This window comes from Argopecten irradians, chromosome 11 (genome assembly GCF_041381155.1).
Source record: "Argopecten irradians isolate NY chromosome 11, Ai_NY, whole genome shotgun sequence".
Taxonomy (NCBI): Eukaryota; Metazoa; Mollusca; class Bivalvia; order Pectinida; family Pectinidae; genus Argopecten; species Argopecten irradians.
The window spans coordinates 33759142-33820392 of record NC_091144.1 but is presented as its reverse complement, the minus strand read 5'-3'; the positions used below and the strand labels follow the sequence as shown (position 1 = coordinate 33820392).

General features: G+C 35.3%; 4 protein-coding genes across 6 annotated transcripts; 2 read left to right on the top strand and 2 right to left on the bottom strand.

The window, feature by feature from the left end:
- Positions 1-2126: 2126 nt before the first annotated feature.
- Positions 2127-21831, top strand: LOC138335362 (diamine oxidase [copper-containing]-like). Of its 2 annotated transcripts, none has more exons than XM_069284417.1 (3): positions 2127-2700; positions 17413-17475; positions 18387-21831. In XM_069284417.1, exon 3 carries the CDS (start codon positions 18413-18415, stop codon positions 20861-20863), a length of 2451 nt encoding a protein of 816 aa, XP_069140518.1. In that variant the 5' UTR covers positions 2127-2700; positions 17413-17475; positions 18387-18412; the 3' UTR covers positions 20864-21831. The 2 variants fall into 2 exon arrangements, with proteins under 2 accessions (XP_069140518.1, XP_069140519.1); XM_069284418.1 differs by lacking the exon at positions 2127-2700 and adding an exon at positions 15600-15892.
- Positions 21832-23009: 1178 nt separating this feature from the next.
- LOC138335363 (perlucin-like) lies at positions 23010-32601 on the bottom strand. 2 transcript variants are annotated; one of them, XM_069284420.1, is made up of 5 exons: positions 32480-32601; positions 31095-31183; positions 30335-30425; positions 25361-25589; positions 23010-23099 (listed from the first exon to the last, which is right to left on the bottom strand). In XM_069284420.1, the coding sequence occupies exons 1-5, from the start codon at positions 32526-32528 to the stop codon at positions 23066-23068; spliced, it is 492 nt and encodes a 163-aa protein (XP_069140521.1). In that variant the 5' UTR covers positions 32529-32601; the 3' UTR covers positions 23010-23065. The 2 variants fall into 2 exon arrangements, with proteins under 2 accessions (XP_069140521.1, XP_069140520.1); XM_069284419.1 differs by lacking the exons at positions 23010-23099; positions 25361-25589 and adding exons at positions 27668-27779; positions 28560-28797.
- Positions 32602-36226: 3625 nt separating this feature from the next.
- Positions 36227-41323, bottom strand: LOC138335808 (C-type lectin lectoxin-Lio3-like). The gene is made up of 5 exons (XM_069284970.1): positions 41222-41323; positions 40149-40237; positions 39132-39222; positions 37126-37357; positions 36227-36396 (listed from the first exon to the last, which is right to left on the bottom strand). Exons 1-5 carry the CDS (start codon positions 41274-41276, stop codon positions 36351-36353), a joined length of 513 nt encoding a protein of 170 aa, XP_069141071.1. The 5' UTR covers positions 41277-41323; the 3' UTR covers positions 36227-36350.
- A 2168-nt stretch (positions 41324-43491) lies between these two features.
- Positions 43492-48296, top strand: LOC138335807 (perlucin-like). The gene is made up of 6 exons (XM_069284969.1): positions 43492-43617; positions 44030-44139; positions 44907-45000; positions 46081-46330; positions 47874-47924; positions 48222-48296. The coding sequence occupies exons 1-5, from the start codon at positions 43575-43577 to the stop codon at positions 47887-47889; spliced, it is 513 nt and encodes a 170-aa protein (XP_069141070.1). The 5' UTR covers positions 43492-43574; the 3' UTR covers positions 47890-47924; positions 48222-48296.
- Positions 48297-61251: the final 12955 nt, after the last annotated feature.

The window sequence follows — 61251 nt, the reverse complement described above, 5'->3', positions numbered from 1 at the left end:
CAGAATGCTATATACCATATCTGGTCAATGTCAAAATGCTCTATTATATTGTATTTGGTCAATGTCAGAATGTTATATGCTGTATTTGGTCAATGTCAGAATGTTATATGCTGTATTTGGTCAATGTCAGAATGTTATATGCTGTATTTGGTCAATGTCAGAATGTTATATGCTGTATTTGGTCAATGTCAGAATGTTATATGCTGTATTTGGTCAATGTCAGAATGTTATATGCTGTATTTGGTCAATGTCAGAATGTTATATGCTGTATTTGGTCAATGTCAGAATGTTATATGCTGTATTTGGTCAATGTCAGAATGTTATATGCTGTATTTGGTCAATGTCAGAATGTTATATGCTGTATTTGGTCAATGTCAGAATGTTATATGCTGTATTTGGTCAATGTCAGAATGTTATATGCTGTATTTGGTCAATGTCAGAACGATCTATACCATATTTGGTCAATGTGAACGAATTTTGGTCATCTATATACCATATTTGGTCAATGTCAGAACGATCTATACCATATTTGGTCAATGTCAGAACGATCTATACCATATTTGGTCAATGTCAGAACGATCTATACCATATTTGATTAATGTATAAAGGCTCTACAATATTATATTTGGTCGATGTCAGAATGCTCTTTACTGTATTTGGTCAATGGTCAGAATGTCTCGCTATATTGGGTCAATGTCAGAGTGTCTATACTGTATTTGGTCAATGTCAAAATGATCTATGCTATATTTGGTCAATGTCAGAAAGCTCCTTCCATATTTGGTCATTGTCAAAATGCGATATACTATTCTTCGTTTTCAGTATAGTTGTTAAAACTGGCCTCGATTTCTCAAAACAAACTTAAAGTTTAACATAAGTTATACGAGTATAAGGAGAAAAACTTCAGTTTTGACTTCAGTCTGCACTTTTGTTTCGAGAAATCGGAGCCCAGATTTTTGGGACGTATTGGCCTACATGTATATGCATTTGCGACCAAGGTTGACAGACTCTGATCTGGACGTGATTTTTGTCAACAAAGATAGATGCGGACGGATGTCAATGCACTAGTCTCCAGTATCTAATAAATTCATGGTAGGGATTTTTTTATTAAAAAAATCTGAATATTACATTACATTGAGTATCCTTACACAGGAGAAGGTTGTTTCAACACATAATCAAGTATACTTTATTCACATAACTTATTTTAATATATAATTGCATATTATCCTTTTTGCTACGCCGCTTGTGGCGTAGTAGTTATAATTAGTTTCATAAGTAATTCACGTCATCTTGCAGTTTAGTGCAGACAGTCATGTAGCAAGAACGCTTTAATCAGACGCTTGATCCGTGTTATACAAGCATTGCCTGTTGAAGTAATATTAAAACGAATTACGGAAACGAACTCTATTCTGTCTGGATTCGGATGTCATCTTCCTGATAATTTATGAGATTTAAGAGTAGAACAAGCATGGTTTAAGTTTAAGAGTTTAACATAATTCGCGAATAATATAACTGCGTTCACCGGTACGTGCATGAAAGATAGGAAATGGAGCAGGAGTAGAGAGTAGAGAGTGGGAGACATAATACATATTTGCATCTATTTTTTATAGTAAAAACGTAGTAAGACAAGTCGTGTGCTTATGACACTTCCGAAGGAGATTGTGAATGAACACAGTTATAGGTACTATTTACCACCACAAGCGTAGATTTTGTGATTTCGGCTTGATTTATAAGGTACCCATTAGAGGCGAGACGACGTTTCGACCGGACAGGGAAATGTCAACCTAGCGTATTTTTCATAAATTTCCCATTCATCAAGTCATAACTTGGTCTATACTTGTCCAATTTTGTTCATCAAGCACTCATTGGAAAGAAAAATTATTTCTCTTTAAGATAAGACATACGTCACACGTGTATAGAGCCCGTTTTTCTCTACCGTCGAGTTCATACCCTTAAGCTTGATACTACAATAAATATAATATATTCATACATATACTGTTGGTAAAAAATCGTGTCAGGTCCCTGTTGTCAAATAACCAAACGTAAGAAAAATTTAAAACATTTTTACGACATACATAAAAGTATGTATTACGTCGTAGGTATGTTTGGTACCGGTGCCATGGTAACCCGGATTCTTCGTGTTTCGGAGGCTGGAATGACAGTTGATGGTTATAACATCCATTACGCCGGGCACAAACTTGCCCAGTCAGAGCTTAGAACCTTATATCTTTTCTAAACATCTCAGACCGTGTGTGTTCGGTAGAGATACAGGGGGTATGTTTTACCAGCGCGCCAAGATCAATCGATGTGTATACATATTTCTATAGAATAACACCGGCCTGTGAACCGCTTCACAATGAAACAGATCCTGAAAATTATGCCAAATACTTAATGATATACTGACGTAGTATTCATTAACGATCCGCATGGGGCACCGCTGAGACCGTTGATGCGAGGCTTGTGGGATTCTAGATTTTATTCTGCTACTAATACTGTTGAACAGTCTCTCTTGGCGACTGTTACGAACGCCACGCGATGAATGGGAGAGCCTATGGTTGTAGAAATCAACCACATCACAAGTTTCATCACATATGTGTATAGTAATATGTGAAACACGGACGTACACGTGTGTATATGTGATACCCAGTTTTGACGGATACACCACTAGGACAGGACAGACAGGTGCGAAAAGCATTAGCGCAGGTGAGTTAAATCGATTTATCATAGAGTTTCAAGATTTTCCTCTCTCACGATACTATAACCTTATTGATTTGTAAAGTCAGAACTACGGCATATGTTAAAATCATGCATGAGAATTATGCTTTAGTATTAATACCGGTTGTTATCCTAAATTGGAGTATGTACACGTAACTACGAAAGCAGAAACTAATATTGTCCTACATACATGCAATGAAAAAAGAATTCCACCCGAACATTGAAGCTTAGATCTAATTAACAAACTTGTATACTGAATTTGCTCACTTCTTTATGAAAAGGATGATGGATTCCGTCATTCAGTTGTAATGGTCGGTACAGTGTCCATGATATATCGGGTCTTTGTTCAGTGGAAATATAATAATATAATTTGATACAACAGAACGTTGCTTGTTTTTCACGACATGAGTTTGAGATATTACGTGTATGCTAGCTATATAGTTGTATACGGCTCGTGTTCCCCCGTTTGTAGCTGTGCCAACATGTCACTTCTCATTTCCACACTCAATTTCACTTTAGGATCTAGAAACGAAGCATGCTATAGTCTACCACTGCATCCACTGTGATGATATGATACGTACCGGCTGTTGGGATATAGATTTCACAGCAATAATACATACACGCATTTAACATGTGTGTGAAACATGCATTGGGTACAAGTACGTGTAACATGCATTGGGTGCGCCGCAGTGGTGGGACTGAACAACAAGGGGCCGGTGCATGGATTCATGTACAGACCCCATGAATGGTGACAAATGGAGGTTCGTCCCCTTGTGTGAGCTAGAGATCGACGTATCTTCATTAGTCATTGGTGTCATGGGAAATTCTTCTTTGAACAAACACGTATGGCACAGTAACTGCTAGAAATGTGTTATTGTCACGGCATAATTAAGACATCAGCTGGCTTGGGGAAATCATTATTTGTGTAGAATATATCACAGGAGTTTGACTACATATAAAAAAATACCCCCGATATGCTAAATAAAACACATATATAGTATATAGAAGTATATTTATAAAAAAAAATAAAAGTCAACGACTTTCCTCTTGTACATTCACCATTTCATGATGGCTCTGCGGGAATATGTTTATTTTTCAAAGAACAAATTAATGAAATATATTTATATATTTATGCTATATATTATTGACAGAACGCGAAGCTCCTGTGGTGTATCGACGAAGAATACATCTTAGATAATAGAATTACTTCTGGTAAATGCTTCAGATGATGGGTTTCAAAAATTCACAATGGTTGAAGCAAATCGATGCAACTTGTTGGATAGGCCGATTGATGCTGTCAATGCCAGTCTGTATATGGCGGACGGGTTAATGGATCAATGGGCCTGTCTGGAAGATATGTGGCCTATATTTCCAGTATTGATATAAAAAAATCCAGGGACTTTAATGTCACGACACCCCAACCTATATATACTACATATGTGTGTATAAATCAAAGGTTAGGAATTCTACCAAAACCTCGGTAGACGTTTATAGGCATATTTTCTAGATGAATGGAAACAACCACAAAATATGATATACAAAAGCATTCCAGCCATTACTGCTGCCTTCTACTGTACAGGTCTTGGAAGACCGAGCACGAAACGATTAGATATTGCCCAGCCGGTGTATTTGGGGGAAATGTGCATATTTGTTTTTTGAAAAGACTCTGAATCATAATATTTCTTTAGGGCAATAATATAAAGTTAGCTTCTCTACGCCATCCTGTAGTATATAATGAAAATCACATCTCGTAGTAAAACTGGAAGCAACAGAACAGAATAGGTAATTTAGTCTTTTGATGAACATCAAAAGAATTGTATAACGGTATACTTTGGCGTTTTGGCGTCTCTCTCATTATAGTCTGCAAAAAAAAGTGTTTGCAGGCATGTGACTGGTCAGATATTTTCTTTTGACCTGCCTTCAGTTTTAGTATGATATTGTCTAGGGGTGGATGTAACGTCAGTGATAGTTACCCCTGGAGTATCGAGGATGGTCCGGGGTTGTATATAACGTCAGTGATAGTTACCCCTGGAGTATCGAGGATTCTGCACGTTTTGTACTTCACTAGATTGGAGATGTTATATCATTCTTCTATTAGTTGACAATGCACAGACCTTGGACTATGTCTGGTACTGAATTTCTTTTCTCTGCTATGCGAGCGACTTCGTACTTTGTTATACCTTCGTGCGGTACGTCTTTAGAAATATATGGCCTGTTCTTGATACCAGAAATGGTTGTGCTAATTATTTACCCTGTCGATGAATTCATACAATAACGTAACTTGCCATAAATCGTGCTGTATATTATATATAGCATTGTCTGCCAATATCGTTACACATACGTCTGTCCAGAATCAATATCCGCTCATACGTAGGATGTGCAGTGGATTTCCCACACCAGGATGTGATGGCTTGCACGTGCAGCAGTCATGATGACATCTGCACGTTCGACTCTGTCACACCGCTGCATTCTACGGGGTTTGTTGATCGGTGACACGATTTATTTATCACATCGATCTTATTCTATGTGGTTCGTTGAACTTCATGGTACAATTTAATGTTCACGTCTTATTTTACAAGGTTTATTGACCTTTGGTACAATTTATTTATAATGTCTTGTTCTACGGGGTTCGTTGGCATGTTTTTACAGTTTATTTATCACGTCTTGTCTTACAAGGTTTATTGACCTTTGGTACAATTATTTTTTCACATCATATTCTACTAGATTTGTTGACCTTTATGATACAATTATTTTTCACATCTTATTCTACGTGGTTCGTTGAACTTCATGGTACAATTTATTTTTCACATTTTATTCTATGGGTTTATTGACCTTTGGTACAATTTATTTATTACATCATATTCTACAAGATTTGTTGACCTTCATGGTAAAATTTATCATCACGTCTAATTCTTCAAGGTCTATTGATCTTTGAACCGATTTAGTTACCACATCTTATTTTACAAGGTTTATTGACCTTTGGTACAATGTATTTTAAGTTACATCGTACCTTTGTGAAACCTGATCGTGTGAAACACAATCGAAATGATGTATGGCGTCTGAGGTCAAACACTGCAATAGAAGGTCCTAACATGGAATGTCAATAGACTAAACAGATGCAATATTCATACACATGACATCAAACCTACGTGTACTATTGTAAATGTCAGTACCGAGTCAGGATATCAATTACGAAGCAGAAATAATTATAAATTGTGTTTTCGGTGTAATCTTTGATCTTTGTGTGATATTTCAATCGTGTACTCCTATCGGTCGGTGAGGTTAATTATGATGTTGATAACTTAGGTATGACCTTTGGCCATATATTTATAGTATGTGTATAATCTAGATTATAGATAATGCATGTGGAGATTTTGCCTCTTTGTACTCTGGGTTACTTTGTGTTAGCTAACCATTGACCTTAGAGTCAAGTTATTTCTCGCCTAGCTTTGTAACCTATATCCAGTTCAATTGGCCGTAGAAAGCCAACACAGCCTTATATTGTAAAATCAATAAAAACAGAACACGTGAATAATTTTATATATTTACATATGCCCCTATATAATCAACGGGAGGGGAGTTGCGTTCAAATTAGCGTAAACGCAATGACGTATGAATACAAACGCAGTGCAGGTTCGGACTACTTCTAGTTCACGCTTCGATAAGATTTTGCGTCATAAGTTGACGGATTTTAAAATAACAATAAAGAGTTTTTATTAGATTCAATTAAATATGTATTTGACATCAAAACAAAACATGTGTTCAAGCATTGTAACGGTAATAAACTACAAAATGAATCACTGTTCGGGGCTACAACCGGGGGGCTTTCCTTATGAATGTTCGGGGAATCCCATAGTTACGTCAGATGTACATGTGTGTACGGTCACTCATCTCATCTAAATATACAGAACATCTGATTGTCGGTGAATAATTCTTGGAGCGTCTAAGCGAACAATTGGTTAACAGATCATATACAGGTTTCCAGAAAAAAACATTACAGGTAGCCTATCCGAAACAGTATCATCAGCTTAAATGGCCCCGTCTTTGCATTCAAAATAGGCCTACACACACGCAAACACTTGTCTATCCTCCGTACAATGAAATAAAAGTAATGACTGCGAAGAATTTAGTGTATATCGCGTTCTTAGACCGATACATACATGACAAACATTCAGCAGCTCAACGGTTATACCATCAATAGGCTTTATCACAGTAACTTTCCTCGGTTGAAAATCAAATATGGCGGCTCGCTTCACTTCGGACCGCATCACTACCCTGACAACGCTACATACCGGTAGTCGTTCCGCCTTGGTTATCTCAATTTTTATTCGAAATGGACATTATTAATATATATTATCAAACTGAAAAAAAATATATGTTGAAAATAATTGAGGAGTGTCATTGTTGTATTTCAAACCAAACTAAAGCTATAACATTCAACAATCGGAACTATATCTTCGGTCATCCTGACTACCGTAGTTACCCAACTTAACAACCATCACCGTTTTAAATTGTACGTAAAGGTAGATTTATTTATGTAAATATATAGATTGAACAGTGTTTTGATTTGGTTAAAGGTGGTATGAACGCAATGGGATACAGACATATTCTACATGTAGCGCTAACGCGCTACATTGAATATGTTTGTATCCCATTGCGTTCATACCACCTTTAACGCAATCAAAACACTGTTCAATCTCTATATGATAAAGTATAAATAGGACCCATACATTGTTCCGGATCACCAAGCACAACGTTACCATGGCTATTTGAGGTTTTGGTGCTCAATGTATAGGTCGCACCTTTACTCATAAATAAGTTAAAAAGTGTTAAATATTCTTAAATGGCTTTAAATAAATATAAGGTCATCTAGAGATAAGGATGATCCCTGGTTGTGTCATTTTCTCTGAGTAAACAAAGCTTGCTGTAATTCAATTATATAGAGATGTTAGGGTTTAACATGCGGAGATAAGTGTAAAAATATTATTTGAACCATGCACCGAGAAGATATTTCAACTACAATTATACTAGAATTTTCAACTTTGTATCGCGAAAGTAAATCATTGTAAAAAAGCTGTCAGACATGACAACGCGAAATCAAGTCGCCTGGAAAATGAAATGATTTACAGTATCGCAGTAAAGAAGTATTCGGCAAAGTCCTGCCACACTTTTATGTAACCAAAAACCTTTTTGATGACTAATGTTTCAGTCATGGCAAAAAATGACCGACAATGCTTTACAGTGAGGATTTATGAGATATCTCCAAACACGACTGCTGTTCTATGTCTTGTCGTCCTGTACAGCCCGGTTCTTCTTTGTGAGCCACGCCCATGGTTAGAAACCACAAATACCGATTATCGATAAGATTATGAATTTGAGTTGAGTTCCATCTTTCATAAGCCACCTTTTACAGTAGTTCAGTTGAACTCGATGAAGTTTTACAAACATTTATCACTGCTGTCTAAACTGTAATTATAACCTTAGTATACAAAGTTTATCGATTAAGATTTTTTTTTTCAATTTGATTTTTAAACAACCGGAAGTAACAGGCTTTAATCCCGACTTCCTGCTTATCACTTCCCCAGAAGTGTTCGGCCTGTGCCATCTGTTATCGTGACGTAAACAATTAATAACAGTCGCGTTATAATTACTTCCAGACTTCCCATGGTGCATTTGTGAAAGCTTCCATGTTGGTTTATAATATATATATCTAGATATGTCTGATAAGCATGCCACACAGTGTTGTCTGAACTTTTGGTGGTGTCGGCTTCTTGGTAAAGTTTACAAGCAGATAGGTTTCAGAATCCGGATTTTCTTATATGACTCAGAGATCTCAGTATAACAAAGACATGTTTATTGAGTGTAATTATCTCTAAACATGACACATCTGTGGGTCTTAAGTAACATTCTTCATTGTGATTCTTCCATTGAAAACTATATGAGAATATGTTTACATACTTATAAATCTGGTTACACTTTCAAAATGTTATTACTTTTTTACATACATGAGCTACGAATAAGATATTGGTATATGAAGACAAGCAATCAAACGTTTTATTGTATGGATAAATTAAAGGAATAATTTGATTCTGCTGAAAAAATATTGACGTCATAATGACCTCGTCACTTTTAAAGTATTGGCAGGTCAAGAGGACATTATACAGAAACTGATAATGCCCCATACTTTGTAAAACAGTGATTTTGTTCACCTAATGCCCCAGTTCTTAACGAATGAAATTACTTCTGTAATCTACAACACCAGACACATTTTTCCAATTAATCAGCTAGTCATTAGAAAATAAGAATAAATCTTCGATTGTTAAAAGATTGCTCAAATATAAAAGATAACGTCATTTTGACTATATGTTGCAAATAAAATCGTTGCTAGGATTATTTAGATTTTTTCGATTTTTATTCAAAATATGAAATTTATGTTTGCATGCTTTTTTGCGATGTTTGTGTTGAGATTGCCACACAGATCCTACCTTGTTCAATAGAACTATGTTTAAGTTTTTTTGTCTTTCAGTGCTCCAAAGATTCTCGTGATCACCCCTACTCTTTCAATTAAACAAATCATGTAGGACTAACTTTGCTCGCGAACTCATAAGAAACATGATTGTGCTTTTGTGACACCGACCTTCCATATTCATCAAAGTTTATGAGTTTTCAGAAAGGTGTCTCCATGCAGGCAACTGTGTTGTATATCCCCGAGAGGAGTGGGTCCTTCTGTGTAATCTGGTACATGGTTACTCACCATAGCTGTAAATTTGATGATTTATGTTAAATAAAAAGTCTACATCTTAATCCTGATACAGCAAATACAAACATATTCCTGTTGAAATGCTAGTTTATGATTCACCATATGTAATGTTATCACATTCAACCATCATCGACAAGTTATAAATCAAAGATACAGAGTGCAGTACTATTCCTAGTTTGATATTCTATGTTTCTCCGGAGCCGATGTTATTTTTATCTGTTTATAGTGTAGTCTTTGTATATAAACAGAAGCAGTATTCTTACAAGTGGTGCTACCGTTTCCTGTTCTTGTACAGAGATACGATCTATAGGGATAGCATAACAGTTTATCTGTTAAAATGACCAAATGTATAAATATTAACATCATGCCAAAATAAATCACAAGGAAATGATAATCTCGTGTCAGAATAACGCCGAGCGTGTGTTATATATAAAGAGGACTGTCTGCCGCTGAGCGTGTGGTTAGTATTATTATAGTGCACAGCAAACTATGGCCAAGTGGTAGGCTAGTGTATAGTGTAAGAGATCCTGTCGACAGATGGGAGAACCATCAGGTTGTGAATCACCATCTGGGGGTATTAATCACCACAATAATTCCTAACTTGCATACTGAATTACTATTCTATTTACATTGTATCATCATAACCAATGCTTTTTAGGTTTCTCTTTCTCAACATGATGCTTTGGTTATCACTGAAATGATGTCAAACGTATAATTTAGGTGCATGGTATCATCATTTTCACTCATTCAATTTTACCCTTTAAATGTTGATCAATGCAATGCATTTCGTCCACAATATTCTCTAACGTGCATGTTCATTGTTTGTTTACGTTACTACACGTTTCAATTTGTTATTTTTCTCTTAAATATGAACAAAGCTCTTCTGATCGCGCTCTGTAACATAATTTCAATGGTCCAATTCACTCTTATGAACATTAAAATGCATTGCTTGATGCTTATCACACAAAACGTTTTTTAACACATGTGGTAAAATCGACCTAGATTAGTATTTGACTTTCAGTATATATTTGTCTTTGTTTGATCTTAAATCATGCAACCAAGTTGTTCACACAAAAGCCTTCATGAATATTGAGACAATGAGACATTGTTTTCTTTCACTTTTTCCCTCCAATATTTCTATAACTCTCAATGAATTTTATTTGAACGATCAAGCTTCTAATCTGAATTAAAAACAATTTCTTATTATTGCGTTTTTCATTTTAACAAAAAAACACTATTTTTTATTACGTCATGCAGTTTTACTGAAGCTGACGATCTTCACTTCCGACATATTGAACCAGTTTAATACACTGGTCGGCTCCATACCCTGGTGTATTACTCACCGTAATGGCGAGATAAAAATAATTAGTTAATTAATAGGACGACTAGAATTAAAACATTAATTGTATAAGTGTCATTGTCATCAATATCATATAGTCGTATAAACTGTAATATTTCATTTTATCGAAACCGGAAACCATAATGTAAACATAATTGGTATGGAAATTATATATAATATCCATGATAATGGATTTCTCTTTTTTGTTGTTGTTGTTGTTGTTGTGGAAATGTATTAACAAATATGATAATTTAACGTTAGCTAAGTGACGCTATAGGAGTACATATTGTAAAAACTTCGCCATTTTGTAATCCACAACTTGCATACTCATCTTAAAGTCTACCCGTAAACATTTATTCATGTTTGTATGATTGCATTTACTGGTAGAATGTACATGGTGTATGTTTATTGTTACCATGGTATATGTTAATTTTTACCATTGTATATGTAACCATTGTATATGGTATAAATTATGTTCCCATGGTAGATAATATCTGACAAGTTGGCACAATACAATGTTGTAGTCAAACCAAACTTTGTTATTCTTCGAAAACATTTAGATATCTTCTGTAGAAATAATAGCTTTGAATTTGTCTCTTTTTATCGACAAACTAATTGACTGTCTATGAGCGATATTTGTTACAGAAATGTTAGCTTTCACAGCTAATCCCGTTTAAGAAATAATTAACCATCTTATCTAGTGAGTTTACACACTAGTGAACAGTATCATCCATTCCCTATTTACATACACTCAATAGTCAATAAAACATACAGGAAACATAAGCTTCGCAAATAATCAAATCAGCATTGATTCAAGACGTTATGCTTGTATTCTTTTAAGCATTCCCCATCTGCAAGGTCTTTTTAACCTCCCGGTCTGATGTTTTTGATGGTGTACTAGGACTGGCAGATGGTAGATACATGAAGTGCACGAAATGATGGAGATGTTACGTCGAGGCCTTAATACTCCGCGATGGAGATGATGTGGTGATTCGGAATCTTAGCCGCAATATATAGGACGATGTTCCTCTCAGGCAACTCATGTCAATAATCCAAAGTGACGTGGACAGGTTTATAAGTGGTTTGTAAGTAGGATGATAGTGTGGTAATTAACACAGACTGTCATAAGAATTACTCAACATCGTGTGATAGCTGACATGATTGCTGGAATTACTCTGTGGGAAAATAAAAACTTTATTTAATTTACATAGATTACGAAACAAGTTAATAGTTTATAACTTATACAAATCACTTTCGATAGCCTGGATGGGATCTTAGAAAGAGAGAAAAAGAAAGTGCCCGGAGAAAACTCACATGATCAGGTGAGGTTAAAGGAGAGCTGCTTTACTGTTCAATATAGTATGATTCATGTGAGTGGCATAGATTTAGTGGTATTTCTTATGTTTTTCATGTTATGACAGTTTGGGTTTGAAAGGAAGTGAAATGACCTGTGTTGAAACGTTTTGAGAAATTCAGAAAATCATGCGTGTACGTCCGTTCAACTCCTCTAAAAGTGTTCCTTAACTCTTACGATATGGAGTTTTGCGTTTTTCAAATTAATGGAAAACGCTTGTCTCTTTTATCAAATGTTGCATATCCTTTACATCTGCGTATTTCCAGTGTCATACTCAGTGTATCTTAACAAAGGAACAAACGCCTAAACCTTTATTGTCCGCGCTGATGAGTTCAGGTTTTGCTCCATAACTATGTTGGCAATAATGGGTTTCCTACAGACGTACGTTTCCATAATGGTATCTGGAAAATATCGGCTATATTTTCCTTCGACCCATTATATTTCACATCGACTACTTAAGACTTAGAGTCTGCTGTCCAGGAACAAGATGTTTAAGAGGAAATGGACAGGTGCTTTATACAGAGGCATGATTGTAACATTAATTGTGCAATATAAACCAGTCAAGACTGAAACTGAGTTTGTGGCCATGCAGACTGGTCACCAGACTCTTAGTTATTGATGAGGTTTTCTCCACAGAATTCTAATACTAGATTATCTCCCCCTGGTTTGAAGCTCTAGAACCAGACATTTCCCAGAGACAAAACATATCAAGCTAGATTTCGGAGATCTGTTTCATATTCTAGAGACTGGGGGCCAGTCTAGTGACCATGCTACTGTTCAGACGGACATTTCCCCTATGAAATTTCCCCTTTGTTATAGATAGAGTGTCGGACCAATGTGATCGACATCATGTTTGTGCCGCTAGTGTTGTATAGGAAAAAAAGGATATTAATATCTTGGTCCTTATGTCAGTATAAGTAGCACGATGAATTATTTTGGTCTGGAATTTTGTTCCCAGAAGCCTGATGAACAGCATCATCTTAAAGAAATAAAATCGAATTCTTCTACCTCTTTGATACAGTATCTTGCCATAATCAAGACACTATGCAGATTATCATACAGGCCCCCTGGGACTCTTCGTGGAATTTACTCGTTTACGAAAACAAGTTTTTAAAGAAATTATTATGATCGATGGCTCGATAATGCTGTCATCATCACATTTTCACACGTGATTCTCGTGACCATGACAACAATATCCTCGGTATGATGTTTAAAGTGAACAGTCGGGCAAGAATGGCTAAAGTCGGTAAAAATGGTGTGAATGTATCCAGTATAATTTCTTATGAAATGGAAAAATAAAATCTCTCGTCAAAATCTGTCTGCGTACGAAGAAATTAATTTAAAGTATGGGAATTCTAAAACGTCCTCCCGGCTCACTATGTCCGTGGTTACATTTCCACACAGCCTCGCTTTCGATGCTTTCAACTTTTCTTTACTTTAATGGTCAGAACTGGGAAACTAAGCAGAACTTGACCGTCGTATTAATATGTGAGAACTTTTGGAAGGCCAATGAACGCATTTAGACTGGTTTTCTTTGCCCGACTATTCACTTTAAAAACATAGGGTTTTATTTCCTGACTATTACAACATCTATGTAACTTTTTGACAATTCCTTGTCTGTTAAATCTCAATACCGTAGAGTGCGTGGTTATTGCTAGTTAAGTTTCCATTAGGAGGTGACATATATCGGTAGGTAACTTAATATTATAAGACTCTTTCATATGTGGATATGAAGGATATGGATATTCTACCCAAGGGTCACGAAATGTAGTAAAACCCGAGGTTTGCCGATGGTTTACAACATTTTGTGATCCTGAGGGTAGAATATCCCTATCCTTCATATCCACTTATGAAAGAGTATTTTTCTTTCATACCTTGACGTTTTATTGCAATTTTACAACTATAATATCCTACCATTTTGTAATAAATTCGAAGAAATCCTCGGTTGAAAATAAATTTTTCATAAAAATTACGTGATATTTTCAATAAAAAATTCCGTTGTTTGTAACTTTTATAGTAAAACCAGTCAAGTTTGTGAAATTTTACCGAGGAAATAGAATTTTGTTGACGCCGTGACGTCACGACGTCATGGGTAGCCATGCAATACAGCCTCAGTCGGCATGAGTGTATTGCCCTATACCAGACAGTATTATAACCGTTGGTACAAATGTATGAACGAAATAAGTTTGCAAATCTTAGCAATCTGTACCGCATGTATAGTTGTACACCTTCACCAGGTGGTATCCGGAAAGGCTTACTGTACGCAGTTTATGATTCCCCAAGGATCAAGTTTCTTTTCAAAATATTTAGTTTAAACAATATTTATCTATCATTTAACACTCATACTGTACAAAGAAACAAATATGCGGGACTGGAAATCAAGTTTATATCGATTCTCTTCCCAGATTAAATTCAATTTGATCTAATAAATTGATTTTCCGGAATATAATCTGTGTAACGACTTTTAATGTGAATGTGTGTCTTGTGGGGTGTGTTCGACAGTAGGATTCAGTGCGATTACACTGTAAATTCATTCCCATTTCTGTTCTATCGCAGAAAATGTGATTATGCAGCTGAAATCAGTCGCACATACAGAAAACCTTTCTGAAATGACTATTATGGCACCAGTTATATTTTCAAATTTTGTTTTATTTCTAACATATAAATGCATTATAAATCATAAATAAAAAATATAACTTGGTTCCAACAAAACTGGACAAAACAGAAAATTGCCCCTCATGTTTAACCCTCCATAACTCACAAGGGACTCCGACCTGACCTTAATCATATGTCATATCATGATGTCTTAGCCCCCAGGTATCTGTAAACAAAAAAATAATGCTTATCGTTCATGGCCACCAGAGGGTCCAAATTGACACTCCTCCTTTTTCAATGATAGTGTAAAGTAAGTAACTTTTGTAACTGAAGAAAATACTAAATCGCCCGCTACTGTTTGTGATAGAGGAAAAATACCATTTATCAACGATGAACCGTTTTTAATTTATGTTTCTGAAAGTAGCTTTGCTCTTTTTAAGATTGGCGTGTGATGCTTCGACATTGCTGAGGGTCGAAAGTGTTGATATTAAGAAAAGTATCTGAATGTTAAAAGAAATTAAAATGGGGTACTGATCAATCAGAGACCTCCTCGACAGTTGGTAATAGTTAGTGAAGATTTGTTAGATATCAGGTGAGGATCTGCTATATATCATACCTAACACATGTTATCACTACTTAACAGTCACTCTTCTGGTGATACTACACGGAGACAGATCAGTCGATACTTAGGCAAGGCATCACTGATTACTAGTTAATTAACAGAGACAGACCCTGGTATGTACAGGATCCCCCTCAGTCAGCATGTCAACACTAGGCCTTGCTGCTTCCTCCCATCCGTAACTGTGCTGCACTGATGATTGAGAAATATAACTCGTTAATTTGTAAAGGAGTATGGAAACGTTTGCGATGGCGTCAGGATACAACAAGTGTAATATTACGGCTGTACAGGGGCTGCGCATGTGTTTTCATAACACACAGTATGACTTAAACTGTATGTTGCGTGTCTGTTTGGACTGTATACTTGCTAAAGCTTATAATATTTTATAATGTGTTGGTGTGGTTTTTCGGTGATACGAAATCAGGTTTCATTTTTTGTGCTAAAGGACTACGCTTGATGTTCACACGCACTGAAGGATTATATATAATGTGTCGTTTACAACTTTAGCCTCATGTAAGTAGTGACCAATGGTACATATTTTTAATTGATATTCCTAAAATCATTTTGCCTTTAATCGTAACAAGATTTCAAAAAAATGTCTAAGAACTATATTTGCATTCTTTTTTAAAAAGATATTTTCGTGTCATATTCATCGAGAAATCGATTTTAATTGAAGACATGTATTTTTATGAGGTCATTTAACTATAGACTAAAAAGGGAATGGTGACGTCATCAAACGTTGTTTGGATATACCCGATCACAACTAGGAGACATTGCAATGGATGAATACTTTTATTATTTCAAAATAAGCGCTAGGTAACTAGATTTTACGTTGTCAACTTTGAAGTTTTTAAATTTTGCAATTGATTTCTGTAGAAAAGTTTTTAAAAATGTAAAATTACTAAGATATTTAGTAAAAAAATCACTTGTGTACTGTATAATGGCCACTGACAGTAGAGAAAATTAATTTAACGGATTCTTTACATTTTCGTCAGTAATCAGGTCTGTGTTTCTTACTTTATAATGATGATGGAGTCCCGTGGTCTGGACCTAGAATTTCTACTGGAACAACACTTACTGCCACATTGATGGTTGTAGTAACGTTAGTTACTGCGTAAGATTGTGTATACAGATCTAGTTGGAATGATTGACGTCTCTGGAATGTTTACACACAAGTATATTCTGTATATCAACTAAAAACCTTTACGTCCATGGTTTCATACCCCCCAAAAACCTTTGGTTTATACAGGTATGTTATTGCTATTTCAGTAATGCATTTCATCTGTTCATTACCGAGGATTAATTCGTTGGGGGTAAGGATGAATATTACGCTGTCAGTTAAACCTTGATAACTATTCCATACTGGGTAGTACTTTTATCGAGGTGATTATGTTATAAAAACAATCATTGGGAGGAATTGCTTCAAGGAATAACAAATGTTAACTAAACACGGTAAACCATTTTTATCCGACACGATATATTAACTGCTTTGTTTTATATTATAAAGCAACTAGATGTTAGTTACAACTATACATTACGTTAGACTGATATTGATGAGCAAGCATGTGTTACTAGTATAACTTTGTATAATATGCTGATGGAATATTGGTTTTGAAAGGAAACTATTTGATCGTACCCATCAAGCACGTGTTGTAGATCAGATTTGATTCCTCTGTACTCAGTCCGCCCTCACAACCACACGTTTGTTTTTATTTCCCGAGGATTCCGACATGATATCCCGCAGGTTATTTTGGTCGTTACACGTGTCTTCACTGAAGATGGGAATGCAGTAAATTTGTACATCTCAAAGAAAACAAAGTTCAAATTTGTGAAAACATGGCTCCTGGTTTAGATTTATTACAATCTGTTTTTGCAAAACTACGTAAATATACATGATATAATTGACATAAACTGACATTTACAACTTCCAACACAGGAATACTGTTGACTAAAAGGAACACTGTACATCGTAATATATCCTGATGTGTTAGTCGGTGCAGCCTTATCTTGATATTTCTCTTTTGTTCTTTTAGATAAATCCGTAACCATGGCAACCGGATCTTGTGCTCTCTGACACGTGATGGCCTAATCCAAAGGTACGTTGTTGTCTCCAGCAGGGCTAATACCCTTGGAAGTTGTTCGTCCTGGGATGCCAATGAACTCTGGTAGACAATCCCCCTAGATCACCCGCCGCCACCACTACTGATACGTTATTAGACATTTATGCTTATACACTATAATTTATCAATATAAACCAATGTTGAATGATAATAAGTTTACACATGGGTCAGGAGACTGGCTACCAGACCCCTAGTTATTGATAAGCTTTTCTATTTCCTCAGAGACCACTAGTTATTGATAAGCTTTTCTATTTTCTAAGAGACCATTAGTTACTGATAAGCTTTTCTATTTCTCAGCAGAATTCTTATACAAGTATCTACGTATATACGTTGTCACAGAGACAAAAAATCGAGCAAATGTGTTGTTAATATCCAAAAGACTGCAGGTAGCCAGTCTAATAGTGGATAGCCAGTCTAATAGTGGATATAATAGTGGATAGCCAGTCTAATAGCGGATAGCCAGTCTGATAGTGGATAGCCAGTCTAACAGTGGATTGCCAGTCTAATAGTGGATAGCTAGTCTGAAAATGGATAGCCTGTCGAATAGTGGATAGCCAATCAAATAGTGGATAGCCAGTCTAAAAGTGGATAACAAGTATAATAGTGGATAGCCAGTCTAATAGTGGATAGCCAGGATTTCGTCTGACCACGATATACAATACTATTGGATTGTTCATTTTCGTTTACGCTTTGTCCATTATTTTTGTACCATCGGAAGGGGAAATAATTCCATGTTAAATATGGGCGGTCACCATGGGGGGCATGCGCATACGGGTAATACGATGTATTATTTCCCTGTCATGTGAATGATTTCAACTAATCACAGACACTGTTATAAACATGCGGTATAATGTATTACTATTAATTTTGTTTTCTTCCATTGACAGGCTATGACAGACGACACAAGCCTAAAATGTCCAAAGACAGTCAGGACTTCCGGATCGAACACGACGTAAAATATGGAGCAACAGCTAATAACAATGAGGACGATTTGGAAGAAGAGGAAGCGGAAATCGACATTGTCAATGGCGACCGGTACCTTTTGGTGTACAGGGTGATTGCTGTCGTCAGCACGTGTATAGCTGTTATGCTGTTAGCTGCAGTCATAGTATTGGGGATATTTTACCAAAGGGCACCGGTATGTGATAAAGGTCTTCCCATCATTCCAAACAACCTTGAGAAGCCCGAGATATTTGACGAACTGACAGTAGCAGAATTGGAGACTGTCAGGGATTATTTAATTTCCAGAAAAGATTTAAATCTCGTGTCGTTCGATAATGCAGCCATTAACAGTAGTTATATATACATGATTGACTTATTACTTCCACTGAAGGCTGCTGTATTGAAGAATTTAGACCGCGGAAGCAGACAGCCGGTCCGAACTGCAAAGGTCGTGATCTTTCGTGGTGATCTTCGACCTCCTCGTGTAGAAGAGTATCACGTGGGACCAATCCCCCGCCCTACGTATGCACGTCTCATCACAAATCCGTCATATACCACGTCACGTGTGCCGTTTAACGCACGCCCCGTCAGTGAAATAGAATACAAAGTCCTGTACGAACATTTGGAACAAGCAAGCGAGGATCTTTACTTTCTTCTACGAGACAGTTATGACTTAGCCTATCACAATTGTACAAGCGGCGTCGACTGTATAATATTCAAGGACACGGCACCACGAGGGCTAGAGAGTGGCGATAGAAAGACATGGTTCTGGGCTTTTCGTGACATAGAAGGTTCGGCGCTTCACCCACTTGGACTCGAGATACAAATAAACCATGAATCTATGGATACAACACAATGGCATATAAGTAGGATTCTGTACAATGGCTATCTGTTCTATTCGGTGGAGGAGTTGATGACAAAATACATAGACAATAGAATCACAAAAATTACAGTGGATCCTGTGGGCTTCACAGAACATTTATATTCTTCGTATGTGAAAAGAGGAAAGACAAACGCAGTGCCTTCGCAAGGTCCGAAATTGGTCGAACCAAATGGGAGACGTCATATGGTGGTAGGAAACCATGTAAAATACATAGATTGGGACTTCCACGTTCATATACGATCGTCTACCGGACTCCAGATCTTTGACGTGCGGTTCCAGGAGGAACGTATCGCATACGAAATATCATTACAGGATGCTGTAGTTATGTATTCGGGGTTCGGGCCGTCTCAAAGTTCAACTGTACATTACGACACGAGTATGTTAATGGGTAGATTAGCTTTTGAGATGGTCGCTGGAGTTGATTGCCCGGATACTGCAGTGTTTTTAGATACTCATCACTTTGTCGATACGACTACTCCACGGAAATTTAAAAATGCTATTTGCATATTTGAAAACAATGGCGGTATTCCTCTTCGACGGCATTATGAAAGTGGCAAGCAAGGAGGATTTAAAAGCTACGGGGGACTTGTAGACTACCATCTTGTAGTTAGGACTATTGTTAGTATATGGAGTTACGATTTTATATTTGATTACATATTTCACTTAAATGGTGCAATAGAGGTCAAAGTATCACAGACCGGATACATTCAATCCACATATGCCTTACCATATGAGTCCGCGTTTGGATACAAGATACACGACTTCGTGATAGGAACATTACATCAACATTTATTTCATTTTAAAGTAGATTTAGATATAAATGGCTCCCGGAATAGGTATGCCACACTAGATACGTCAGTGGTTACCAAACCAAGTCAGTGGTACAGGGGCATCAACCATACTTATATAGGATTTGAGAAAGTAGATAGAAAGCGTGAGCAGGATGTGATATTTGATACCGGTGACGCGTCAAAACATAGATTCGACATTATTTATAATAACCGTGCAACCAGTAAGTTTGGGTCAAACCGTGCGTACAGGATATTCAACCTTGCGATGTCGGACCTCTTCTTGGAAGATTCTAAAGTTGCAAATGCTGCCAGATGGGCAAAATATCCTCTCGCAGTGACACAATTTAAGGACACAGAAGAAATGTCCACATCTATATATGCCCAGAATGACCCCTGGAAACCTGTAGTGGACTTTGATAGATTCCTCTTTAACAATGAATCAATAGTAGACGAGGACTTGGTTGCCTGGGTAACGATGGGTCGAGTTCACATTCCACATACAGAAGACGTACCTTCTAACTCTATAACTGGAAATCAGTACACATTCTTCCTGTTGCCGTTCAACTATTTTACAGAATGTCCGAGTATTGGATCGCCCAACGCGGTCCGGATTCGGCCAGCTCTGCCTCCGAACGGCAACAAGGTGGAAACATTCGGAACATCTTTCGAGTCTACGTGTGTGCAGGAGTCTGTAGGTCCGTTTGAATATGACGGAAGCTGGGATCACGTGGTTTCCGACGGTGATTAGATGCAGTAAATGTGCGAACTTCCAGATTGTAACATATTAGATAAAATACAATATTTAGTGCCCAAACATAAAGTGAGATAGAAATATTTTAATGAAAGCGCTATTGGCACCATCATAGTTTAGCGTTTCAAGCGTTAGTGCTATACAGTTAGTAAAGCCCTTAAGTAATGATGCCAATAACTATGTACGTTTACATACACTATACTTGATCTCTGAATTATTACTTATAAAACATACATTTTGTGATACTAAAACGCTCAAACATTGTTCGTATTTTTTATGTATGTTTACTTCAAGTTTAAAGGGACAATTCACTCAGGCTAATTCTTTTACATAACCAAGCATATAGCATAAATGTATTGTTCTATATTTCTTACGAAACAAATTGTAATGGCGGACAGCGAGCGAGTTTGAAAATTTCACACACATGTCATCACCATGGGCTTTTCAGGCACATCACAGTAAAACCGACTGATTTAATTTCCATTAGTTTTTTTAACTTTTTTCCGATTTATGTACAAATTTCAATGTTCTCTCAGAATGAATTGTCCCTTTAACAACATCGACAAACAATGTTTTAATTCTAAATGTATTCGTCGATATTATTTACAATCTGCGGCTCAACAGCAATACCTAATAGTAGGTCCGATGCATACACACTTTTTATCAACTTAGATTTGTTCAAGTATACTTAAGAAGTGCTATGTATATGCATGCAGAATATCACGAGTTTAAATAAGATATAAAACTTTAAAATTATATGTGTACGAAAATTTTGACATGTTATATTTTCTCAAGATATCTATTGATAACCACCAGATTTGATGAATTAAGCTGTGGAAATCATTCAAATGGACAGACAAACATGTATGATGCCTTATAAACGTTAGTTACTACACTTTAAAATTATTGTGTTTATGCCTTATGTATGTTAAGATGGAAATATACATGTAGAAATCACCTCACAATTACTAATTACTTTTTTGTTTGTTTGTTTGATTAATTAACGTCCAATTAACAGCTATATGGTCATGTAAGGACGGCCTCCTACGTATGCGATGAGTTACGTGTATGTTTGATGTGGGTGTTTTGGGAGACTGCGGTATGTTCATGTTGTGTCTTCTTGTATTGTGGAAATATTGCCCTTTTTTATAGTGCTATATCACTGAAGCATGCCGCCGAAGACACCAAGCAACACACCCCACCCGGTCATATTATACTGACAACGGGCGAACCAGTCGTCCAACTCCCCGTTTGTTGAGCGCTTAGCAGGAGCAGAAACTACCACTTTTATAGACTTTGGTGTGTCTCGGCCAGTGGACAGAAAATACTATAAATTGTGATATGAAACTAGACCACTATCTGGCTTTATAGTATGACCGTATGTACTCATTCCACTTTACTGTAGATGTAATTTTAATGATTTTTGGCCGTACTGCGAAACAAATCATTTTCAGCTATTACTTGTACTTGTAAAATTAAATCCAACACATAATAAGTTGGGAAATTTTAAAAATATTGGTGATTGTTGGTGTTTTATGCAATTTCAAAAGCTCTTCTTGTTTCGTGAATAAGAAAATTACGGCACATATATGTATGAAAGTCTGTTTGCTGTTACAAATGTACGTACGGATGTTTATCTTTCGTAAGGTATCGTCATACTTGTGCAATACAATAAGTCAGTGTCCTTTAGTGATCTCTACGTCTTATATCAGCAAGACACGGGTTTCAAAAGATGTAAAAAGATAACATGGTTTAATAGGTCTACACAGACAATATTTCCTAACTTAAATTTGAGGACTACACATCCACTTAAAGACCACCATATCTACTACGAGCCATGATAATCAAGAGGCATCTACACAAGCCAAGACAGGCTTCCTTTTGATGCAGCTTTCAGCCAAATTCAGCCAAAATTCAGACAATATTTCCTAACTTGAATTTGAGGTCTACACAGACGATATGTCCTTATCTGAATTTGAGGTCAAATTCACCTGAAATTCTTGTCAATTTTGGGTTAGGAAATTTTGCCTGTGTACATTTGTGTAATGATAAATTATAATGCTATTAAAGTAGTATATATCACGGTTACCTCCCCTTGCATACAATATTGACTTTGGCTTCGACAAAGGAGAAAAAAAGTCCATTTCATTATACCTTTATTGTTGGATTCAAACTAACTGACAAGCGAGGAGTGCGGGTTTATCCAATGATTTCTCCGCCATCAATGTATGCACTGTACAAAAAGCAGAGATACTCGCAGTTAAACATGCATTGCCATTATAATTAAAAACACATGTATACATTAAAACATAGTCTTAAATAATTAAACATATCTTCTAAAATATAAGTTTATTAAACAATCACATTTAACTGCAATTTTAAATATATATTTCTATTTGTATTCGCTTACATAAGATCTACTTGATCTTCTACTAGCGAATGAAATAAGAATGATCAGACAATTGTATTATATGAAATAACATGATTATACAATTATAACATGGTAACATATAGTTCGTCAGATTCTGATTTAATAAATGATAATGTAAAACAATTCAATAATGCTTAATGTTGAAAATAAGTAAACAATTGTACAAGGTATTAACTCTGATGTTCTGTAGGTCCCATCGTCGGAGACCCACGGGTGATCGAACTACACTACGTTATACGCTCACTTGTCACAGTGTAAAATCACTGTTGTTTTATTTTATGTAAATATATACAAAATGAATTTTAACCTTATTAATAGTTGAATTAAAAAGAACAATTTCGGAATGAAATACAAAATTTTACATTAGTAGACTTCGGAAAGGTTATTGTCATATAGGTTTTATTAACGTTTCTTTACCTGTATGTTGTCACTGGTATATATATATGACACAAAAAGATTTATTTTCGACTTCAAAAAGGAAGCGATTCCTCGCCTAGGGATGCGTATGGCATATCAATAGCCGTCATCAAAGCAGCGCTAAACTTTAGTTACGGAAACTTGCCTTCGGTTCTGGTTAATTTACTCTCCCATACTTCAAAGGGATATCCCGCGGTTGCTAGGGAAAAGATAACTCTATCTTACACAGGGGTGTGAGACAGCTCACACGCGCTAGACAATAACGTGACGTCATCAATACATGCGGCGTAACTGTGCCGCGCATTGTATATGACGTCATCAATTTTGACGCATAACGACGTTCCGGCGATAATAGCGCGATGAAACCAAGAGGAATCTCATCATTTTGTCTACTAAGTATGAGAGAATAATAGAATCTTACATGGGTCTGTGAAGTGGACCGGGATATCTCAACCCTCGTGAGATTTTGGCCGTCAACCCTCGGCAAGTCTCGGGTTGACCGGCTAAAATCTTTCACTCGGGTTGAGATATCCCTGTTGGGTTGAGATATCCCTGTCCACTTTACAGACTCAGGTAAGATTCTATTAATCTTACCCTAAGGTTCTGTATTGGTCACCTGACCTTGCCACGTTTCGTATCGGTCAGCTCGTCCTCATTGGCTAATTATTATAATTCTCTTTCTGTTCTGAGAATCTTGATTTATTCTGGTCCAAGCTGTTGCCCTTCACTCTTTCGACGACAGTACATAGTTATCTGCCCTTGCGGGTAGGTATCGATTGTGACGTCATGTGTTTGCGAGCGAAACGTCATACTTTTCGGAGAAAACGACGCTCACAATAAAATAATGATGTAACAATCAATATCTACCCGCAAGGAAGCTTACTCTGTAATATGCAAAGACGGAATAATGTAACGTCATAAACGACCTACCTATAAACAAAACGCCTGATATATATTAAAGAAATGTAACCAGAAATATCGTTAACGCATGTGTCACTTTTAAAGTTTCTTGCCTTTCTTAGTTTTAGTTTTTCTACCAGAATCGTTCTATTTTACAGGTTATTTTGTTAGTTCTCTTGATAGCTGTTTGTTCCATATGGTATTAATTACGTGTATGTTAATTCTTCTGTTTATTTATAAGATCTTATGTTAGTTCTTCAGTTTACTGTTTGTTTTATAGCATCTTATGTTAATTCCATTAGTTGCTTTATAGAATGTTATGTTAATTCATCTCTGTGTTCACTCAATAACATAGCAAATTAATCACTATAAAGATGCTCCATCGCCGACAGAGCATAAATGATATTGATTATTTGAATAATAATTTGTGTTTTATCGCGTATATATCTGTCTAATTAACACAAAAAAATCATATAAAATAATTTGTTTTGTCTGTGGTGCATGCGCAATCAGTACTTAATTCCATATAGGATATAGTGCCAAGGGATTTTTTCGGGATGCAATTAATTATTTTTCATATCTTTAACTTGAAGTAAAATTAGAAGCTCAAACTTTTCAATGTTGGTAATGGTGTAAAGTAAGTAACTTTTGTAACTGAAGAAAAATACTAAATCGTCTGCTCTTGTTTTTTATAATTCAATATTTTTTCACAATTTCATTCATTTATTACTCGTACACATACTTACTCCTTTTCGCAGACGAAGAAATAACGATCGTCACAGTCGTTGTCATTCCATTGCCAGTCGTACCCTTGTGATAGCTCCAGACAGTTCTCGTCCTTATCAATAGGAGTCACAGCGTTATACCTCCAGTTGGTGTACTCCACAATCTGTATCTTTGATTTGGCCCACACCCATGTCCCTTCCTCCGCGAAATCATTCCCGCCAAACCAAAACCGTGCTGGGTCGAACGCTCCTGAAAGTTTCAATTCCAAATACCATTATAAAATCTGTTGAATACCTGACAAATTATGGCGATGACAAACAGTAAGATCTGTTGGGTAAAACGTGAAATACATGGATGACCATAAAAATGTCATTGTTGCGCTACAGGTATATTTTTAGCCCACCATCATCAGATGAGTCGTCCGTTCGTCCGTCCGTTAACAATTCTTGTTACTGCTATTTCTCAAAAGGTACTGAAGGGATCTTTCTTAAATTTCATATGTAGGTTTCCCTAGGACCCTAATTTGTGCATATTGCATTTTGGGACTGATCGGTCAATAAGATGGCTGCTAGGCGGCCATCTTTGATTTTGATTGTTAAAGTTTGTTACCGCTATTTGAAGGGATTTTTCTAAAATTTCATATGTAGGTTCCCAAAGGGCCCTTGTTGTGCACATTGCATTTTGGGACCGATCAGTCAACAAGATGGCCACCAGGCGGCCATCTTGGGTTTTGATAGTTTAAGCTTGTTACCGCTATTTCTCGGAAAGTACTAAAGGGATCTTTCTCAAATTTGATATGTAGGTTCCCCTAGGGTCCTAGTTGTGCATATTGCGTTTTGATACCGATATGTCAACAAGTTGGCCGCTAGGCAGCCATCTTGGATTTTGATAGTTAAAGTTTGTTATTGTTATTTCTCAGAAAGTACTGAAGAGATTTGTCTCAAATTTCATATGTAGGTCCCTATAAGGCCCTTGTTGTTTTTCATATTGTGTTCTGTGACCAATCGGTCAACAAGATGGCCGCTTGGCAGCCGTCTTAGATTTTGATAGTTTAAGTTTGTTATCGCTATTTCTCAAAAAGGTCTTTCTCAAATTTTATATGTAGGTTCACCTAGGGCCCTAGTTGTGATATTGAATTTTGTAACTAATCGGTCAACAAGATGGCTGAACGACCGCCATCTTGGATTTCGTTTTTGAAGTTTGTTACCACTATTTCTTAGAAAGTACTATAGCGATCTGTCTCAAATTTTATATGTAGTGTGTTTGAAAAAGTTTGAAAATCAGGGAAAAGATCCCTCTTTCCATTGTAAGACATAGATCATTCTTTGGTGGGCGCCAAGATCCCTCTGGGATCTTTTGTACGACTTACATATTACAGAGTTGCCTCCCTTGCGGGTAGGTATCCATTTGATGTCATTATTTTGTGATCTAAATTCACGTCGTTTTTTCCCCTAAAAAGTATGACTTTACGTTAGCAAATTAACGAAGTCACAATCGATATCTACCCGCAAGGGCAGAAAACTCTGTGATTTGCAAATACAGAAAAGGTCACTTGCTGCGGTTAATCGATGTAAGTTATATAAGTTATTTTGGGCTCAAAACCATCCGTATATTGTATTATCAGCATCATAATTCAAAATAATCAAAATTACACTATCAACTTAAAGATACTACACCGCTGACGAAAGGTCTTTTTCTTTTTCTATTTTTCGCATGATTTTAAGAATTTCAAGAGGCATAATAGGTGACCATGTACATGACATTGCATAAGCACTCGGGGTTCTCAAAAATCTCTTGTTTGAAAAAACAACCTACATTAAATGATAAAACAAAATAATCCGTTATAATGAATTATGTCACATGATATGAAAGATGCTCCATCGCTGACGAATGGTATCTATACTCATCAAAAACAGGAGCAGACGGTTTTCCTTCAGTTACAAAGGTTACTTACTCGATTGAAAAGTTTGAGCTTCAAGATAAAAAACCTTAAAATGATTTATTGCGTTCCGAAAAAAAGCTCTACATGGAATGACTTACTGATTGCGCATGCACTATCAACAAAAGTAATTATTCTTTATGTATATCTGTGTTAATTAGACGCTTATATACACAATTAAAAATCAGCTATTGTTCAAATGATGAGTATCATTTATTCTCTGTCGGCGATGGAGCATCTTTAAACAAAATTCACCTACGGTTTTCTATATTTGTGAAACAGGATATAGTTCTTGCGGATATTTAGGTGATATGCGATCTATAAAGGATGTGCCATGCTTTAAGTGTTTTGACAAAGAACACTTTTATATCAAAACAAAACAAGAATATGATTGCATTACTGATCTTTATTGGCATATTTGATTACCTGTCAAGTAACAGGCATTATGGGTTTTTTTGGTTTTTTTTTATCCTATGATGATTCCAAGGTCTGCATACGCACTGAAACAAAAAAATGTATAACATACTCTAAGATATTGCAATAAAGTGTACCCGCGATAATCCGGACACCGGATATTCCTGAAAACTCACGATTTCTGACGGAAATGCCAAGGAACGGATTTGATTAACATTTAAAGAGAAATAGTTTTTAAAATCATTTTTTATTCATTAACTGTTTTGAAATGTATTTCGAGTTTGAAGTAATAATGAGAATGAAATTCATGTTTGGATAAATTTCAACTGTCAGGCTATTTGATCTATATGGTAATAATACAAATCTCAAAACTTACAAAAAACCACAAAAAAGTACAAAAAATTATTATGCAATATTCTTTAAACTTTAATGCGGTTACACGTGAATCCATCTAGGACACAGCTTCTTCGCAAACCAAGGATTCTGCTTACGTTTGCATATTACAAAGTTAACTGTCTTTCGGGTAAGTATCCATTGTGACGTCATTTCTTTGTGAGCTTCATTTTCTCTAAAAAAAAGTATGTAAAACCCATATTCCCTTTCCCTAATTCTCTATTCTGCGCCAGGATGCGCTCTGCTCAATGCGTGTGCAAGGGAGGTAACTGAGTCAGGAACCAGTCTAAAAAGTATGACGCTACCCACTGCAACACATGACGTCATACTCAATATCTACCCACAAGGGCAGATAACTTTGTAATATGCAAATTACATAATAGCTTATAGGATGTTTTGCTTTCTTATCTTTCTGTTTAGTAGTTTCGTATTTTTTTTTCATCGTAGGGTGAAATATGATATCCGTAACTCACTCTTTTTCGCAGATGAAGAAATAATGATCGTCACAATTATTGTCCTCCCATTTGTACCCCGAGTCCCTGGTCACCATTAGACAGTTCTCATCAAACGTGATTGGCAGTGACGAACCCCCGCCTATCCAGTTAGAGTAAGACTGAGCGCTTATCGGTGTCTTCGACTTAAGCCATACCCAAGTACCCTCCTCAGCGAAATCTTCTCCGCCAATCCAAAACTGTGGAGGGTCAAACGCTCCTGAAAGAAACACGTCTTCACCAATACGACAGAAAACGGCAGTTCGTGGGTATTTATAAACCATTACGATCTAGTTTAAACGTAATCGATACCAATATATTACAATAAACAGGAAATTAGTTGGAAATAGGAAGTTGGAAATAGGAACATGTGTAAATCTATCGCAATGTAAATGACTTTTCAGAGAGCTGCATACATGTATCATTTGTAACCTTGCATTGAATATTTGTAAAAAGGGGAATTTGAGCAAACATTGCGTGGTAGACCGTTTCATTGGTCTATAAAGGAAGGTGTTGCAAATCACGAGACCGCATGACATAGGTAACAGACACAAATATGGCGGCGTAATTGTGTGTTTTTATTACCCATGATACAGTTCGGTATTACATGTGTTATACTAATTACCGGAATGATATTATGGATATTGTAAACCGACAAACAGCGACAAGACTTAACTATGCAAATACATTACAGAAGGAGGGAATATTTTGCTTATACTAAGTTTTACATGATATAGAAGTAATAAAAGTATGGTCCGAGTTTCTGGGCCCAGTTTCATGAACATTCCTTAAATTTAAGGAATCCCTTATTCAATTCCCCATAGGAAAGCATTATACAGATTTTAAGATAACAATCTTAACTTAAGGAGCCTTAAAATCTGTATTGCACTCCTATGGAGAATTATAAGTTAAGGAATGTTTATGAAACTGGGCCCAGGTTTCAAAAGAATGACTTTCAGATATAGTTTTTGGGATCATGCTTTAAATGTATTTGAGTGTATAATGATAGTACATTTTCCGATCGGTCTCGAAAGGAAATAAAAGTAAACCCGTAAGTTTGAGCAAATATATATTTAGAATATTATGAATAACACATTTAATAAACTGCATGACTTATTAAGCAGATATCTGCAATAAAATAAGGTATTTCTGATATTTCCAGCCGTCGTCCTATATACCGCGCGGTAGTTGAATATTACTGCGCCAGACTGCAAAACAGCGAAATGAATCTTCACTGTTATAATATATTACGCAGGAAATCTTGCATTTGTATGGTGATGTTACCTGATCTTAGGCCTTCCTCATCTTAGGCCTTCGACATGTATTTTCTTATGTTGTTAATGTTTTAAGAAACCTTTAAATTTTGCTCTGGAAAGGTTGTGGGCCTTTAAAGCGATAAATGCTTTAATATTTCACTATAATAATTGAAAACAGAAGTCAAGCATTACACAACTTTTTTCAACCTATTACATATATCCGCCATGATGTTTTAGTTTTTTCCCACGCACAAGCAATTATTGTTTACGAACGGTAATTTGGGTATTTTGAATTAGATCAACAAGATTAATTTTGCAGTTTTTTATATACGTGTGTATATATTAAGTAGTTGTCGGTACTATTAAATTTTGTATTTGAGAGGAAGTATAAGTTTTATGATGTATAGTAAGATGCGTAACGCTTGGTTTCTGTTTTCAACGGTGAAATCTAAAGTTTTAGTCGCTTTTATTCGGCGATTTTTTACGGTCATTTAATCTTACCTGCAATGGCAGATAGGTGTCCCTCAAGATAGTGCTGCTCTTCTGCTGTCTCAATGGTTGCAAGGTCCGCGCCCGCAGAATGACAATACACCTGCAAAGGGGAAATCTCATATTTAAAGCATATCTACACGAAGAAAAAAAAATGTTTAATTAAGATAATATTGAAAATGATAAAATATGCAATATAATTATAGCGATACGTTTAATTCTGTTGAAGACTTCATATATTTGTTTGTTAGTTGGAATTATAATTTATATATAACTGAAATATATATATGAATTGCATGACATCGAGCTGCATTAAATCGATTTCAACTTTTATTGACAAATGAAAATGGGATAAGATATCAGTTATTGCCTATGTAGATCTTCTCCTTACAGAACAAACACAGCGGTACAAGTTAGTCATAAACAGTAAGACACAACACTAAAACAATTATATTCATCGAAGACACAACACTAAAACAATTATATTCATCGAATTTCAAATGAAGGGAGATAACTCCAATACGATTTTTATTTTGATGATAGAAGGAAACAATACAAACAATTAGATAACAGATTCCCAACACACTACTCTAGTAACTACATGGGTCCACGATGCCCACGCCCGTGACGGGCCAGTGAGAATTGTAAAATCCGCGTGAGCTGTACTGTGCACTATAGAAAGATATCAATACATATTTTGAAATGATTGTAGTCAATGAAAATGAAATAAATATTTTCCTTATATTTTACGTAGTGGACGATAACAGCTTACATCACTTTCAGCCCATGTTGCTTTTATCCGTACAGCTTTATAACAGGAACCGCCATGTTTGGAAAATCCGTCTGGACAATCAGCTTCGCCTACAGAGAAATCAACCATATGTTACAACGTCAGGAAAGTCAGTTTTACCTACAGAGAAATCCACCATTATTAGGTTACAACCTTTTAAGTTTTTTTCAATCACCTACAGGAAAAAAAAAGGAAAAACAAAAGACATTAATAGTTCTACACAATCATTTTAGAGTTTTTCATCATCTACAGAGAGGGCAAAATTAAAGACATTTGTAAATTAGGAATTTTATTTCTATATTACAAAACAGCATTCATGGTACATTAATTGGCACGCATCATCAGACGCTAATGTCTGAACTTTGGTATTGTAGGATAATGTTTAGACCGCGAACATGTAATTCTTAATACGATAACTAATGCTTTTATCAATTGTTTTTGTCGCACAGTTGTAATTCTTAAACATTTTCTCGTTTTGCGTAATAACCGCAAAATTATTGAAATAGAAAATAGCGATACAATTACTGTAGCAAGTATGTGTCAAGGGTAGTGAGACATCATCAACTTTATCTAAAGCCACACTATACGTGACTATCGACAAAAAGTCAAGTTAGATTCTAACCCGATATTGATAGTATTTGTAGATTTAGTTGAAATTAAGTTATATCAAAGAAATTTATAAATAACTTTATTTTACAGCAGTTGTTGAAAGTCGATACTTGTAAACATGCCTTCATTTTAAACTGGTTACCATAGAAGTTAATAAAGAATTATTTGAGGAAAACAGGATAGAAAATGCATATTTCAGAGTTATCTGTGCTTGAGGGAAGATATTGATTGTGACGTCCTCTGTTTGCGAGCGTAACGTCATTTTTTTTTAAATCGACTTGAAATTCGCGCACAAAATAATGACGTCACATCGGATACCTATTCGTAAGGGAGGCAACTCTGTATTATGCAAGGACGGAAAATTTATATTTGGAATTGAATGTAATGCTTATATCACAAAGTATTAAAGGTCCACATGATTATAATTAGGCCTTACTGATGACATCGTTGAGCTAGATGTTAAGGTGACTGTGATGTTTTATTATTGATCATTTGGGATTAAAACTGATGAATGTGACATTAATATATGTATAAAGTATATTAAAAGAAATTACCAACAGAGAAGGAGAGTACAACAAATATTAAAACAATAAAAACAATCCCATAAACTACATAGTCTTAACGAGACTTTTCCTTATTCATTAGTGTCCACTTACATCGGAAACAGAAAAACGTGACAGGACCATAAGTATTACTATGATCACATTACAAGGTTATTATCAGAAATATTACCATGACAGGGTAGTGTCCATACTCACAGAATGTTAATACCGATACAAGTAATGCCACCACAGCCAGTAACGCCATTTTGTTTCAAAGTACGACAAACCGATATTCCAAGATAAAACAATGGCATTATTACAGCTTATCTTTAACAACAATGCCTTATCTCTGTTGTCGTCTGAAGGACATAGCCTATATGTAGGAAAATGTGGAACTCAGAAATCTATTAATATTTTATTTTTATTTTATAATAGATAACTGATATGATAAGGATTTTTAAGCACTATTGTCAGTGTGTTTTGGGTTTATGAAGTCATTTTTCATAGACACGAAGCGTCCGTTTTTGTCTATGACTTAATAAACCTAAAAAAATATTGAGAATAATGCTTATCATTCAATTTGAATAATTCAGTGAGTTATTAATTAAGTATTTTTTTTTTTAATTAGTTTTACATTAAAATAAAATCAGATGCGCATTGACATCCAAGCCCACATTTGTGTTTGGTCAATGACTGTGCCGCTTTTAAAGTTTTCCGCGAAAACGTCCTTCGTGTTATGACATCATAATACTCGATGTGAAAAACTTTCAAACTATGCAATAATAGCCAAAAGAAATGAATATTACATAAATTATAAGGCCGCCGCCCTTCGTGCCGAATTCGAAGTGCGAAGCACTTCTCAGGTAACACATACACGAAAATATAAGGAAAAACTCAATCTTCAAAATTCAATCATACAGACAGTTTGCGGCCGCCATTTTTTATACATATGAGGAGGGGAATCATGTGTAATCACTATATGGATATGACGTTTTAAAGTAAGCTTATTATAAAATTGAGCGATTCATACGCTCTTTTGATCTGACAAACGTAATCTTTATCCGTCAGAAGCTCGGTGCTATCGCTCTTTATTTGCAAACATTCAAGTTATTTAGACCACATTTAAATATAATCAGCTGACTAAAAATAAAATATCTGTTACAGAGATAAAATGTCTTCATTCTCTAATGGGGGTTTTCTTCTCAGATACGGATTTTGGGACAATGATAGAATGTGAATAAATAGATAAAAGCTAAACAGAAATTCGGCTTCGTTATTTCTATATATTGCACTTTTTTCAACAATGAGTTACCTTAAAAGTGTTTCGTACTCAGTCAACTGGACTGCCTGGACGCGACAGACTTGTGTACAATTAATAAGAATCAATAATAAAATCTGTAAAACTACAACAACCTGATTAACATTGACGCAAAACATTCTGCTTAAACTAAATACATGTACTGTAATGATACACTGAAATTTAGTTTTTAATCTTCTTAAAACACTTATTATTTACAAAGTAACCTCAACAGACTGGACTGGACATGAATGATAGAAGGTAAGGTGGTATGCGTTGCTCTTAAAGTTCTGAAAATAAAATACAATTGTGATAGGAATTTGATTTCATCTCGGGACAGAATGACAAAAGTGGCTCACCGGAGGCTAAGCATTTTTGTCTTTCTAAACCTTCGCTAAAATGCAGCATGTCATTCCTAATTTGTCGATGCTATATATATGGGGACACATGTTTGACAAGACACTCTCTATTCTCTATATGTCCAATTCCGTTTCGTTAGGGATATATGGAAATATTCAATTCCATTTAAATACCTTAAATCATTCCATCAAAATACCCTTAAATCATTCCATCTCAAATCCATGAAAACGTCCCATCCCTATATATAACCCTTCACCAATTCAAACGAAGTAAATGCTTCCAAAACGCCTTAACAGTGCCTTTAGTGTTGAAAGGTTGTTGGTAGGAATATCCCTGTGCTGAGCTACTCTATCAATGCAAATACTGATTTGTGTGAAATTTTATCCTATAATCAGGTCAATATTCTGATAATGTACTTAAAGTGAATAGTCGGGCAAAGAAAACCAGTCTAAATGCGTTCATTGTCCTTCAAGTTCTCACATATTAATACGACGGTCAAGTTCTGCTTGGTTTCCCAGTTCTGACCATTAAAGTAAAGAAAAGTTGAAAGCATTGAAAGCGAAGCTACGTGGAAATGTAACCACAGACATAGTGAGCCGGGAGGACGTTTTAGAATTCCCATACTTTAAATTATTTCTTCGTATGCAGACAGATTTTGACAAGAGATTTTATTTTTCTATTTCATAAGAAATAATTCTGGATACATTCACACCATTTTTACCAACTTTAGCCATCCTTGCCCGACTGTTTACTTTAAGCCATGAACAGTTACGAATGCGGTTATTTCAGCAATATTGCAGCATCAATGTGGACAACCTACGTCACTCCGACCCAAGTTATGTTTACGTACGTACGATATCAAGTATTAGAAAATGGGGCAGCTTTCTGACGGAAAAATTTATAAAATTGAAATTCAATTTAAGTACACACAGTTTTGATGAATAAAATGTGACCGATAATCTAGTTGTCAAAAGTTTCTAACAAGCTTGAGGTATATGTATAATCTTACCTATTATGAAGATATAAAATCTTCATTGAGTTTCTCAAAACATAATTTCTTTAATTCATCCGAGGTCCTTATTCATATCGTTCAAAAAACCTTTGACAAATGTCTTCAGCAGTTCTGTACATGGTCATTAATAATTAATTCAGCAATTTGATGTTGGTATCATTGATGGCATTGGCGGAATAAAGAGTTTGGTGTATTCTTATTTTTTTAAGATATGAGTCACTTCACTTCAATACCCTAGATAAAGTCCATGGCCCTGTTATAGTATTGAATTCCCCGAAAATGAGTCACTAAGATACTTATATTAAATGCATAAAAAACAGGTCAGATAAAAGAAAAAAAACTGTTTTAAAGCAACCTTCCATTAAAAACCTTCTTGATTATTTTCATGTTGATGTTTTCCCTATTTGGTACATTTATGTTTCATTTGGAGCGTTCATATAGCGAGACTGGAAAGTTTGACAAATTTAAATCTCAGATTAGAACTGTAAGCAGAAAACGACGGACAAGAATATATATATAGCTACATACAAAAGGTAAATTTGTTTATTTTTATTTTTGTTTTTTTCTATTTATATTTTTATTTTATTTTTTATTTTTATTTTCATTTTTCTATTTATTTTTGAACAGAAGTGAGTAAATGAATCGTGAAAAAAGTAAGAATTATCTCAGTTTGTGTTTGAATTTAGAATAATCATATATCGAAAATATCGAGAACCCTTCTGCCAAAGGAAAATAATCAAGTATTAAAAGTGGTGCGAGAACCCTTCTGCCAAAGGAAAATACATTAATATTTTAGGTGATTTATTGCATCAATTGTATATTATTGTTAAGAAATTGTTAGAACTGAAATAATATTTGCCGAAGTGTTATTATCTAAAATTGCTTTGTACAGTGATATTTGTAGCAAGCAGTGCATATTAAATGACATGATTATGCATATACTGTTTATGGGGTTATTTTCGGGGTACAAACATTTCGTTGTGTTCACTTAAACGAAAACGTTTAATGTTAACGACTTCAGCGATCTAACTTTTACATTATATATAAATTACAAAAGTCCGATTGTATTATATTTTACTGATATTTAAATTTTGTGACCCAGTATCTCACAAAACAAAGAAAATATTACCTTTGCGAAAAACACATGTAGACAGTATATTTAAACGTTAGAGATTCGAATTTTATTATATTTTGATAAATAATCATTAATTTGTTGATCTGGTAAGGTCAGTTACTCTACACGTACATGTTACATGTTACATATTATAGTGAAGAAATAAAAACTCTTGGAATATTTATGATTATCAAATTGAGATATTTTTATTTCTACAGAAATGCATTACAAAAGGATGAAATATAAGTACATGTCGATTTCATTTAAAAAAGAGGCCGGCCGGTACGAACCACTGCACGTTGGGCTAGCCAATTACTCCTGGGTTTCCACCTCCAATCACGGACGTTACCCTACAATTCAAAAGTCGGAATTATGTACGAACATGGATAGCTGGAAATATATGGAAACATAAAAAATGATATTGTTTTATTATTATTATTTTATAAATTAAGAACTTTATTAAAAAAAATTGGTTGTATCATATGACAGATGGTATAGCATAAGCTTACGTAATCCTACTTTAGCAATAACTTACGTAATCTCACAAATGATATATAGCATTAACTTACGTAAACTCACAAATGATATATAGCATTAACTTACGTAATCTCACAAATGTTATAGCATTAACTTACGTAATCTCACAAATGATATAGAATTAGCGTGCGATTTTATTCTCACAAATGGTACTGCATTCACTGATAGTATAGCATTAACTCACGCAATCTCACAGATGATATATTGGTAACTTATGTATTCTCACATATGACATTTTATCAACTCACGGAATCTCAAAGATTATTTATTAGTATCTTATGTATTCTCACATATATCATTTTATCAACTCACTAAATATCACAGATGATATATATAAGTAACTTTTGTATTCTCACAGATGATATATATAAGTAACTTTTGTATTCTCACAGATGATATATTAATAACTTTTGTATTCTCACATATAACATCTTATCAACTCACCAAATATCACAGATGATATATATAAGTAACTTTTGTATTCTCACAGATGATATATTAGTAACTTTTGTATTGTCATAGATGACATTTTATCAACTTACGGAATCTCACAGATGATATATCGTTCCTCGTAACATTCCTGATCATCCCATTTCCATCCATCCCCTTGTTCTATCGCCGCACAATGTTCATTGCGGTCGTCGTTTCCCCCATTATCAGGCGCACCCCTTTTCCAATTAAAATACGTCATCGGTTTCCCAGATGCCCATTCCCAGTGATTCTCCTCTAAAATGTCGTTTCCAGCGATCCAAAATTCTGGAGGGTTGTAAGCACCTGATTCAAAAAGAAAGATTTCAGACAGATCTTGGCGCACCTATAGAACGATCTACATATCATGCAAATGAAAGATGGTAATCTTTCCTTCCTGATTTTGTCTTCCATGGAAATAGTTAATGACATGGCGAACTCAATTGAGATAGGTGTGCATCTGCAATTTTGTTTGTTCATTAGACGCAAAATGATACACATGGTAATAGAAAACTAAAATATTCCTCACATCAGATTAAGATACAAAAGCACGGTTTCTACCATTTTAATCTGATCCAAAACTCAAGCTGTAAATATTGTGAAAATTCCGTAGAGAGTTTCTTTACTCTTTAAATCATTTATTTATACATGTAGCTATATCTCCTGAAGTATTATTGTTCGGAGATGAAAACTATAGACTTCAATTGTGATGTTTTAACAGAGTACACATCTTTATTAGATCCAGTAGAAGGATTTTAACATGTTTTCATATACTATTATTCTATTATGGCCCTTTCCACAGGAAATTGCTCTCCTATAGTGTTGTCTGGCGAGGTATAGTTCCCGAGTCGAAGACGATGGGATAGATCTCGCCAGACAACACTATAGGAGAACAATTTCCTCTGGAAAGGGCCATAATAGATTTAGTACGTCACATGACATTCATTATGACGTCATATATTTGGTCGCGTGCTCATTCCCGGGGGACTATACTTTAGTATAGTTCCTGTAGTCAGGTATATTCTCCCGTAGTCAAGAAGGACAGAGAACTGTCGCAAAATAGACCGTGGCTGTTATCCAATCGCATTCCTTGTAATTATCATGTGATGTACTAATGATGTATGATATATTTAAGATATGTTTAATACCAAACCTGAAAAAAATTAAATGTGACAAAGATCCCATAACTATTTTTTGAAATATATGGAGACAATATTCAAAATACACCTGTCAACAATGTTGAGTTCCTGTTGGTTTATAAATATGATAACTAAGAATCAGGAGAAGCGATAATAAAATATGAGAAAATTTATATTGTGAAAAAATAATGATGACAAAAATCTTCAAAATCAAAGAAGGCCATCTTCTGACCATGTTATTTCCTGGTCGTTTCCAAATTACAACATACGTAACTAGAAACCAAGAGGGAAATATTTATGAACTTTAAAAGGATTATTATGACATATGTTGAGAAATAACGATAATAAACTCCTATTGCCGAAATTCAATCTGGCTATCGGCCATGTGCAAAAAGTTAGGTGATATTTGAGGCGCTGGAGATTAATATAAACATTAATGGCTAAAATCGGAACTTGTAATAAGCTGTAAATACTAGTCACTGGTTGACCTTATAAACGTAAAGGTCAACCTCGTCTCGTGCACTATATCTTCAATTAATGCCATTCACCGAATGGAGACCACCATTCCGTGAATTTTTTTTTTTTTAAACTTTTGGACCAAAGTATTGGAGTGTCGATACAGATTGATAAGCAAAGTGATAAGAGGATGCTTAAATCAATACTCATTATATATCTTTGATTATTCTGTTATCACTTATTCCATATTTGTATATTACAGAATTATCTGTCCTTGCGGGTAGGTATTGATTGTGACGTCATGTGTTTGCGAGTGTAGCGTCATACTTTTCGGAGAAAAAGACGTGATTTACGCTCACAAAATAATGACGTAACAATCGATGCCTACCCGCAAAGGAGAAAACACGGAATAAAACGTTTGGAGATTATTTAAAACTTCTTCATATCGAATTAACAATAGGAAACATGCTTTAAAGTGTACATACGCCAGTGAAGTGATAGGTAACCATGAACGTATTTTTCCTCGTCCGCATCATCTATTTCCACTAAGTGTGCATTGAGTTCGCCACACACCACCTACAAGTATAAACCTTGTTATAAACAAACACTTACTCCGCCAAACACCACCTAGTACAAACCTTAATGTAAACAAATACTTACTCAAATCATAATAAGGTACTTTCATTTTACAATTGCAGACAGTTCTTATTATCACCATGGCGTTGTATTGATATTCCGATAGCTATCAATTATCAATTTGTTTTGTAAAATAAGCGTGTAAAAAATAACATTTTTTTTTTAATTTTAATTACACTTCAATCATTCAATTCAATCCTCATGCATTTGGAGCGAAAGTATTAATAGTAGTAGAAAAAGGACACAAAACACTACGTTCACCCGCATCTACATGCTTTATAAGACAGCAAGTTGACGAATGTTCAATCAGCTGAAACTTTATTTGGACTTTTTTAGCAATAGTGTATTGTTGGTCTTTAAAATTAAAAAAAAATGTAAAATAGTTTTGTATTTCTGCCACAGTCGTTGCTTGGAAACAATGAGGAATATGTTTATTTTTTTATTCGTTCTGTCTATACATCGAAGTACGTGTATAAGGAATAAAATTATCGAGTGTTCCTGTATGTTTTTGCAGATCTGTGAATGAGATGGAAATGAGATGTTTAATGAGACGTAAATGATAAGTAAATGATATGTAAATGGCATGTAAATGAGATGTAAATTTGATGTAAATGACATATAAATGAGGTGAAAGTGCTGTGGATGTAAATGAGATGTGAATAATATGTAAATTAGATATACAGATTAATGAGATGCAAATGAGATGTAAATGAGAATTGGATAATATGTAAATGAGACGTAAATTAGATATACAGATTAATGAGATGTAAATGAGATGTAAATTTGATGTAAATGAGATGTAAATGTTGTGTAAATGCGATCTACAGATTATGAGATGTAAATGAGATGTAAATGTTTTGTAATACCGTGGCCTGACCCCAGTCCGCTTTGACGTGTGGCAAAGTGTAACAGGACGCACCATGTCTCTCAAACCCGTCTGGACATTCAGCTTGCACTGCAATAGGAATATGTTAAGATCATACATTATAAATACAACGACAGTGTACAATTTTAAACAATAGACCACACTTGATTTAAAATCAGTTATATTGAAATACTGCTTAAATTTGAAACGAATTATATCCCCTGTTCACACATATCCATAGTCTTTTTCCATGAGTATATTGAAATCGGAATAATTTGAAGAGATTTCCCATTTCTCTAGGACTTCAGTATAACCTAAGTTCTAATGTATGTAGTTAATTACAATAACTTTTGACACCTTGTGTGGTCAAATAAGGACTATTTATTTTATTTACACTGTCTAGGAAGAAGTTAATAGAACATACTACAGTAAGCTATTCCCTCCATCAGGAAATATGTGGTTCTGATAATATAAGGTCAAGGTGATACGTGCACTGACTGACTAATGGTCATTAAATCGAATAATATCTATGCTTAAATATATCATGTATTCATATAACATGTTAGGTGTTTTTTCCATTGTAAACGATTTCACTACGAATGTAAAGCAGCAAAAATCATCACATCGACAACAGCATTGCGACTGGCCAAACAAAAACTATAAAAAGTATCAACATATGTTGTGTGTAATGAAACCTTGTTACATGACAAAAACACTGGGGAAAAGGCAGATATTGATATCTTACAAAATATCAAGCAACCATTCATAAAAAATCAAAATACTTCTGGAGTAATAGTTTTTATATTGAAACGTAGTCATTATAATCATTATTTTAATTTTACCAACGAAAAGTATAAACCAACAACTAAAAATATATTAGATATCTATATTCTGCATTCAGACAATGTAAGTATTTGTATTGTCATTTTGAAGCGTAAGCTTTTGATTCGTTCCAAAGCCTGTAAGAGTTTTATGGAGCCCGAATGAGAGTTTCCACTGCCGCTTCGTCGACACCTTAAACATACGCTTCAAAACAAAATCTTTAACGATATGTATATTTGAAATAATTTTTACCTCCAACTAACACCAAAAGTAGAACGGCAAGACCACACTTGATCGTCGGCGACATGTTTGAATCTTATCTAGTCAAGAAGAAGTAGGGCATGACCTATTACAATCTTGAGGTGTAAACAATTTCGAACGTTCCCTTAGATCGGTTACCGCTAATCTCACTTGTGTAATCCATTGAATATTTTATTCATCCAAATTATTCCTTTCAGTTTTGTCTTATGTTTAATATTTGTTTATTAAAATGAAATTTCCATGGATCTTCTTTTTTATTTTTGTTTTTATTATTTTTTTTAACAATTTTCTATCTGTATTCAATTATCCATTAGTCGGATATTTAAAATTGATATTTCTATTACTATTGACAAACCTTTTCTTAGCAAAATGATACGGGTGTGTGCGATATTGATGGAGCGATGTATGAAATCAGACATTCTAGGGAGATCAGCTGACGTAGAAGATCAATGAGTATGGTGATGTCAGCACTAATATATCATAACTGACCAATTGACCGCTTGAATATCCTCTTGTAACAATTGTTTAAACCGACTGATAAGTATATGATAACGATTTGTAAACGTGGGTTGTAGAATCTGTAGGGCATTTATTGAGTTAAAATCAACTTTAGCGCACTTATATCTTTATTTTTGAACGAAGAAGCACGATGATAAATTGGCATAGTCAATGAAAAAAAACACAGAAAGTAAGAAGAAATCCGTCAACAGTGCGATCATTTCAACCAGAAATACGTCATAACCATGGTGTCATCATCCCCAACCTAACATTATGTAACATTACTCTAAATATCATAACATCTACCTCACATCTGTTACGACACAATTTTAATCTGAATGAGATTCGATTGCACAAATCGTGTTCCTCCTAGCATGTGCAGTCAGACTAATCTCAAAACCAGTATTTTGTAATTTAGTTTTCAACTTTTCATATTGAAGAAAATAAATACTAATAAGTAACTAGCTTCACCTTGAACACCATAGGTCTGATCCTAAAACCTTATCTGACTGAATAATAACATAATCCGTTGTTTATTTACAAAAGATTACACTTCGATTAAAGCATACTTTGCCTTCTTTGCCACGTGTACCTGGAGTTTGCACACCACAAATTGATCGGTCTGACCTAGCTAACGTTACGAACGACTCTTTCTGTTTGTACTGTGGTCATCATACGGCGATGGACTTGACCTTCTGACGGTTTCGTCTGTCATGGTTTGATTGACAGCGGAAAGTGACCTCCGCACGTCAAGTATCTAAAGTGAATATTTTATAGCAGAAACGTGACATAGTGATATACGTATCGTCAACTGTCGTTGCTAATACCACACACTCAATACGTTTTATACAATATCTGGCAGCCTCATGTTGAGCATTGACAAGTTTTAGTACCACTTGTCGTTTCAATTTATCACGGAAAAAAATAGTTAACACCTGTGACAATTAATCTTAGGATTAGCGGTTAAACATTTCGATTGTATGTCATTGTTAAAATTATTATGAGTTTAAAGTTACTACATCGCTGACGAATGTTATTTTTCTCTATCGTAAAACAAGAGCAGAAGAATAAGTACTTTTCTTCTGTTACTAAATTTACTTATTTACACCATCACAATTTTTTGTACCACCATTGAAAAAGTTTCAGATTCTTATTTTATTTTAATATAAAAAATTATTAACAAATTAATTGGGTCCCGAAAAAAGTTCAAGACACTATACCCTATATGGCATGAAGTACTGATTGCGCATCCACCAAAAGCTAAAAAAAGTAAATATATTATTTTTGTGTTAATTATACATACAAATGTACATTATTTGTTCAAATGATGAATATCGTTGATGCTCTATTGGCGGTGGAGTATCTTTGAATTGTGTTCTGTGGCCATGCAGAAACAGTTATGAATAAATGATTTCAGAAAAAGTCAATAATAATTTTGTTTGGGCTTGACTCATTACGGGTGTAATCGAATACAAGAGACTTCATCATGCAATTTCAAGGAATTATGAGTACTGTAAGATTTTAAAGACTGTATAAATAAATTTTCTACCTACGGAATCATATTACAACCGTCAAATAAAGGAATATCTAATATTTTAAGATTATGAAAACAAGTAATTCCAACAATGTGGGCAGGAAAATGCTCAGGTACAATCTGAGAATAAGAGATCAACTACTAGTACATTATTCATAAAATTCATAGAATTGGTTATCAACATATTTCAACAATTGACCTTGACTTTCTTGGTGAAATATTTTCTTAATGTGAACAAGCATGTGTGTAGATAAGAAAGAGGGATACACAATCTAAACACAGGAACCCTAGTAGAGGACATACACAATAATAATGACTTGGCCAATCACTCTTACTATACTTTCTCTGCTCGTAGGTAAGCGTCCAATCACTTTATACATTTGATTTATAGCCGTGTTTACAACTTTATTAATGGATGCATTTATATATATATTTAGTCCAATAAAAATGAAATATCGATAAGTATATAGTCGATACATTATGGATCGGGAATTCACTATAAACGATTATTCTATTACATTAAAATAATTTTTCAATATCATATTTTTATCTGCGAGTTTTTAATTTCCATTGTCATTTATTATAGCTCTTTCCTTGCTTTAACGTTTCTTATGACATTTAATTCATTTTAATTTCACGTAACACATATATTGAACATTAGCACATTATGAACTAATAAATATAATTCTTTCTTTTTTATTGTGCTGTTTTTATGTCATCCAGCTACTGTTTCCCCTTTTCTACTGTATTTTTGTCTGTTTCTCCAGTAAATCAAGTGTCTACCCAATCAGCTGGCACGTGCACGCATTCATTCGTGTCATTAGACGGTTCCTGTTACAAAGGTATAAAGTTGTCTGCAACTTGGCCAGATGCTTTGGTAAGGAATCCCAATGAACAGTTGTAGATGATTTAAGCAATTAAAATATGTTTTTTTCTTACTGAGGTTTCACTGTAATTATTATACCAGGATACAAATGCTAAGTTTCCATACGAATGAAAGGAACTATGGTGTATGTATGTGCGTTTTGCACAACATCAAGTTCTTGTCAAGATTTCGCATAATATTTTTTACAGATTAACGTCCAAATTAATTCTAACAATGTCCTACGAGTATTTTATATTTACAAGATTCTATCATTGAGTAAATCTTAAATACTCGTATGATATTATTCATTCATTTTAGTTGAGATGTTAAGAAAAGTTTTATTATAATATATTAATCTCGTATTAAATTAATTTATTGTTCTTTAATTCACCAACATCCTGTCAAAATTCATGTGAAAACGAAACAATTATGGGAACCGATAATACAGGGTTATTCATGAAAACACATTCAGCGCATAATTCCCGGAGACGACTTTACAAGACATTTCTTACCACACGACATTAAGAGACCATCGTTCTAGTCTCTATCAAGACGTTAAACATATACTTAACCACAACTGTGTTTCTTTTGTTTTATATTTGTGTAAATAAATTTCAAAATTATCATTGTTTATACAATTCTTAAAGTCTGTAAAATTACGGTCAAAGACATTCTTATGTTCACCAGTAATTTTCTAACAACGATTTAACATATATTTCTTTTCAGTGTGAAGATGCATCTTCATAACTTAAGTTGAACATGCGATTTTATTTTTGCAGGCATACTGTGAAGTATTTGGAGCAGAACTAGCCATTATCACGTCAGCCGAAGAACAGACAGCCGTTCAAACATATCTCGCCACTTTACGTGATCGTAAGTGTTCCTCTTAAGTCATGTAGTGGAATCATGCCGTTGCTAAATGTTTGATTATAATCCTGTATTGTCATAACTATGTCACTATCGTAATATTGTTAAATTACAATTATAATCCTGTCATTCATATGTCAGCATCATTACATCAACAAACTGACGTCTATCAAGCAATAATTGACCTTTAAAAGGTGACTTTTATGACGTCACTAATAATGACGGGGAATCATCAATTGATTCCTGTAAAATGGCTTGTCCATGGCATGGATGATTTCATCGATAAAAAGTGGTTTTCTGGGTCTGAAGTATTAATTGTATCAGCAAAGACCCACTTAATGAGTAAATCATATAAATGTAAAAAGAGTCAAACTAGCTTTTGTTATTGTATGGTCAAAACAGATGTCAAACTTTGACCGACAGTCAACCCATATTGCGCATATGCGCTAAGGCAATATGAGGATGGTCTGCATCGCTCCTGCATCTGTATAGACCAAATATTTCACAGTTTACTATTTAAATATTTGAATTCACGCTACAACACTTTACGCTTTTAAATAAACCATTAGCTGCTACGCCTAAAACTATTTAATTGTTAGGTTTCGCGGGGGTTAAATTTCGCGATTTACCGTTTGGATTTGTGAATTACCTTTGTAGATTTCGAAAGAGTCATTCATACATGTCAAACCATAAATTTGATCAATTTTACAAATTGTTAACTTTCGTCTTTCGCGAATTGGGATGGATCTGCGAATTTAGCGAAGTTAGAAACCCCGCAAATATTAAGTACACAGTATGTCATAAGATAATTACTGTGTCCGTGGATAGTTTAGGTGTGTGGATATTTCCGCTGAGCAAGCCTTCAACTTTCTTGTTGCCGTGTGATTTTTTTTTCGTGCTGAACATAACTATATAGACTTATCATTCACATATTTAAATTTGAACTTGGTGACATGTTCGTGCATGGATATATTCGCGGATCGAAATAAAACGAAAATGTCAATGCCGCTTAAATTTCCAGTTTTACAGTAAATTAAAAACCAATGAGCATTTATAATTCCTACCGAATGTCCCCTTGTTCTATAGCTGAGTATGGCGACAGAGACGATCACCAGTACTGGTTCGGGGCAAACGATGTCATAACAGAGGGGGATTGGAAGTGGGCGGTTACCACGAAACCAGTCAACTACACCAATTGGAGTCAAGGCCAGCCCGACAATGGTGGGAGCGACAAAGACTACGACGAAGAGCACTGCGCCGAAATGTCAGAGGAACGTCATTGGCAATGGAACGACAGTGGATGTGAGGGGAAGAAACACTTCCTGTGTGAAATGATGTAAGCACTTTTTGTCTGTAATGATGTAAGCACTTCTTGTGTGTAATGATGTAAGCACTTTTTGTGTGTAATGATGTAAGCACTTTTTGTGTGTAATGATGTAAGCACTTTTTGTGTGTAATGATGTAAGCACTTTTTGTGTGTAATGATGTAAGCACTTTTTGTGTGTAATGATGTAAGCACTTTTTGTGTGTAATGATGTAAGCACTTTTTGTGTGTAATGATGTAAGCACTTCTTGTGTGTAATGATGTAAGCACTTTTTTGTGTAATGATGTAAGCACTTTTTGTGTATAATGATGTAAGCACTTCTTGTGTGTAATGATGTAAGCACTTTTTGTGTGTAATGATGTAAGCACTTCTTGTGTGTAATGATGTACGCACTTCTTGTGTGTAATGATGTAAGCACTTCCTGTGTGAAATGATGTAATAACATTTTGTGATGTAAGCTTATTAACGCTTCGTGCATAAAATGATGTAAAAGAGATTTATTATTATTATTAAAAGTTACAAATGACCGTTAGGTGTTTTTGGGATTAAACCCAACTTCTTGCTGAGATGATAACAGAATATTGTCTAGTTTGGAAGGGGTTTGTATATATCCATGTTAACGTTCATATGTTCTTAGACGCGTGTAAAAACTCGATTTTAAACTTTGAAAAAAATATGTTTACTGCATAAAGACCAAACCTTATACATTTTTATGTTGAATATGTAGCAGGTCGGCTCATGTTCTTGTTCTATGTTAAAACGTTGGACTTGTATATTGGTAAACTTGATTTGAGGACAAAAAAGGTGTTATATGCATATATACATATATACCAATTTCTCTCATACCTGCGTCAAACAAAGATTGTTTTATCGGTTAAATCTAAACATCATCTTCAGAAACAAAATTCGTATTACGATATAGGAAATAAACAACAGGTTTTATGCTAAACATGTCATATAGCAAAATACTCTTTAATTTGTTAATATGAAAGATTATAGGACTTACTCATATGCGTATATGTAGGATAGGGTTATTCTACTCTAGGGTCACAAATGTTGAAAAACTCTCGACGAACCTCGAGTGTTCCTGCATTTTATGGCCCTCGATATATCGATATCCATACCTTCACGGTCACATAAGAAAGAATCTTACAATAAAAACGAAACAAACTTCAATACGGCTTTGTGATATGCTGTTGAAAGACATTTTAAATATAGCATAGGACAAGATCTGATAAGAGTTTGTAAACACCTTTTGAAAATAGATCATTTCGTGCACCTTACGTCAGTAAATAATTACTATTTAGGAAGGATTAAAAAAGTTTGTCTTTCAAAAATGTCAAACTTTATGAATTACTTATCTCTTTATATTTGTGTTAGGTTGTTGAGTTATCTGCCCTTACGCGTAGGTATCGATTGTGACGTAATAAGTTTTGCACTTCCTAATAGAATGAGGTTACATTCAAAATTGCAACTAATAATACCTACCATCAAGGGCGGATAAATGTAAAATACAAAGCTGGAATATTTTATCGAAATTTATTTCTGTTTCAGTAGCGAAAGCGAGTAGACTGTTTCATGGAATGTATGAAAGACCATCGACAGGTGAATTCAAATTTGATGGTGATACCTGATTAAAACATTTATCAAATTATATTTACACAATATGTCCCTGCATGTTTTGTATAGAGTCAATTCGAGAGGAGTTGCCTGTATCCAATCGCGTTCATACCACCTTTAACGCAATTAAAATACAGTTCATCTTTATATAATATCCATGATTTTCCATTTAAAATAATATAATAAAAATTCAGCATTGATTTAAAGCCTATGTATATGTATATAATTGTTTATTCTCCCATTTGCTTATCATGATCATACATCTTATTTGATATTCTACAGGACAGAGAGGACTAGAAAAGAAGATAAAATCATTAATATTTTGTAAATGAAAACGAAACTAAAATTACTCGTACACGTTTGCTTTGTGTTTTTTCATTCACTTGATTGATTTTATCAATTATTATGTGTATACATTATTATAGATATTATTAATAATTATTGGTTATTTTTTTAAGTTTTGAAGATAAAAAGGTCCTTGCAAGTCACCATATACCACGAACATTTCTTTATATAAAGAAAATCCACCATGTCATAATACACACCCGAAAATTTCATTTCATACATATTTCCACGAAACGATAGCCAGGCACAGGTGCATGTAAACAGTAGATTTAAACAATTCAGCGAGATAATGCACATGCTTTGAAGACGTTCCACCGCCGATAGAACATAAACAATACTCATATTTTGAACAATAACTGGTGTTAACTCGTGTAAATGTATGTTCAATTTACACACAAAAATAAATAATATAAAATATCTTGTTTAGCCTTTGGTGGGTTCGCAATCAGTACGTCATCCCATATAGAACATATTTTTTTTTTATTTTTGAAGTAAAATAAAAGTTCAAACATTTCAATGGTGGTAATGGTTTTTAATAGGACGGCTCTATGTAGTAATGTTTCGTCCATGGTTTTTTTTATGGATCTGAGGTTCCGTGTTGGTTTACTTATCATACAAATACGACTAAAACCGAAATACAAATTCAATAATTTATTATAATTCAACAGATCTATATCCAAACAAATAACAAATATTTTGAGGCAACGAAACAATTTACAGTGTTAATAAAAGCCACCCGTCCTTCCCGCTAGCATAAATTCATTTAACCTCTAGAACATACTTTTATACTTTAATACTACATGGCTACAAGGCCTTATATCCAGCTATAGCTACCTAGGAAGTGACCCGGCCGACAATACCTTGTCTCAGTGCCAAAGTGACCGATACAGGCTAAAACACGGTCTTTTATACCTGTATCGGTAACTTGAATGGTTTACGCCGCTGCATTATAACAAAAAGTGGTACTGTCCTGGTACCCGTATGTCGTAAACAATATGACAGCAGACGAAATATTGATAATATTAACAACAAAATAATAACCAGTTATATACATAAATTAACCACTCCTGCCACAGGTTAAAATAAGTAACGTTTGTGACTTAAGTCAAATACTAATTCGCCTGTTCCTTTGATAGAATTACCATTCGTCAGCGGTGTAACATCTTGAAAACTGACAATGTAAGTTTAAAAGAATTCATTTGAGCTTAAATAGAAGTTCTCTACAATCTCCATAAATTGCTTCATTTATTGCCCTTCATCCCAGCATGTTGTAGGTCTACGTCTCTAGAGCTCTTAGTTATTGGCAAGAAGTAGTTAGCCTATTCGACCCTTGTGACCTTGAATAAAGGTTATTTATTTGAACAGATTTGGTAGCTCTTCATCCCAGCATGCAGCAGTCCCCATACTAGGTCTTCTGGTGTTCTTAGTTGTAGATGTTGTTTAAAGATTTTAGCCTTTTTGACCCTTGTGACAAACGTGGTAGCCATTTGAAAAGTTTACGGACAGATGACCAAAAAATGAAGAAAAAATGAAATAGAATTCGTTTCCTGAATACAGTTTAAAACCTAACATCAATGCCACAAGAGTGGATATGAGCCTATTTCGATAAGGATTGTACAATTACAATTTTGAGTAATCTTTATCTTACCTCGTGTCATGGATACCGATTTCTCATTATTTAGTTTTTATTGTTATATGCACATAGCCTCTAAACCTTCAATAATATGCACATTCGGATAGCCTCTAAACCTTCAATATCGAAAAAAAAAAATTTGCTTCTTCATGCCAATGCGAAGCCTGCATTAAGCACTTTATATTTGAAACACAAATCTTAGGGCACATAATTTTTATGCAAAAAATAGGGGTTATCAGCTTATTAAGAATATCACTTTGCTATGACAAGATAAACTATCATTTCAATGAAAATCAATCAATAATGAATCGTTGATAACTTCGTGGGGACTTTGTATAACACTACGAAGACATGTACGTTATCTTGTTTGATATATTACCCTTTTATCAACAAGTTGGCGTTGATCGTAATTAAAGCAAAAATGTTCCTCTTGAATATAAGCAATGAGATCGCAGAACCAAATGATTTATCATAGATGGCAATGGCAACGTTTGCCACTCTCCAGATAGAATGTTTTCAAGTCTGGTCACCCATCACTAATTTTGAAGGTCATCTCACAACATGTGAATAATTTTTAAGATTAACTTTTTTGTTATACTTTTAGGTGGGATTACCATCATATGTTGAATTCGACAAAAAAAAAAAAAAAAAAAAAAAAACGAAAATTTCATAAACTTACAATCTTGATTACTTCCACTGTCAGAAACGGACTTGACGTAATTTTTTTTTTTTTTTTTTTTAATATTTTACATATACATGTATTTCCCAACCCACACATCAAACATTTGAAACTGATGTTCCTTGAATATCAAATCAGTATGCTCCGAAACATTCTCCTCTCTATGAAATCTTATTCCCAAAAGGGTTTTCAAGAAATATTTTTTTTATTTGGCTCTGCGGTCCCCATACCGTAGTCAAATGATATATATTGGCAATTAACTTTGGTAGTTTATGTGTTGACTGCTGTATCATTAGGTTGAGTGGTCGGTTTTATTTCAACAATCACAATAAGAATGGATGATATCAATAAATCGTGTTCAATGTTTACATAATATATGTCAGCATTACCTACAAAACCAAACACTCATAACTTAAAACACGTATTTCGTCGTCTGACACAAGAAGAAAGGCCAGCGCCATTAGAATTGCTAAAATCTGACAAACTTAATGCTGGTATAGACTCTACTAGATTCTACCACATAGACTCTACTAGGTTCTACCACATAACTTTAAAATGCATCTTCTGATGTTATTCATCATTTGTACAAACATCTCATCATTGCTGTGCACATCAGAGGAGGACGCCCGTTATTTGGCAGGACTGCGCCACTGTTACCAGGCCTACCAATCATGTGTAAGTGGGAAGAGAAATGTGTACTGCGGATGTGATCAAATGTGTCCTTTCTACGACAACTGTTGTTTTGATGCCGAAAGCCAGATAGGAAGCTGGAAAGAAAAGACAATGAAAAATGAAAAACATATAACATTGCTTCAGTGTACTTCTTGTGAAGCAATTGAATTTAATAGTAAACCCCAACACGAGATTTTCATGGTTTCATCTTGTCCATCATCATGGATGGGTAGCGACGATATTAGAGAGATGTGTCAGGATGCGACAATGTCTGACTTTCTGGACCTGTTCCCCGTGTCCGATATTGAACTGGACATAACGTTCAAAAACAGACACTGCGCGGTCTGCCATGGTAGTTCAAATTACATTCCATGGGTCCTTGACATTTCTTGTCCGGATCACAAATTCAAATTGTCTTCATCTTTGTCAATGACTGAAGCTTTGCTGTTTAAGATCCGTAACGAGAGTTGTAGATATGAATTTAAGTTACCAGATCGAGTTAACCTTACCTTACGGCATTGTTACAGCAGCTACAACTACACTCTGAAGACCCGTGTAGACATCGAGAATATGTCTAGCTGTGACAATCGTGTTTTTACCCCGCTGATTCGCCGCACGCCACATAGACCCACGGAATATTATCGCAATTTCCAATGTCTGCTTGACCTCTATGGTGCAACGTTTGTGGATGTCCTACCTCACCTGCGATGTTTTTACCTCACGCACATCACAACACCGATGATACCCTCCCTAAGTAGCCTCATTGACGTCTCGTCGTTATTCTACTCTCATCAGGAGGATGTATCATGCAAAGAAAAAGAGGTGGACCTGTCTGGAAAGGTTAGACCACTTTATATAAGCATAGGTTTCTGACACATGGTGATGTTGTTTGTAGAAGTTATAGTCCTTTTGAATAACAATGTACAAAAAGATGCTAGACCGTTGATAAAGAGATTTTTTTATGTATGAAAAACAGGAGCAGACGAATTATCATTTTTCTTCAGATACAAAAGTTACTTACTTTACACCAATACCACCATTGCAAATGTTAAGGGTCTTACTTTACTTCAAGATAAAGATGTTAAAGATAATTAATAGCGTTCCGAAATAGTCCATGACAGGATGTTCTATATGGAATGAAGTACCGATTGTCCATTCCAAAAAAACAAAACAATTTTATTTATATAATTTTATGTTAATTAATTAGACATACGTGAGTAAACACCAAGTATTGTTCAAATGACGACAATCGTTTATACTCTGTCGACGGTGAGGCATCTTTAAGCAAAACAATAAAATTTGGTTTTATTAATATATTTATGTATTATTCCTAATACCTTTGTACTAGACTAAGTGTAACGTTTTTTTATAAAAGCTTATTTAAATTAAAAAAAAAATAAAAATCCAGAGCATTCTATATAGCTAAATGTTGCCCACGGAATATTTACCGGTTTCTATCAAAATGTTTTTCCGTCTTTGCATATTACAGAGTTAGCTCCCGTGTGGGTAGGTTTTATTTGTTACGTCATTATCTTGTGAGCGCAATTTTTGTCGTTATCTCCGAAAGGTATTAAGTTACGCTTGCAAACACATGACATCACAACCAATACCTACCCACAAGGGCAGATAACTCTGTAATATTCACCTACAGAATAGGGCTTGGAATGAAATATCAGCCCAAGCTCACATAGATTTGATGAAACGACCAATGTCATCAGAATCATCATAGTACTTATTAGTGCGGTTAATTCTTGTAGATAATCACTCCTAAATGATATGCTAACACATGTCAACATCTACCAAGTGCAATTCATTCTGTCATCAGTGAAAATGTTATAAGTTTCTTCGTTAAACATAATAAGAATCGACTATTTGTGTCTTTTACGTGTTTATCAAATCCAACCAACCGACATCAAAAATATGCAAAAGATCAGGATGTGTAAATACTATCCCAGTAGGTGTTATCAGGTTCAACGGATGAATCATGAACTTCTTTCTTCTGCATACAACTATGGAGCTTTAACTATTCAGAGATTTGTCATAATAGTTTGGTTTCACTGATATCTTCCTTGGTGTACATTCCATTAAAAAGATTTTTACTGCATGTTTTATACCTATATTATAGGGTTGAATAACTATACATATAGGCCAATTTAACTTTAAGATTCTGATAAATATGAACTTTGGTATTGCTACTTGCAGATTGGATGCCAGCCTTTGTACTGCCCCGTGGGGTCGGAGCCATTAGGAGGGGAATGTAGAACGGTTGGCCGCGGTACTAACGGCGTACACTTGGATCTCCTGTTTGAAGGAACCGATATAAAAACGTTAAATCGACACATGATTCTTTTAATGCAGTCTTTGTCGGAAGGACTGAAAACTGATATTGGCAACTACCATTTCAACTATATGAAGGAGTATCTGGTTGTCACAGAATGCACGCAAGGAACCTATAAAGCAAATGCAAGTTCGTGTTTTACCATTCAAATAAATCTGCCAGTGCAACTCGCTAACTCGGAAAATATTGAGTCACTGAGAGCTACAGTTTATAATTCTGCCAAAACCTACACCAATGACATGATCGATGGTTTTCTGGAGCTGGTAGAAGACGTGAGAAATTTGTCTTGTAATTGCAATGTGACACTACGTCAACCTGAATATGTACTAGATGCGTTCTCAGTTGACGATGATATTCCCTGCCCGGCAGTAAAGGTACACTATTTTGAAAATGGCACTTCTGATGACTTAAGCGATGGAGCCCCGGACGATTACCAATACTTCACTCTAGGTGGAGAAATCATTTCTCCTTCAGACATTGTCTACGTGGACGGTGAACATTTTGTTTGCATTGATACAATTTTATCTAAATACCACTGGACTGAAAACAACCAAACAGAAACCTACAGAAGAGTTATCAATACGATTTGCTCATCCTTATCTATTCTTGGTCTCTTCTACTGCTTGCTTCAGTATTGTGTCGTGCCCATTTTACGAGATGGAAAATCAGATTTGTTCATTGTACTGGTAGTATTTCTGCTTGTCTCTCAAACCTGCTTCCTTTTGTTGGCACATTTCCATGTTGCTGAGGGTATTTGTGAATGGCTTGGTATCGTTCATCATTTTACTTGGTTAGGTAGCTTTACTTTCATGTTCCTGTGTCTGTTCCGCCTGAATATTGATATCAGAAGTTTGAAATCCTACAGCAGGTGTGAGAGATCGATATCATCCCTCAGATACACATTAGTCGGGGTTGTTGTGCCCGTGATCATTGTTTCTTGTACAAAAACAATCAACCTGATCGTCGCTCCAACAGCAAAATGGTACGGGGAAGGTATTTGCTTTATATCACTTCAAGAAACGCATGTTTCATTGTTGGCTTTTGTCCTCCCAATTCTAATGACAATGTGTGCGAATATCATTTTATTTATCTGCATTCTTCGCTACATATCCTCAACCGCTATTGCTACAAACTCTAACAAGTCCCAAGTTTTTGTTTTCTTCAAGATTTCGACCATTATGGGATTAAGCTGGATAATTGGGATGGTTGCTGTCGTGTTTCGTTCTGACGTACTTTCGATTATGTTCGAAGTTCTTACAAACTTGCAGGGTACGTTCATCACGTGTAGCTTTGCCTGTACCGCTCGTGTCAGGAAATATTACACAGAGCGTTTCTATCCGAAACAAACTCAAACAACAACCTAGCATTTGATCATTGATTTGTCTATATTTACACCGTCATTATATGTTATATTTTCTGTAAAACTGACCACCCGGTAAACATATGCCAGATATAATTGATATTTAATTAAATGATTGAATTAACATGATTATTGATCAATTCATTGGAATCGTCTTTGTTGTATGATTATTGCACGTCTCTGTAGTCGTTCGATAGCATTCGCCTGTACGCTATCCGGACCGATTATAGACTGGCTACCAGCCTCTAGAATATTAAAAGTATCACTTTTAATTCTGTTTAATTATTATTGCAAATCATACATAAATGTATGTGTAAGTTTTATTTGTTGTGACAGAAACCTGGATAATTCAAAGAAAGGACGTCTACCGATCATTTTTGACTAATATATTAGTTTTTAACAGACGTTCAAGACAATTGGGGAATTCGCTGATAGCCCTTTCATTGAATCTTCGTGAATGCCATCCGCGATATTCCAGGGTTTACTATTACTGTCGTAATATACACTCATGGACTGAAGGTTCTATGTGCGACACCAAATGAGAGAGATAGTTTGGTCCTTTGATGAACATTTAAAAGAATCAAATAACGGTACAGTGTATGGCGCTAGGCGTTGCTCTAATCTTCATATCAAATATTTCTCTAGACCTCTGTGTCACGAGTTCGAAACCCATTTGGGACACTTGCCAGGTAGTGACCGCTGGTTTGTGTTTTTCTCCGGGTACTCCGCCTTTCATCAACCAACAAACCTGGCACATCCTAAAATGACCCTGACTGTTCAAATGAAGTATCTCTCTAAAACTGTGACTGGTCATTCATTTAGGCATGGCTATCTGTAATCTTCACATTGAGCATCTCTCTAGACCTGTGCTTGGTCATTCATGTAGGCGTGGCTATCTGTAATCTTCACATTGAGCATCTCTCTAGACCTGTGCTGTGATTGGTCAATCGTGTAGGCGTGGCTATCTGTAATCTTCACATTGAGCATCTCTCTAGACTGGATGTCTTAGATTGTATTCAAGTAGGCGTGGCTATCTGTAATCTTCACATTGAGCATCTCTCTAGAACTGTGATTGGTCATTCACGTAAGCGTGGCTATCTGTAATCTTCACATTGAGCATCTCTCTAGAACTGTGATTGGTCATTCACGTAAGCGTGGCTATCTGTAATCTTCACATTGAGCATCTCTCTAGAACTGTGATTGGTCATTCACGTAAGCGTGGCTATCTGTAATCTCACATTGAGCATCTCTCTCTAGACAACTGTGATTGGTCATTCATGTAGGCGTGGCTATCTGTAATCTTCACATTGAGCATCTCTCTAGACCTGTGCTTGGTCATTCATGTAGGCGTGGCTATCTGTAATCTTCACATTGAGCATCTCTCTAGACCTGTGATTGGTCATTCATGTAGGCGTGGCTATCTGTAATCTTCACATTGAGCATCTCTCTAGATCACCTGTGATTGGTCATTCATTCATGTAAGCGTGGCTATCTGTAATCTTCACATTGAGCATCTCTCTAGAACTGTGATTGGTCATTCATGTAGGCGTGGCTATCTGTAATCTTCACATTGAGCATCTCTCTAGAACTGTGATTGGTCATTCATGTAGGCGTGGCTATCTGTAATCTTCACATTGAGCATCTCTCTAGAACTGTGATTGGTCATTCATGTAGGCGTGGCTATCTGTAATCTTCACATTGAGCATCTCTCTAGACCTGTGATTGGTCATTCATGTAGGCGTGGCTATCTGTAATCTTCACATTGAGCATCTCTCTAGACCTGTGATTGGTCATTCATGTAGGCGTGGCTATCTGTAATCTTCACATTGAGCATCTCTCTAGAACTGTGATTGGTCATTCATGTAGGCATGGCTATCTGTAATCTCACATTGAGCATCTCTCTAGAACTGTGATTGGTCATTCATGTAGCGTGGCTATCTGTATCTCACATGAGCATCTCTTATCTGTAATTTCATTCAGTAGCTGGCTATCTGTAATCTTCACATTGAGCATCTCTCTAGACCTGTGATTGGTCATTCATGAAGGCGTGCTATCTGTAATCTTCACATTGAGCATCTCTCTAGACCTGTGATTGGTCATTCATGTAGGCGTGGCTATCTGTAATCTTCACATTGAGCATCTCTCTAGGATCTGTGATTGTCATCATGTATGGTCTGCGTATCTGTAATCTTCACATTGAGCATCTCTCTAGACCTGTGATTGGTCATTCATGTAGGCGTGGCTATCTGTAATCTTCACATTGAGCATCTCTCTAGACCTGTGATTGGTCATTCATGTAGGCGTGGCTATCTGTAATCTTCACATTGAGCATCTCTCTAGACCTGTGATTGGTCATCATGTAGGCGTGGCTATCTGTAATCTTCACATTGAGCATCTCTCTAGCCTGTGTGATTGGTCAATGGTCATTCAGTAAGCGTGGCTATCTGTAATCTTCACATTGATCTACTGGATCTGTATCTTCACTTGAGCTCTCTAGACTGTGATTGGTCATTCATGTAAGCGTGGCTATCTGTATCTCACATTGATCATTTCTAGGCCTGTATGTCAGTTGTTTATGTGTTGCTATTTGTAATTTTCACATAAAGTATCTCTCCAGGCCTGTGATTGGTCATTCATGTAGGCGTGGCTCTCTGTAATCTCCACATAAAGTACCTCTCTAGGCCTGTGATTGGTCAGTTGTGTAGGCGTGGCTCTCTGTAATCTCCACATGAAGTATCTCTCTAGACCTGTGATTGGTCAGATGTGTAGGTGTGGCTCTCTGTAATCTCCACATGAAGTCATTCTCTAGGCCTGTGATTGGTCAGTTGTGTAGGCGTGGCTCTCTGTAATCTTCACATAAATTATCTCTTTAGGCCTGTGAGAGGTCAGTTGTGTATACGTTGCTTTTTATAATCTTCACATGAAGTATCTCTCCAGGCCTGTGTTTGGCCAGTCGTATTCTCCTTAAATGCCTTCAGGTTTGCTACATATTAAACACATCAAAACAAATAATCAATTTTCAATAACTTGACTGTATCTAATGCATGTGTCTAGATGAACAGGGTATTTCTCTCTACCATGGCTACTAAATTTCGTGATGTCCGGAGATTAAGTTTCGCGGATGTACAATTGAATGGAGATATATTTGAAGTTAATTGTGCAAGAATTGTCGAAGACAGACTGTGCGCTCCATTTGCAGATACAACTGGTACGAACCCGCTGTATCTGTAATGGAACGCGCTGTACTAGCCGAACTGAACCGGTACAAGTGGTTCGTTTTCAGAAGCGAACAACTTGTATCCAAGATGGCGGACTCGAGATTCTTCATTTGTCACCGAAATGTTTTCTTTGTTGAAAACAAGGCAGAGCGTGTGTATATCCGATGAAATTACATGGACCGTTTATTTCCATGTGTGCTGAAACTATTTAGGTATTACTTTTATATTCATTTCATTGTTAACACCGAAAATACATAGGTTTTATATTCGAAGTGTATCTTTCATATGGATGCCTCCATCATGGAAAAATCCAAACGCGTTCCATTTGGCGGTGCCGTATCACTTTAGTGCAACTGGTACGAATCCGCAAATGAAACGCACGGTAAATTTACCTTGATCGCGAAATTTGCGAAAATAAATCGCACGCGAAAGAAAGTTGATTTACAGAATTATATTTAACGACTAGTGTGATGTATCTAGATGGACAGGGTATTATATTTAATAACTTTCTTTCTTTAGATATTTGATATCGTGTTTTCTACAGAGAATACCCTTTTGATTTGATTAGCATGATAAAAGGGTTGTTTCATGACGGTTTAATATCTGAACAATTGTCCAGTCCAATATTGAATGAATTAAAACACCATTAAACATCAATTCTTATAATTATATAAGCTTTAAACTTCATGGTGTCTATTTAGTAAAATCATTTAATTAAGGTCATCGTCGGGATAGCGTACTACGCAAAACAAAATTAATTCCACATATTGTCAAATATATATATTTGGTTTCATATATCATCTCAATGAAATTCGTTCCAGAAATCATATGGTCTTGTCTTCATTTAATCACGAAGCCATATTAATGTCAATAACTCACTTTTTTTAATCAATGGTTCTCTACAAAATTACGGTTGGTACATCGAAATGTTACACCATGGTAATAAAAGAGAAAATGTTGAATATGTCTCCGGTAGTCTTACCGAGTTCGAATCCCATATAGGGCAGATGCCAGGGACTGACCGCTTGCCGGGGATGTTTCTCCGGGTACTCCGGCTTCCCGCCACCAATAAACATGGCACGTCCTTAAATGACCCTGGTTGTGTACAGGACTTTAAACTAATAAAATAAAAATACAAAGTGATATTGTTGGAATCAGAGTTTTGACATATAATCCAGTGTTTCATACAACATTTTGATTATCTAGCAGGCTCGTGGTATTTGGCCTTGTTGTTTCGTGTGTTACATATATGATATATATATATATATTTGTATATCCATTTACGTGTGCATATTTATGTCATTGCATCATGATGTGTTGCCACACTTTACCTGTTGTATAGTATGTATTGTGTATTCTCTCCTTCAATGGAGGTCTCCAAAAAGAAGGAGAATAAAAAAGTTATGGAAAGAAAGAAGATGGTTTGTTTTTCTACCTCTCAGCCAAGCGACGAGATATTGGTCAGCAGTGACTTAAATCCTGACACTGCATAATGTTATCAGCTTATAAATCACGGGTACGGAAGACGGATATGGAGGACGGTCCGGAATTTAATCATTTAGCACCTGTATCAGTGACGTGTTAGCCTGCTGTGCATATCGAATAGTAAAACCCTACCGCCCACATGCAGTAGGCTCGACTTTAACAAGTAAAAAATACCAGCCATATTATCGATACTAAGTAGCTGTGTTATTTACACAGACAAAAACAAGTTTTTATTAGAAAAAAATACGTCGAAACTGACAAAGGATGTTTTCATTGTAACTGTTTAAAAGGGACAATTTATATAATTAGTGAGGCTAACTTTGTGACATAACTACGAACCAAAATATGGCATAAATGTATTGTTCTTTATTCTTTCCGAAACATATAACAAAATATATTGATAAATTCCACGACACTGTTAAGTATTTTGATTGATACCGAAATTCCTAATCGTATAGCAGTAAGAGTAAGCATGTACACTACATTGTATGTACGTTGTATCAATGCATTACATAACCACCGACGAGTTGATGAGTTAGACTAGAACATGCACCTTATAAGGTAAAACACTACTTTAAAATCGATTGGAGTAGTTCTACACAAAAGTTGCTTTACTTCTTTGCCAAAGGCCAGATTTTGGCATACAAGACGCCTGACCACAATGTGTAATGGCGGACAGCGAGCGAGTTAGAGCATTTCACACACATTTCACCACCATGGATTTTCTGGCACATCACGATAAAACCAACTAAACTAACTTTAATTAGAATTGGTTTGGTTCTGATACAATTGCAAATTTTGATGTGCCCTTAGACTGAATTGTCCATTTCATGAGAGACATTTTATTTTATGTCATGAAAAAAAGACTTGGCTTGTATAAACGCTTCGTTTTTGCACAGTGGTGTTGACAAACCGAAGTTCTGGACAAAAGTCGTCGACCTGATGGCAGTCCCATGTAACTGGTGTAGAAAGTATGACTTAGAGGTAAACTTATCTACAGAAAACATCATCCAGCACAATTAAAAGTCCCTACTTTTCTATACCGAAAAGAAAGTTTGTTTTTTAAATTTTACCTTTAAGGCAATTAACAAAATGAGCACCTTCTTTACAGCTTTTCAGTCCACACATATGTGTGTGTTTATGATCTGATAAAGAGCTTTTAATATTACCAGTCTAAAATTAATAAACCCCCCCCCCTCCGATTTCTACGACATTGCTGTTTGAAAAGTTATGCAGATATGTAACGTTACAGTCATAATTGATTAAAACAAGAATCAAACGATGGCAACTAATTAAATAAATTGCCAGTTGTATTAACTAACAGAATTTTTCATCGTATTTATCATTCAGTATTAATAAAATAATATGATATCCACCATAAACAAAGTAAATTAAATTAACTTATTATGGAAGTTGAATGAGATTAGTTTATGATATATTGCTTTTGCATATGATTGTTAATTTGGACATCAATATTTTATTATGAATGTAGGTATTAGGGCGTTTCCTATGTAAGTAAGATTTTTTTTCAATCCTGACACATCGGAATGTTTACAAAAGGTTTTACATTGGATAAGACACT

Bases quoted from the DNA above. Each gene is read 5' to 3' on its own strand.
- LOC138335808 (XM_069284970.1), bottom strand. From the start codon at position 41,276: ATGTCGCCGACGATCAAGTGTGGTCTTGCCGTTCTACTTTTGGTGTTA. The intron at 39,223-40,148 runs GTATTACAAAAC...TTATACTTGTAG, and splicing joins CGGACTGGGGTCAGGCCACG to GTGGTGTGTGGCGAACTCAA. The intron at 36,397-37,125 runs GTAAGTTGATAA...TTTGAATTGTAG, and splicing joins TATATCATCTGTGAGATTCC to GGTAACGTCCGTGATTGGAG.
- LOC138335363 (XM_069284419.1), bottom strand. From the start codon at position 32,528: ATGGCGTTACTGGCTGTGGTGGCATTACTTGTATCGGTATTAACATTC. The intron at 31,184-32,479 runs GTGAGTATGGAC...ATTTCTCTGTAG, and splicing joins TGTATCGGTATTAACATTCT to GCGAAGCTGATTGTCCAGAC. The intron at 28,798-30,334 runs GTAAGATTAAAT...TGTTTCTTTCAG, and splicing joins ACACCTATCTGCCATTGCAG to GAGCGTTTGACCCTCCACAG.
- LOC138335362 (XM_069284417.1), top strand. From the start codon at position 18,413: ATGTCCAAAGACAGTCAGGACTTCCGGATCGAACACGACGTAAAATAT.
- LOC138335807 (XM_069284969.1), top strand. From the start codon at position 43,575: ATGACTTGGCCAATCACTCTTACTATACTTTCTCTGCTCGTAG. The intron at 43,618-44,029 runs GTAAGCGTCCAA...CTGTTTCTCCAG, and splicing joins TATACTTTCTCTGCTCGTAG to TAAATCAAGTGTCTACCCAA. The intron at 44,140-44,906 runs GTAAGGAATCCC...TTATTTTTGCAG, and splicing joins CAACTTGGCCAGATGCTTTG to GCATACTGTGAAGTATTTGG.